Raw genomic sequence first — 69902 nt, 5'->3', positions numbered from 1 at the left:
CTAAGTGTACATAGCATCTTCCTAGAAAGATGTTGTAAGTTCGGTTGGGATTACCTTTCCACTCCTATCCCTTTCATTTGGATAAACCTTGACTTCTCATGTCTGTTTATATTGCGGGGCTTTGCTGTTGTAGGTTTCTTTTTTACATTTCTTTTGTTCTGAGGCTGCTGGAGTACTTCATGTGGTCTGTTGCTTTCCTTAAGTAGTAGACCTCGTGCTTGGAAAGGCTAATGTGAATGGTAAATATGCCACAGTTTGCAGAGTCCAGTCCTTTTATCCCTTCAGAGTAAATTAATGAAAACACTTGGAAACTGACTGAAGGAAAAATCAATACTCATCACACATGAACATACTTTTGTGAACGATAAAATACGTTCTAGAGTTGTCATGTGTACACACCTAGGCATGCAGATGATCTTCTTTGAGCTCAAATGAGATCAGTCAGCTTTTGAAGAATAGAAGCTTTTTAATTACTGAATTTCTCTTCCCTTGGTGATTGGGAAGAGAACTTTCTTATGTATGGTATGGTATGTGCGTAAGTTGCTTTGTTCCTTGAGAGATTTTTCCTAAATCATGTAGTGAAGGACCACTGGATGGGTGCAGCGGTACCTGACCCTCAGTGCAGGATGCCACCAGCTAATGCTGTGTTGCTGTTGCAAAGGCAGTACCTCCAGAAAGCAGATCCACTTACTGAGTCTCCCGGACGTGTTGAGAGCTAGCACCAAGTAAATCAGATGCTAACATATCCTCTTTAGGTCTGATGGACTTGTGGTTGGTTGGGTTCTTTTTAACTAGGTCTCATTCTGTAGTTAGGTGGTGAAATGTTGCTTTTGAATTCTCTTGGGGTAGCCAGTGAACTTTTGTAGTCCCTCAGTGACTTGCATACGTGAAGTCACTGTGATGTGCTCCCTCTTCTTTTTGGACTGGAACTGAATGAATTCTTGGGCTCTTTCCATGCTTCTGCTAATCAGTGTTTTAAAACTGTCCGTAGTGTAGAGGACCAGGTATTTCTGTGCAACCCAATACCTTCATGTAGAAGACACACTTGAGGAGCGGGGTTTGAAGGAATGGCCCAGAAGTGCTTGGCCCCTGGGAAATTTTTTTGTAGTTAGCTGCCTTAGGATATATAGGGTCTGAACACCCCTCTCCCTGTATGGAAGGGAATGTGCAGATCAAATGGTGGTGGTGGTGAATTCAGCACACGGATATCTGATTTCTTGGCAGATCTGACACTGGGAGTACCTGGACTGCTGCCTGCCCCAAGGAAGAGGGGGTCGGTGTGACCCATGCTCAGCCAGTACTCATCCAAGTGGTGTAATGTGAGCCCCTAACCTGTAGACAGATTTACCAGCCCTGAATAATGTCTGTTGTACTGTGAGATCTTATCTCCCTAATGGCCTGCAAGAGGGTACAAATGAGGAGAAATAAATATGGCTCTTGCATTTGCTTCCACTGCATTTTGTGGAACAGTTGATTTGTTCTCGTTCTGCCTGGTGTGTTCATTTAGTGCTTTTAAAGGACTGAGCTAGTTTGTTAGAATTTGAGGAACAAATGAAAATATGATTTGCTCCTACCTTCTCGTTTTCCCACCAAATATTCTTTCCTTTTTTGCTGAACAAGTAAAGCTGTGTCCTGAAGCCCAAGTAGAGTGAAACCACTGTAACAAACATAGAGGAACTGTCATGTAACATCCTTCAACAGAAATGAACAGGTGCCAACTGGACAAATGGTACCAAAGCAGGATTTTATCTTTGTTTTGCATCTGTACCCACAGGTCCCAATTGAATGGGGATCCCCCTGCAGCTGAGACTGCCTGCCTAGAGCTATTGGTGCTGCAGAGGCTTTTACAATTTGATGTTTGCTTTCTGAAGCTTTTGAGTTGGGTGGTGGGAAGGGGCATCAATAACCAGGTGCCTGCTGGAAGTCTAGAGGTCTCTTGGAGGGGTGGGGTTTCTCATCTGCCTTTGGGATAAAGAGCTTTGGGGTTGTGATTTGTAAGTCATACTGTCTGCTCAAGAAACTTTCTGTCATGTGGCTGTATCAAGGGTGAAATTGTCTTTTGTGGTTCATGCTTTTTATGTGGTGGAATTTAAGGGCAGTCTTATAAAAAACCACCAGTCTGTATAAAGGCAGACCAGCACTCAGTTGTCACCGTTGAGCGCGTTGTTGGCTTTGTGCAGGAAAAGAGTGCTCTGGTGAAATGCGCTGAGCTTTCTGACTTGGTGGGGCACTTTGAATTTTGTGCATAGCTTGGCTGTGGCTTACAGATGTGTGCGCAAGCCTGTCCGTCCTGTCAGTCTGTCCCATCCTGTCCTCTAACACCACTAAACATTCAGCAGTGGAAGAGAAAGACAAGAGTACTGCAGGTAATCTTTTTTAAAAAAAAAAATAAAAAAGCTGTAACTTCTAGAAAAGTGTTGAGTGAAATGCCGTCTCGTTAAAAGATGGATGTGCTCTCCAGAGGGGCTAATTTAGACACTAAGGAAATATATGTGGAGCTGATTGCTGGCCGGGTGCCAGTCACTGAAGGGCACCGGAGGCTGAAATGCCAGGCAGTGCTGGTAGTGCTGGCACTTCAGCCCATGACGGTTGGGTTGCATGAATTATCTCTTTGCCTTCCGGCTAATTTTATCCTGTTGATTTTTCATGAATCATTTCCCATCTCTGTGGGTTAGAAATTAAAGTGGAAGTTTGCTAGCCAGAATAGCCACATCTGCTATTTAGAAAGTAGTGTCTGGGGTTTGCTTCCTGCCCACCCCCACGCCTTCCCTTCCCCTTTCCCTTTTTACCTCTGTCAGTGTTCAAATATGTGAATCACTGGTGTTGCTCACCCACGGAAATTTTTAGGCTGGCCAGCCTGCACAAGCGCAGGGGTCCTCGGGATGCGCGTGAGCTCGTGGTGGGCGGCCGGGCGATGCTGGTGGCGGGCAGCAGGCGGGTGCTGAGTGCTATGTGGCAGGGTCCCAGACGCGCGGCGAGGCTGGCAGGACCCAACCGGGACATCTTGAATTTCCTACGCGTGCCTTATAAAACATTAAAGGTGCTCCAGTGTCTTTTCCCTCTCCCAGCACAGCAGAGCAGGAGCGCTGCAGTGGCCCAGCCTGCTGCGTGCCTACCAAGCGCTTCCTCACTCCAGCCTTTTTGTCTGTCCGCAGATGAGAGTAGGTCATTTGGGCAGTAAATTCACATCTCTGCTTTCTATAAAAGCACCTGCGTGATGAAAAACTTGGAACTTTTGCGGACCCAAACATAACTTCCCTTTGTTGAGCTGTGTGTGCTTGATTGCTGTCAAGGCTGCCATCTGGGCCCGCAGCAAGGAAAGGATAGGTTGATTATCTAAAAGTAGAGCCCCATAAGTAGGGATCCAGGGACCCGCATGGGTCTTGTGGGTAAGCGAAGTTTTGCTGGCAGCTGTGCTTAAGAAAAAGCATGTTCCCTTAAAACAAAGGGAGCACTGGATAAATGAGAGGATGTCTCTAGCTTGCTGATGTTCATTTTTAATCAGTCTTGGTGGATTGCAGTAAATTCGGGAGACTGGAAGAGTGATTGTGTTGGGACGGTTCTGAAAATCGCCAAGTGGATGGTCCAGGAAATGATAGGTTGTGTAGCGTGACACCAATCCTGGGTAAATATAAAGTAATTCATGCTTGAAATTTGATGTTACGGAAGGTGTCTTGCACTTCTCATACAGGTCTGATTTTGGTTTTTGAGAAGCTTACCATTGGCTTAAAGAAAGATCCGTAGATGTGATATACTTAGGTACATAAGGCAGTTAACTCAGTGATGAGAACCCCATTAATATCTAATGCCAAAGAAGATCCATAAAGTACAAGTGGCTTAGGAAGTGAAGGTAGTGATTGATAGAGAGTCAGCATCCAATAAATAAACTGAAGTGGCAGCATAAACAGTAAGGAGGATGAAGGATACTCTAAGCTAAAGGACAGTATTAGCACACTAATAAATCAACTGTTTGTGGATTAACTTTAAGATGAACGTAGAAAATGGTTTTTCAGCGTCAAAAGATCAAGGCTCTGGCATTGCCTCCTTAGATGAGAGGAGCAATAATCCAGCTATTTTAAGCTAGAGCTTGATCATTTTACAGAAGAGTCTCTGCAACATGATCTGTGGAGACTGCGTTTGCAAAGTAGACTCGATGACCCTTCCCTTCAAATGAGGGTAAGGGAGAAGCCAATTCTGCCTGACACTTGCTCAATGATGCAGAAGAAAGCATGACTCACCACTGGCAAAATGTGTAGAGGAAACAAGTTTGGTGAATTGTAGTTATTGATAGGGGCAGGATGGAGTAATGTAGTTTGTTTGGTAAATGGAGCCATTGAAACAAAACAATTTTTCTACAGACAAGTGGAGAGTTATGAATCTGGAAAGGTATGTCCTGAACGTGATCTGCAAATGGGGGCTGTGTCCCGAGCAGTCCCATGTGAGAACGTGGGGATCAGAATGGGCAGGCGGCTCTGGGGAGCTTTCTGTGCCAGGTTCTAGCTGGAAAAGACGACCGTGATTTTGGACACACAGATGGGGAGGTAATGAATCAGGCTGAGGAGGTAGTTTTATGTCTGTAACCCTTATATTTACTACAGACTCAGTCTTATATCAGCATAGCTTTCTGGTGCCAGCATCTTGAAGTAATGTAGAGAAAATTGGAAAAGTTACATAGAAGAATGACGAAAACTGTTGGAAAGTTGAGAAGATACTGCACGGGTACATATCCAGGGCTCTGCTAGGTATGTGTTTTTATTCAGTGCTTACAACTATTGCTATCCAAACACCTTTCAGTAGTACCTTAAGGAGCAAGGCTTACATCTGCCACTTGTTTGTACTCTTATTCCGTCCTTGGGGAGAAAAATGTTGGTGGAATAGCATCTTGTTTTAGTACTGGGGTTTTGCGTCTGTTTGTTTTAACTTTATAAATGTGGGTATATATTTATGTTGAAGAAGCCAAAGGCAAAGAAGTGCAACTGGCAGTCCTGACCAAAGATGGTGAGGTTTGTTACAGCCATTAACCTGGGAAGCAATTCTTTCCATTTGCTTAAAGCAGCGTCCCAACATGCCAGGTATTTCAGCCTTTCCCACCGGGTTGCAGGGCCCTTTGAAAGAAGTGCTGACTGGTGCCCAGAACTAGAGAGATTCACATATAACTTGTCTGTGATGAGGATTAACAATTGAAATGAACTTCTGATGAAGTGTTGGCTTCTCTTCCTCTTGCTAGACTTGGATGGAGATTCTGTCCTATTTGTAGGCTAAAGGTAAGAGCATGTGATGTACAGGGGATCAGTCAGGTTGACCTATTTCTCCTTTCTACCCTTAAACTGTGAATCTGTGACATCAATGCAGGGAGCCAAATACAGCAAAAATGAGAAGTTTCCAGTTTAAAGGAATTATTTTTAATATATTTTAAAATGCAAGTCACTTGTTTATTCTTTCAGCTGCAATAAGTAGCTGCCTTGGCTGTGTGGTATGCCGCGCTGTTTCAGAGGCTTTTAGGCTGCATGGGAGCTTTACATTGTCAGCATCCCGCTGTGGTGAGTCCTTACTCAACACTTAATGTAGAGAAGTTGTGCCAGATAATACCTGGTTTGCAGAGGATTGTGCTGATGTGTGCCACTAGCTTGCTACCCTGAGATCAACAAAGGGCAAATGCTCCCAACTAACCGTAATACAGAATTTTGTCTCAAATCCTGTAAAGTCAGCAGTATTTTCTACGTTCACTAGAAGTCACCATAAGACAAACTTCAGACTAGTTCAGGGATTATTTCAGAAGTTCTTTTCCGTCTTCCCCCTCTGAAACGCGTCTGTCATGATGTAGATCATGGCAGGTTTTGATGATGCAGTTTGCCGGTGGACCATGTAAGAGTGACAGTGTGAACGCATCTCGCATCCGCTTGAAATGGCAGGAGGAGTTCCAGGCTGGCAAACGGGAATGTCCCTGTCCCCAGCCTGTCCGCAGTCGGGGTGACACTAGGAACTTGGTCTCGTGGCACCCCGATGCTGTTTGTTATGTCAGTTGCTGGTCTTGAGCAAGTCATTGAAACCACTGGGAACTCTCACCCCTCCCTGCTGTAAAATGGGTTTAAGTCCTGTGGTTTTGAAGCTTGCTCTCCAAGCTTCTTCGGAAAGCTGCAGCAAAACTGGGGGTGCTTTCCAGGTGCCTTTCTAGTAGTCCTGACCTTCTTCGGTATTTTCAGAATTCAGAACTCAAAGAAAATGTTTCTTACTTCTCTTCTGGTGAATTCATGGCTTCCGACTGCAGTGGAGTAATTGGCAATGATTTAAACAAGTCCTAGTCGCAGCTCATGCTGCTCAAATCCTACATCATCCATGCCCTGTAATTTTCACTAATTAAGTTCGAATTTGTGACTGCCCCAGCTTGTCTCCAGCTGTGCAGGCTGCCTTCAGCCCTGCTCTGCAGCTGTCAGGGAAGAGCCCCGGCCTCACATCAAGCTGGGAGCCAGGTCATCGGCTCTTGCCCTGCCACCAGCCTTCACCGTGCCGGGATGCCGCTCTGCTGGGTGGAAGACAGCTTCGCCCACAGGAACGTTGTACTTTGGGGGGGGGGAACGTTAAGCCAGCGCTGTGGAAACTCTCAAGGCGAAAGCAATTTTCCCAGTGGAGCATGGGTTCGGTGTCTGTCTGTGGACAGTGGTCCTCCTCTGAGCAAACTGGTCCTCCCTCTTATTTTGCGGGGTCTCTTGGTGTTTGCATTGGCTGCGAGCGTGAGCTGCATAGCCAGCCGGCACTTCATAAAGTGATCCAAAATGGTTGGCATGGCCAAGGACCTTGGTAAGTGAATTCACCTCGGGGAGGACGGTCAGCCTGGGTCTTCCGTGGTTGTTTGCGGGGGAGCTCGGAGCCTTGAATGCTGTGCTTTATTTGCCCCTTCTCGGCTCGTCAGTAGCTGACTGTTCTGGGTTACTATTTCTGGTAATAATATGCAACTGTAGAAAAAGCACATGAATTCAAGTCCATCTTTCACCATGGGCCTGCACTTTAAAACGTGGTATGAGCTACGCAAGATCTTTCTTAAGAGGGGTTGACCTCCAGAAGGCCAGCAGGGAGAAACTGAGTGAAGGAGCTGTGTGCTGAGGAGGGGATGGATTCCTACATGGCTGTTTCACATGCAAGAATGTCCCAATCTGGGAAATGTGCCAGTAAAATGTAAAATTAAAGCTCTGTTTTGGAGACTGATCCACGCAGATAAGAGTCTGTGGCTGTTAACTAATAACTACAAGAGGGGCAGTGATAAAGGCGGCATACTTGAGGATAGGAATTCACAGGTTTGTTCATGCTTAACCCCATTTGGACATTTTTTCCTGCATTAGAGATTAACAGCTCAGATGTTCCTGTGTTTTGTACTTCCCTGATCGCGAGCAGTATGGTAAAGCCACCGGGCATCTTAAGATGTGTCATGCAGAAACGTGACAGGTCCTTGCCTACTTTGTAAAGAAAACAGCAGAGGTTATGTGGCACTGCTGGTGAACCTGGGGATGCCTCTTAGGATTCGTAGCAGTCACACTGGTGTCCTGGGCCTGCCGAGGGGCATTGTGCCTCGTACCATACCACGACTGCCTTTGCTGTCCAAAGGACTTGATGTTGTGTGCAAACAGCACCTGGATCTTCACAGCATCTCTCTCACCTAGGGATTGTCCTCTCTGACGTGCTGCTAGGACTTTGCAGTAGGCTGTGTGCATGCTGACATTGGGAGGACTGACTGTTCTGATGGACACAGGGACATGCACATAGGAGGCTGAGTACCCCCCGGGATACCTTAAGCAGTAACCAAGGAGCTTGCTCTGCTTATGCTTACATGGTGCTTCTGCACATCACCTGAAATTTTCAGAGGATCTTCATATTTAGGTGTTAGAACAAACACAGCTGTAAAAATTGCCCAAAAAAACCCCGAACCAATGAAGTGGAGGGAATAAAAAGTGCAGAATGTGAACTAGACTCTCATGGTTGTGGAAAACTAAAAAGGGAGGAGAAAGGGCAAGAAAGAGAAACTAATGGGCAGTGAAATTAGGAAAAATTAAAAGCAGCTTTAAATACATCAGAAGCTAAGAGTCCTAAAAGCACAGTCATCTACTGATGCCTGGAACTGCAGAAATGTCAAATGTTTCTTTCCTGTAGCTGGCAGAAAATCTAGATGACAGTACCAGTTACAGCAGCAGCATAATGCTTTCTGTTGTAGCAGTAGCTTGGGAAATGACCAAACAACAACTACTACAGCAGTACATTTTTAAGTTTGCTATTCTGGCTAACTTGCATCCAGGGATTATAAAAGGGCTGGCTGAGCAGCGGTCTCTGGGCCACAAATGCTTTTTTTTTTTTTTTAAAAAAAAAAAAAAGAGAAAACATAATGAGTTAGACTGAAAAAAATGTTGTGTGTTAGTCATAAACAAGTAAGCTAATACTAAGTCTAATCTGGGCAAACTAGAGTACTAGGCTACCTGCAGTCTGATGTTGGCTTCCAGTAAAATAATGTAACAGCTTGTAGGGATTGGATTGGTCATGATTTAAGGGGATGTTAATTCTAATAATGAACCTGTGCAGATTTTTGAAAAATAGGTCTTTTCTAACATGGTGTGATTTTCTGATGTTGCTGTAATTTTGCTTGGTAAAGTTAAAAGCACTGGTATGTCTTGCATGTTTAATGCACTGAAGTTGTGCCACAGGTCATCGGAATAAGCAGCTAGAATGATTCCATATGCCACACACTGTTGGAGCAGGCCCAGAGGAGGGCCACAAAAATGATCAGAGGGATGAACACCTCTCCTGTGAGGACAGGCTGAAAGAATTGGGGTTGTTCAGCCTGGAGAAGAAAAGGCTCTGGGGAGACCTTTTTGCAGCCTTTCAATACTTCAAGGGGGCTTGTAAGGAAGATGGGGACAGACTTTTTACTAGGCTCTGTTGTAATAGGGCAAGGGGTAATGGTTTTAAACTAAAAGAGGGTAGATTTAGACTAGATAAAAGGAAGAAATTGTTTACAATGAGGGTGGTGAAACACTGGCACAGGTTGCCCAGGGAGGTGGTGGATGTCCCATCCCTGGAAACATTCAAGGTCAGGCTGGACGGGGCTCTGAGCAACCTGGTCTGGTTGAAGATGTCCCTGCTTATTGCAGGGGGGTTGGACTAGATCACCTTTAAAGGTCCCTTCTGACCCAAACTATTCTATGAATAAACGAAAACCTGACTAAATGAAAGGTCACAGTGTGACAGCAAAAGGAGAGCCATTGCTGATAGTGTATTTCTAGTAGTGTCAGCTGGGAATTGTTTTTTTGGCTTGATGCTAATCAAGAGGTGGGTGTTGGTCTCTGCTCCCAAGTAACAAGTGATAGGACGAGAGGAAATGGCCTCAGTTTGCGCCAGGGGAGGTTAGATTGGATGTTAGGAAAAATTTCTTCACTGAAAGGGTTATTAAGCATTGGAACAGGCTGAAGTGGTTGAGTCACCATTGCTAAAGGTATTTAAAAGATGTGTACATGTGGCATTTAGGGACACGGTTTAGTGGTGGACTTGGCAGTGTTACATTTACGTTTGGACTTGATGATCTTAAAGGCCTTTTCCAGCCTAAACGATTCTATGATTCTAAGTTTGTCGGTGTCCTGGAAGAAAACACAAAGTTAATTTGGATGATGTTTGTGGGCAACACAAAGCGCAGGCAAGTCGCAAGTAATGAAAAGAGGCAAGTTAGCGGTGGAGTTGTGCTGACACGTATGCTGGGCGAGGCAACAAGTTGTGTGAATGTCTTAAAAGCAGACACCTAGTCGCAGAGCAGGTAGGAGGGCTGCGGTGGCCTGGGAGCTGTTGCAGGAGCTAGGGCTCTTACGGCAGCACGGCGGTTCCCCGAACACAAAATCCCCAGCTGGGCACGGTGGCGAGAAAAGTGAATGCGGTACTGGGACACAAACATGGAAATCCTGAGCAGGGGCAGGGAGCGCGTTATCTTGGTGCAAGGTGCTGCTCCCGTCAGCGCAGGAGAGCTGCGGCCGGTGCTGCGCAGGAATGTTGCTGATAAGTTGGAGGGAGTTCAGGGAGGACCGTGAGAGGGGAGAGCTGCAAAATGTGCCGTACAGTAAAAGGAGGGGCTCTGTGTGTAAAAGAAACACTTGATTTCTCTTTTTTTTTTTTTTTTTTTTTTTTTTTTTTCCTGCTGGAGGTATGCTATAGTTTAACCAGGAGTTACGGAAGGAAGTGCAGTGGCCTGCCTTGTGCAGGTCGGACTGCGCCGTCGCAGGGTCTCTCTCGCTCCGTAATGGAGGAGTCCTCACAAGGGAAGAGTGGGAAAGGAAGAACCATTGTATCTTCGGAGACAGATGTCTGCATCTCTTCCTACTGAAGCCTTGGGTGTTGTGGCTGTTTTAACTCCAGGTGCCCTGTCCACTAGGCTTCCAAAATGTGTGGGTTTTCTGACCGAGAGCATCTGCCCTGCAGCCAGCATCTGCCTCCTGTGCCAGTGCAGGCCACGCAGCTAACCACCTCCGGGGGAGCTCCCGTCCCTTCTTGTTTTTTAACATTTTCTCCCTCCCCGAGCTGCTGCTTTGTCCCTCCTGAGCTGCTTTACTGCAGACTTTTCAGGAAAAAACTTTTCCTTCTCCTCTGGGAAGGGCAGGTAGCCCCTGCCTGCAGCACTGGCTGGTGCGTGGGGACAGGACTGGAGAGCTTCTCTCTCACTCTGGAGAGTGCAGAGCAGGGGCTCAGCCTGCCAAAATAATGAACCCCTCCTTGCCCTTAATACCGCTTCCCTTCTGACTGGCTGTGGTAATTCTGAAAGAAAATGTGTCTTGTTTTGGGTGTCTTGTAAAGGCTTAAAAGTGCGTGTGTTTGCGTGTATCTAGTTGTACTTAATGCTGAGGCTTTCCTTTCAGAGCACTATATGAATATTAACTAGAAACTCCTTGATACAGGCTCGATAAAGGTCTTTCAGGCTGCACGTTGGCATGTGAGAAGTTGGGCTGGAAAAATTAATCATTTGTCCCCTGGCACAAAGAAGAGCCACAGAGGCTGGGAATAGCATTCTGGCTTGCTGTAAACAGGGCACAAACGTAGACTAGATTTCCACGGTGCTCAGTCCCATACAAGCATGTGTGGAATAAGAAAATTCCTGTCTTCAGAACACGAATCTTGGGATGCCCAGAGCCGGATCGTGATGGGGACGGGCTCTTCCACCAGCTCCCCTGACAGAAGGGGTCTGATCAGCTGCTGAGGCCCCTCTGCTGGGCACTGCGAGTGTCGGGCAGCAGGTGTGGAAAGGGGGGTCACAGGGGACTTTGGGGGGAGCAGCTATGAAGTCTGATCTGGTACAGTGCCTGAGAGCAGCCAGTTTGTGTGCCTTGGAGGAACTCTTAAGATGAATGCGATAGAGACAAGCGGTGCTCTGTTTTATTCCTTGTCTTGAGCTGGGATGCTCTGAAGCTTAGTGGCCCTTCCAAAAATCTTAATTAAACCCATTCCGAATTATCATCACTTGCCATATCAATATTTTCTCTTCAACAGCATCCCATGATGGGTGGAGGAGGGAATTGTTATCGTTTTGGAGCTTGCTGTCCTTAGACATCATTAAGTGGTTCCTGGCTCTTGCACTGAGCTGAGGGAGAAGCGTTTTCACCACAGTGGCTTGCGTGCCAGAAGGGTGGTGGTAGCTCGGCTCCGGTCATCGCAAGGGACAGGAGGATCGAGAGCATGACTTGTGCAATTTGGTGGAGTCTGGCAGAGCGCTGTAGGCACTTAACCTGTTTGTCAGAGGTGTCCGGAGCACACAGAAAGCTCCGTCTGCAGGGGTGTAGTACACCACGCTCTGTTCCCAGATGGCAACTGGCATATATTTGTAGACAGATCCTGGTTCATGCCACGACTTGCATTCCTCTTTCTTGTCATTCTGTCCCCAAAGACCTGGTCTGAGTTAGCGGTGCTCCGTTTTTCTGTAACACATCCCACCCACCAGTCTTAAATTACATGCGCGACATTTTTAATGGGCTCTGTGGAGCATGCTTCGGATTCCCGGTGCCTCAGGTTGCTCCGTGGTGTCTCACGCTCTTCACCTGACCTGCGACTGAACTGCTCTTTCCTCCCCAGCGTGGGAAGAGCTTTCCACCTACCTGCGCATGTAGGTGCCCCAGTATGTGATGGCAGCTCTCGATGCCAGGAGGGAGCCTGCCCTGCTGGGGGAGGAAGGCTGTGATTTCTTGGCCACTCATTTTTCTCCTCCCTCCCTTTGTTGTTTTTCAGAACATGAGTGAAAACTTGAAGGACTGTTTGATCCAGACCCAGGCTTCCTTAGGGGAGATGGTGACGATAAAAACAGAGGCCTGCTCTCCGCGCCGGGACCAGGAGTATGGACAGCCTTGGTACGCGGCTGAGCTTTGGTCCGATGTACTGTAACCCCCTTCTCTCTACCTCCCTCCCAGCTTAAAGTTGGTTTTGCAAGATATACCTGAACTTGTCAAAGTTATTAAACCCCTCCCTTGTGAGGTCTGCCTTGAGCTGTATGACGGGGGTGGTCACCTACTCATGTGCTAGGCACACGTCTGTTATGTATGCTAGTTCGCATCGGGCTTTGTGGTGCTGGCATGCGTTGAGGGTGATGCCTTGCCTTTGAGCCGCACATTTCCCAGGCTGTAGCACCTCTCTGCTGGTGGGAGTCCCCTCTGCCACTCTCCTGCCCAGTGTGGGATGTGCCACACGTGTGCCATGCATGGAGGTGCTCTAGCTGAAGCCACTACCTGCTGTAGGCTTTAGCCTTAAGCCGTCTCAGGCACCAGCTTTTGGCAGGTTGGATGGCAAGTTAAATCATTTCTCTGCTGCTGGTGTGGGGACTAAGAGAGTTGGTCAGGCCCCGTTGCCTCTGCTCCTCTCTGCGTGCAGTCCCAACATCTTGGTAGTTTAAAATCATCTTTCTGTTGTTCCCTCCCCAGCTCTGGAAGGCCTGACCCACAGTCCATGGAGGTGGAGCCCAAGAAACTGAAAGGGAAACGGGATTTGATCATGACCAAGAGCTTTCAGCAAGTGGATTTCTGGTGTAAGTGTCTTGTGACTGAGGGAAAAGCAACATCACCACTATATAGGCTTCAGTCTTTCCTAGTCGGCACCTTGCCAGGGAGGAAAAAAGCTGGGGACAAATTTGTGTGATCTCCTGAAAAGACCAGCACATTTGATAAGGAAGCTGTTGCACAAAAGCAGCTTGTCCATCATGGGGCTGTGCAGCGATAGGGAGGTAGGTGGAAGGTGTGCTGGAAACATGAAAACGTGCATGTGGGAAAAGCCTAAGAGTCTGCAGAACCCAAAGGCTTGTATTCAGTGAAGGGAACATTGTGTCGACGACGACTCTTTCCCCCCTCCCTGTATTCTGGGAAAGAAAACTGGTGCTGGTTACATTGGCATACCTACAAAATATCAAATTGTAGGCCTGAGTCCTTGTCTGGTCACAGGGCCAGTGCCTTGGGATGCTGCCTTTCTCCCGAGCACAGAATAAAGGCTGTATGATGAGGGTATTTTTTTCCAGGGATGTTTGTTTTAGTTCCCCTCGGGTGCGTGGGGAATCAAACCTTTTGTCTTGAGGACATTGCTGCTTACCAGGGATGTGCGAGGAGCCCGCACCCTCTGTCTCTGCAGGTGGAGATGGGGTCTTTCCCTGCGCACGTGGCCAGTCTGTGTAGGGCACCAGGGCTCACGCAAGCGCAGGCGTTGGTCGGGCAGGCATGGCTTGGGGCAGAGCCCTTGTGGAGAGATGCGTGACGAAATGGGTTGAGCAGCCGCTGAAGCATCTGTTTGTGTGGAGGTCGGAATTTGGGGAGGGGACTCAGCTGGGCTGGTGGGAGGATGGGGAGCTGGGGCATGCTGGCCTGAGCACTGTGCATCCTATGAGCTATGTGAGCCTGTACAGGCATCGCATCTGCCCAACCTAACCCCTGCTCCCCTTGCACCTGCAGTTTGCGAGTCCTGCCAGGAATACTTCGTGGATGAGTGCCCGAACCATGGCCCCCCGGTGTTCGTGTCTGACACCCCAGTGCCCGTTGGCATCCCTGACCGGGCAGCGCTGACCATCCCGCCTGGAATGGAGGTGGTGAAAGAGCCCAATGGGGAGAATGACGTGCGCTGTATGAATGAGGTGATCCCCAAAGGTCACATCTTCGGGCCGTACGAGGGGCAGATCTCTAGCCAGGACAAGTCTGCAGGATTCTTCTCGTGGCTGGTGAGTGACGAGTCTTCCCGACAAAGTGATGCCCCAGCCATGCAGCTCAGAGCTGGGGGACTCGCAGGTCTGTGGAGCCAGACCTTAGCCATCTTTCCTGTTCTCCAAAGATCTTCCACTGACCCACATGGGCAGTAGGCGAACATCAACCTGCCGTAATTATTAGAAGCTTAAGGGTATTGATACGTGAAAGGAGACCAGGTGCCATGGCACCCGAGTTCAGCTCACAGCTGTAGGAAGCAGAGCTTGCTTCTCCTCTTCCCCTTGCCATGTTCTTCCATCCCCACTCAACCTCTAGGGCTCCTCCAGTACCTTTCTCTGCTCTCGTCATCATTCTGAGGATAGAGGAAGGATTGTATCTAGATATTGCAAAGCTCTCTCACGGGCCTGCAGTACTCTTCCCAGCCCGCTTGAGCAGAACAGGTGGCTCAAGAGGCCAGGAAAGAGGAGATCCAGTCCATCAGGAACTGATCTACATGCAGACTCCAGCACCAAACCCCATATCTTTTTCCCCTAGTACTACAGGCCTTGGTTAGCCTATGAGAAAGAGATGTCACTAGATTGATGGATATTAATTATTATGAGAAATGAGATGTGGGACTTAAGTTACAGGTGCGAAAAAAATTGAGAGCTGCTGATATGAAATGCTGCTCACACTTTTCTGTTTGTAGAATAAATGTGTGTCTCAGCCCTGTCCTGAAAGGGAAGATAATCCTCTGTATCTCAGGACTATTAACAGTTTTGTCATCTGCATCCATAGTTCTGTGTTGGGGATATTTGTACATAGGAAAATGCCTCTTAGTTCAGAGAAGCCTCCGCACACATGTCCAGCGCAGCAGCCTGTAGTACTAGGAGAGCTGAGATTCATGTCCTAGAGTTTCATGTCCTGACTTAAGGCTGGAACTGAAGCAGTGATTTGAGAGTCGTAGACCTTTTCCTGACTGGACCAGCTAGTTGACATGCTGCATCTGTTCTCTTGTTCTGCAGATTGTTGATAAGAACAACCGCTACAAATCCATCGATGGGACAGATGAAACCAAAGCAAACTGGATGAGGTGAGTCCAGTTCTCTTCTGCCTTCCCTTTTGGGGTTCTGTCTTCCAGAGAGAGGCCATCAAACACCCCTTGTTGTTTTGTGTGACAGAAAAACAAACCAAAGTGCCATGACCCCTTCTGTAAAGGGTGTGCTTGTGCTCTTTCAGTTTATTGTGGTGAATCCTTTGGAGTCAGATTCAATGAAAGGGACTAAAACAAGGATGTGTGTATGGAGGATGGCTATTTTCTGGAATGAGGACAAATGATAAAGATGATCCTATTTATCTACTCTTACAAATGCTGACAGGTCTCACTCCATTTTTTATTTTTTTTTACTTTATGTTCAAATATTTGCAAAATGCTTTGCATTATCCCCAGGGTAACATTTGATTCTGTTTGGGGTTTTTTTTGTCCTTTCCCATTTGACAGACATTGGAAGAGGTGCTTTTTTTGTTTGTTTCTGGGCTTCACTTGCAACAATTGTCTGTGGTGGCTGTCATCATAGTGTCAGCTTTACTGTGTTAGGAGAAACATGGAGTGAGTTGCTGCAGCTCGGAACGCAGAAATCGTGCGTGTGCTTGCGCTCCCTCTGCCGGCCCCGGGACTCAGCAGAGCAGAACCCCAATACCAGTCAGTACTGAACCAGGAGTGGGGCTGGCTCTGGTTTGTTAACTGCAGCAGTAAGGGAACATGTTTAACCATGCTGCAGTGCTTCAGGTATTGGTGTGTATCTGCAAAATGTATGTCACTCTTGCAGCCTCCTGAGGCGGAGGCAAAGCACTGAAGTGCCTCCTGCGTATGGAGAGTCGCCAGAATGGGGCATTGCTGCATACTGGTGCCCGTCCCACATTCAGACTGATCCTGCTTTCAGGGGTGAATTTTGGAAGCGGTTGTTGTCAAGAAGGCATTTCATGCAAGGGTAAAGCAGTGTGGGAACTAACTGGTTTGTTGGCCTGGATATCTAGGATTTTCAGTTGTCACTCATTAAGGGGAGAGAGAACATGAAGTACAGGTAGATGCAAGACTGACCTAGCTGGTCAAATCTGGTTGCACCACTTTTGCTCCATTTGAGTCTTCACGTGGATTGCAGCTGTTCTGACACTTAACGTTCATAAAGTTCAGCAAAGGATCTCATTTTTCTGTAAGAATTCCAAACATTACAGTTGTTCATTACTGGATGAGAGAAAATGCTAGACCTGGGCTGAGACTGGAGTTGTCGCTCCAAAAAGAAGCAGTGGTGCGGTGGACAGATAGGTAGGGGGATATATATCTTGAAGTAAAGAATGCAAAGTTCAAAAATCAGAGTGAGATTTTTCTGCTGGATCTTTATTTGATCTGGGTGACAGTGAAGCTGGGGGAAAACACAGTCTTGGAAAGCAAAAATCCTATGATGAACTCTTCTTCCTTCTGCCACGAACATGGGTTTAAATAGGCACTACTCATGGTCCCAGCACCAAAGAACAGAGTGTTCTTGTCTAAACTTGTGTTTGCCATGGTTAAGTCTCAAGACAAGTGTGGTCTGGACCATTCTCTACAGCCTTGAAAGGCAAGGAGGTTATGGTTTTGTAGAAAGGGGATGTTTGCAACTCTTCTGGGGAAGGGTGTATCAAAGGACCTGTGCAGGCTATACCAGTCTTGCTGATCTTTCTGGTTTTACTCTTGAAAATTGCTTCCAATAGCAGTATTATGTAGAGTCTGACTGACAGTTCAAGTGGAGATAGTGGTCCTCAAAAAGCCTTGGTTTGTTTGTTAGCAGTTTTCAGACAGAAGGTGCACTCGCTATCCAGTGCTAGGACATTACCTGTCATGGAGATTACCCACAGAAATTGTACTTCCAGGACGCTGTAGACAGCGCTCTTTTTGTTTTTCAGATGGTGCTCTTTGCCATCACTCACAGATGGAGTGCTTTGCAAAGCAGATCTACTCACCCTCTGGGTAGGTGGGTATGGCCTGGGGAGGGCAGCTTGGGCTGACTCCTCTCTCTTCTTGTAGATCTGGCTATTGTTTTTGTTGTTGACTACCCCATCTGAGTCCATTTTCATGTTCCCACTGAGGACAATGTGTACACTGCAGCACTTGCTGGTTTAATTTCAAGTGACTGTTTACCCAGGGCAGTGGATGACAGGGAGGAAGGAGTACGAAGCGTAGCAGATGGCATGGCAATGGTAACATCCTCTTGCCCTTTCCCTCTTCAGTCAGTCAGTCGAGACAAACTCCTGATGCTGGGAGCATGTTTTCCTAAGTTGGCTGCTGGCACGAGAATAATGCACCCTTCATCTCTGTCCAGAGTAAAGCGCTGTTGTTTCCAATACTTTATGAAACTCCACGGCTTTGACCTGCAGGGATGTGTGCAAACCTCTTCCTCTGTTTTTATTCTTTTGGGGGCTCAGGGTGACTGATTACCACGGATCACAGCAAACCTCAAGCGAAATTGGTGCTTTCTCACGCACAAACCATAAAACTGCTGCTGATGGGAGTTCTTGGGGCTTCTGAAGGATTGTGCAGAACCAGCGATTGCGCTGGCTACTTCTGAGGAAATTCTGTTATTCAATTTTTGGGGACCTCTAAAAAAAAAAAAAAAGGGTCTGACCAAAAATGAAAGGAATTCAGAAAGTCCAGGAAACATCCCTCTGGGTATGTATCATTTGGCCCAGACTGAGATGCAGGGTAGGAAGTACCAGCAAACTGGTGGTGCCTAACTGAATTGTTGAAGTGCCTCATGTGTGGGGTTTCCAGGCTAGTTTGGGCATTTATAGTCTGTATCCCTTCTTACATACGAGTACCTGAGTTCTCGGGCTTTTGGCACAGTTCAAATTCATCCTTTCCCTCAGCCCATGTGAAAAGGCTGGTGCAAGACTTCTTCACTTCTTTCTCCTTTGCCTTCCTCTCTGCCCCCTTTCCTCTCCAAACATAGTAACAAAGAGGTCATGAGGAGCAAGACTGTTCTGTAAGTCTTCCTGTATCTCCTTATAATGGAGATGTCTGCGATTAGATCTTCATACAATAACAGGGCTTGGAAGGGAGCTCTGGTCAAGTGTTCCAATGGCCTGCTCAAAGCAGATCAGCAGATCTTTTAAGTACTGAGCTACTGCTTTGATTTTACAGGACCTTTTAAAAATAAAAATTTTTAAAAAGTCAGGGTTACTGTGTACACCCATGTGTTCAGGGGGAGTAAAAGCCACCAGCCTATGCACAAGTCATTTCGTTGAACTTCATAAACTGGTCTTTGTTACCTTGCAGCAAGTGGAGCAAATGTTCTTATCCATTACAGACTGAAATTTATGCAGAGCAAAGGGATCGTAAAATACTGCAGGACTGTGATCCCTGTAAAAAAACTACTTTAGCGCCCTGGGAAAAGTTACATGCTTGTTTCTTAAAGGCAAAGAAAAGTGGAGCTGTTTGATATCTTTGTGGGGTGATCATTAAGTGCCCACTGTTCACGTAGTTTACAATGTCACGTGTTTTTAAAGAAATAGCTGTACTGTCTTGCACTTTCAGATTGACCTGGTCTGAGGTGTGAATTCACAGCCTCACAGCTCGGGCACCTCTGGAGCTTGATAAAACCCACACAACGTCCCCAGAGAAGTACTTCCAAATATCAGTGACTGCTCCTAGGGACATCCTGCACGCTAGTGGAAATGCATGAGGGGAAAAAGATGTCTCTGACAGTAATACTGTCTGCATTTTTATACAGAATAGGTTAATGTGCCTGCTGGGAACCTAACTTTAATTGAATTTGTGATTAAAACTGGCCAGAACTCATTACTCTTTGCATGGTGAGTTTGCTATTGGAATACTTAAGTTATCTTAAGTAGTTTTGACCCAAGTCATGCTGGAGCAAATGAGTGGAAACCCTGAAATCTGAACATCCAGGTCTATCACAGATTGTCCTAAGTGCACTTGGTGGGATACTTTGTCTGGGAAGAGCAAAAAGGGCTCTAATTCCTCATCAGTGCAGCTTTGCTAGGGATGGCAGCCATGGGTTCAACAGAGAAGAGAGAGTGCAGGTTTCCTGACCCTGCCAGCGGCTCCAAGCAGCTCGGGAGGGACTTCTGTTCTGCAAGCTCACCCCTACCCAGGGGCACTTTGCAGAATACTGTTACTCCTTTTCACCAGAGCAACTTGTCAGTGGAGGTTTGTTTCTACCACATGGAGGCACTGATTGTGCAGTCTTGGGTACCTGCGGAGAATATACATGAAACCCAGTTTTGCTGAACGTGATAAAAAATCAAAACATAAATGTTCCCTTGCTCAGTGTTCCACATAGCCTTTTCTCTCCTTCCAGTGTTCAGCTGGGAGAACTCCTTTTTCCTTTTAATTTTGGTTGGTTGTTTTTTTTTCCTTGAGGTCAGTTAGCAAGTGCTTTGCTGGCTCTCCATCATTTCGTTACCATCTTCCCTAAATGCTCCCTCAGTCCCTCCATAAATGAAGCTCCACCAAAACAGTATCTCAAGGATGCATTTACGTTTGTCCCAGTGAAATGCATCTGTGCACTTAGTTCCCAGCTCTCCCTGTATGTGGCCTGGATTTGAGCAGCATTTCCTACTGGTTTTCAAGCTTTAACCAAGGTTAACAGCCTCTGACACTTACCCCGATGGAGGACAGCAGTGTCAGTGAGATTCATTAAACAGCAGCGTAACAGCACTAAGGAGGAACTAGAACGACATCTGGCAAGGGTCACTCTGCCTTTCTGTAGGTTTTTCTTAGTCTGTGGCCCACAAGCACCTTTCACATGAGTGCATCCCAAACCAGCTCTCTTCTGCTAGGCCATGTCAGCACTGAAAGCCACCCATCTCTGACGAGGTGCCAGCAGGGCTATTGCAAACATGGGGCAAGTGGGGAAAAATGCTGAGCCCTTTGCTTATATGAGCTTTTCAGAAAGTATTTTGGGGTGGCTAAAGTCTGCCTGCAAGAGATAGGGCATTCAGGCAAGATTTTAGGATTAAATGTAATTTTTTGAAAGAGGAGGGTCTGAGCTATCCCAGCCAGAGTTTATTCCCACAACATTGCAAAGATACTAACAATAAGTCCTAAATTAAGTCTAGTATCTAGCAGATAGCATCTTTGGTTTCATTTAATTTAGGACCATAAGCAGAAAGAAAACTAATGCATAGGAGAGCCAATAGGTTTTCACTCCCGTGGTGTCACTTCAGAGTTACAGTTGTTAGGTGTCCTAACCATTAAGATGTCTTATTTCTTCTATGTTCCATCTTAATATCCTTTTAAAACATTAATTTTCTAGGCTTGTAGTGACAGCTTTTTGGGACAATTTATATTAACACTGAAGTCTTTTACCTCAGATGAGTGTTACGTTCTCCACCATAACTCCATGCTGATGTAGATTTCTATCCGAGAACTTCCTTTTAAAATATTAAGAACTATATGATATAAGCACCAAAAATGTTGACCTCTTTCAAAAAAGTTCCTGACATCCCTGCTTTTAATTGTTTGAAGATGTGTAAAAGCAGTCTTTTGTAATGTGTAGCACTAGAATAACCGTTTTGGCATTTTACTTCACTCTGCTATAATTCAAATCAAGGCATACACTAAGTTTTGCCAGCAGTTCTGCTCCTCCATGGCCTCTGATCTCTTCTGTGCTGTTCCGCATGCTTCTACACAGGCATCCACTGCCCAGGCTGTGGATTATTCCCCTGTCCGCAGTCCCACCTTGTTTATGTGCGAGACTGCATGTTCACACAGCCTGTTTTCTCCTTCCCTATTGAATAGATCTGCCACCTTCTTCCCCCCCCAATAAAAATCTATAGTTAGGACTAATGTTTTGTTTATTTTTAAAGTTTCCTTCGACTGTGGCTGGAAAAATTAACACACATACCCTTTGGACAAAACTGCTCGTTCTCAGGATGGCTGCCTCTTCTTCTCAATGGGCTGAGGCTACGAGTTGTTCATTTGAAGCGCCAGAAACTGGGTGCAGGCTCCTGTCAGCGGCGGTGACAGCAAAGCCTAGCCAGGAAAAACAAGTGGGTGGCCTCATTCCTTTTGAGAACAATGGGAAACGGCAACCATTTCTGGGTGAAACAAGAGCTTGCTGTGAAGCAGACGAATGCTGGATTTGCAGTACCCTTGGTGCTGAAGAAAAGACTTTTGCGTAGAAAAAGCGAGTTGCAGAAATTGCCCATGAGTCTAGTTGAAATGTCCCTCCCCTGGAAATAATCCAGTTTGATGTAGCCTCTGCATGACATCCTGCAAGTTTCAACAGAAAGGGTGGTCTAAAAGTTTCCGTTGCATGTTGTGACAGGCAGAACAATAAGATATGTTTCAGGCCTCTAAATTTCCTCGAGAACCCATTTTTGAGCAATGTCACCTTAGAAGCTAATTTGTCAATGTGATAGTGAGTTCTCACGCTTTTTTCTGTGCACAAACTGCGGCAAGCGATGTGAGGCTGTACTGAAATTCTCATACCTAAGTCAGGGCATCAGACGAAGTGTAAAATTTCATTTTAACTGTAAAGCTGAGAAGGCTCCTTCACACTAGTGTTGCTTGGTGTTTTTTTTCTTAAGCTTGAAAATTGCCTCTTAGAAACAAAACGGCTGCCTTTTCCTGGTGCGATTGAGGAAAACTGAGAGGTTGTTGCGGGTGGGGGGAGCTGGATCCCACCGAACTCCTCTGCCCCAGTGCTGCACTGGCCAAGTGGTTGGATGCAGGGGGATGCTTTGCGCTGATTTCCTTTTACCCAATTGTGCTTTGTGGGATGTTCAACCCAAGGAACATGGCTGAACGAAAGAGGAAGCCCAAGTTTTCCAAGGAAGAACTGGACATTCTGGTCACTGAGGTGACCCGAAATGAAGCCATGCTGTTTGGGAGGGAGACAATGCGTCTGTCCCATGCTGACAGGGACAAGATCTGGGAAGGCATAGCCAGGCAGATCACATCAGTCAGCCAGGTCCCCAGGTCTGTAAAAGACATTAAACACAGATGGGACGACATGAAGAGAAGGACCAAGGACAAACTGGCATTCATGCAGAGGTCCCTCTCCAGCCCCAGCAGCACGGGGCGGCCCTCGGCCATCGTCCTGACCGCCCACGAGAGAGCCATCGAGTCGACGCTGCATTCGTCACGCCAGATGCACGGCTTCCGGAGAGCGGATCTGGACGTGGTTGACAGCCCATCAACAAGCTGTAAGTATCATTGCCTTAACACCTCTTTGTCTTATGCTTGCATATCTCAGTTTGACACCAGAAGAGCGTTGTGTGTTTTGTGAGATGCTGGGTTGCCCGTCAAGCTAGGTCCTACTGCCGTGTTTGGTTTCAAGACAGCCTGCTCTGGTGATCGTGGGGTGTTGAGATGGCTTGAGGGAAGGCTGTTTCCAAGTTAAGATCATCTTCTATATCTGTTTATCTAGTCCTTTTCCATACTGTCTTCTAAGGGTAGACATTGTTCAGATTTGACTTTCTTAATGGGTTGTAAGTCTGAACTAATCCTACAAGTGAGGGAACATCCGTAGTTGAAGCCCAGCAACCTCCAGTCTGTGAAAAAGTGTTTGTAAAGGATTAGGAGTTCTTTGTCTTGCATGCACCCCAATAAAACAGCAATGCTGTAAAGCTGAGAATCATGTGCAAGTCACTAATAGATCACTGCATGGTAACCATCTTCCAAGAGGGCTGTTGGGGGGGCTCAGTGATCACTGGTGTTTGTGCTCTGAGGCCAGGCCGCTAATGATTTCTCATTAGTGGTCTGAAGGCTCAGCACAAGTGCTGTGGAAAAGGTAGATGATAATGACTCCCTTCTTCACTGTTTTTTAAGAAACTACTAGCCCTGCTTTCTAAGTTAATCTTCTTGCACCACAGTTCTCAGACACCTTCCAGTGCGGAACCACAAGCTGCTTTTTGCAGGTTCTTTGCCCAGTTGGATACATACAGTTTTCTTGTGTGGCGGTGCAGCTTCTTGGTCTGTGAGCTTTTAGGGATACAAAGGAGAGAGAGAGGGGATAACTTTTTGGGAAGTGAGCCGACCAACACTTCATGGGTGGCACTGTCCTACTGCGTTAGGTTTTATCTCATACCTGAAGTAATGTTAGTGGGAAGGCAAGGACAAAAATCTTCAAGAACTGACAAAGTGGGACTTGGTCATTCTTTGCATCTATCTTGGAAGCCAGTTATGCTATTTCAGAGGTAAAATGAATACAGCTTGTGCAAGGAGATAGCAGGCAGTTGCAATAAGTATCGTCTCTTCTTACTCTTGGTGTGCCTGTACCCATGAACTGGCACATCACTAAATATTCATCAGACTAATGAGAACTTTCCCATGGTGTTTTGCTTTGGTTTTGGTTTTGCATCGAGTATACTTGCCCTATTAACGTAGGGTCCTGTTGCTGCTATGCCTGACTGCCTGTTTATCTTAGTGATGCCAAACCACATAGTGGCTTTGCAGTACAGACTTTTCGAGCAGCAAATATTATGTCTATGCTTTTCTCAGTGCAGAGGGTGTAAGAAATGACAAGGGAACAGGGTTTTGGCATGAGGAACTGAATGTGTCAGGGTGTCCTGAGACCGAACCAAAGGCCAGGAATCTTTGTCCTTCCAAAATATTGGAGTTTTCTAGCTGCTTACGGTTTTGGGGAAGGGGAGTCATTGCTACTGTCTGAAATGGATTTATGTTCTAGTAATGAACAATACTGTGTACAGGATACCATGGCAGCTTGGATTCCTCCTCGGTTGACTGGGTTCGCCTGCTCTTCAGGCCTCTTAAGGCTAAGCTTGTCACCCAGATGCTAACATTGCAGCACATGCATGTTGAGTTATGCATCAGGAGCTACAGGCTTGTCTCAACTGGCAGACTGGGGGGAGGGGAAAACCCTTTTTCCATGTGCTTCGAGATACCTTGAAACAGAAGTCAGAGTTGTGAGGGATTTCACGTTAATAATTCATGCTTCCTCTTCTCTTTAAGCTGATGAAGACGAAGAGATGCCAGGCACTTCTCGGGAACACCGCTTCTCATTGCTGCAGAGGGCCAGTGCAGGAGTCAACCAGCTCTCCGGGCCCTCCTTCCTCCACACTTCTTCCTCATCAGAGCACTCAGAAGCTACCAGCCAAAGGCAGGAACTGCACCGTCCATCCCCGCGCACCACCTCGTCCTGCCGACCCCCGCACCCCCGCACCCGGAGTCCACCCCTCTCCAGCTTCGATCGCCAGCTTCTCCATTCCCACATGCAGCAAACAGACCTGTTCAGGCAGTTCTGCCAGGAGCTGGTGGCTATTCACAGAGACATGGCAGACAGCATGCATGTCATCGGTCAGAGGATGGCTGACCTCACCAGCCAGGTTGGCCAGATGTGCCAGACCTTATCGGAAATCCGCGATGGGGTCCAGGCTTTCCATAGGATACAGGATCCTAGTGTCATGCAGGGGTCTCTTCTGCAAGCAGCTTGCTCAAAACAGCCCCCTGAGCCCAGTGCAGAGTCTAACCAAAACCCCCCAAAACAGACGCCTTCTGCACGGACTACCAGGTCACGAAAGAGAAAACACCATTTTTAGTCTGCTTCATATAAAGTAAAGAAAGATGCCCCTTCCTGAGCTGCTGCATGCTCACATGGCCTCTCCATGTGTATCAGTACTCTGTGGGGAAGGTCAACAGCCGCCCCAACCCATCCATCCCCCTGCTAGCGAACAGAGCGGTATGAATTATGGCAGCTGAATAGTAGGGCTGGCCCTCTGCAATGGCAAAGAGGAATCTCAAATCTTAGAGAGCTTGGGTTGTAGGACATCTTTCTGTTCATAGAGATTAGGAGTTTTCACTGGCTTCCCCATGCTTTGAACGCTCTATAAGCTAAGAGAAGCAATAGGAATCATTATCTTGATCTCTTCTCGTGCCTGGGAAATGTTATTTACTGAGACAGTGTACTACAGAGCTCCCTTTGCAGTCAACCCACAAATTTACTCTACTACTGCCTTCCCATCATCTTCCTGCAAACTAGTATAGGCACTGTGCAGAAATACATCTTTATGGCTCTAAAGACTCTTATTGCTCATTATTTTTGTCTTGCATTCAGCAATAATGGGCAATCCAGGGCTTACTGTGACTTACGCACAGGTTTGAGGAGAGGGGTGTAAAAGCAGAGCTTGTGCAGGGAAGGGAAGAAGGCATGACACTGAGCACAAGAGGACAGGTCTGAGCACTCTGTGGTTTTAGACTGCTGAGAAGGGCTGCTATGGCACGTGCCTGGATCCTGCAGTCTCACATGCACTTACATCAAAGAGTTTAATATTTGTCTGCTCCAGTCTGAAACCCCTACCTACCCACCCTTCATGATTGCAGTTAAAATACAATTATTTCATAATATGACAACATTTAAAGAAAATTGTATCGTATTAATTTCTTGCATGTTACAATCTTCAGTTTTGAACCACCTTACCCTCTTCAAAATGTGAGAGACTGCACAGAAACAAGGAAAGATATAGGGCCTGCCTCTGACCTCAGGAACAGTTTGGTTTTGTATCACTGTAAGTCTGTCAACTTCAGTACAGTTTCTTTGCACTTACTCAGTGTTATTTAGGGTGGGATCTGTACTGTGTTCTCCTACTGTGAAGAGTTTACAATCTAAATTCACAGCTATATAGGTTAAAATCTTAGACATGTTGGTTTTGTACTGCTTTCTTTCCCCTTACAGATGCAAGAAAGACTGTTACAACATTTGAATTGCTTAGTGCTGCATGAGATTCCCATGTACAACCCCGATTCTGAAACTAGGCTTTAATAATGTCACCTCAGGTGGTGATAACATATGTGGCAGCTTTTTTACAAGATGTCTGTCTTCTCCTTGATTTGCACATCTGCACCTACCATGCTGCCCTCATCTCTGGAGTAATCTGGACTGTTACCATGATACGCTTCAGCAGGGAAAAGGGCCAAGGTGTTGCCCACACACAGTTAGCACGCCGCTGCTCTCCAGGCTGTCCTATTGTATGTGGAGGTGGGTTGCAGGAAACTATTCAAGTTAATATGAATGCGCATTGTCTTGCCATGTCTGGGCTACAGACTTGGCCAAAAAGTTGTATAAACTTCAGCAGGAATTCAACATAGGCAGTGCAGTATAGGAGAAGGATGGCTTGTTTTATGTGATCTTGAAGGATCTTCTTTAATCTGTCTGGCCTGTCCTTTGAAAGTATAGTGCACTAGCTTCTCTTCTGGAAAGTTCACTGTATGTCTGCTGTGTCAGGCATTCCTGACATGCTTTTCCTTTTTACTTTTTCATTGTTCTGTAATTTTAATTCAAGTAATTTATTTTTAGTGGTGCAGTAAAGGGCCCTTGGTCCAGGAAGTAGAGGTCTGGCAAGAAGAAAAACCTCCTTTCTGAGGAATGACCCACGCTGGTTTCATCCAGAGGACATTCCTCGTAGTGCTGGTGCCAGACAAGGGCAGTACTTGCTCACTTTCCTCCGAGGATGTCGTTTTACTTTTGTTGTAACATTTGTATTCTGCGAAAGTCACGGTCTCTCTTCACTTGAAGGGAAGATTGGGAAATCTGGTAGTAGAAGATCTAATTTATGAATCACAGAGAACTGAAAAAATGGTGGTATGTTTTAAAGGCTTTCTGAGTCAATATAGTGCTGCTGCTGTGTATTAGAGGTAGTATTTTATATTTTTATAATATTTGGTCCCTGCTGATGTTCCCTTAATGGATTTACTGATAGGATTAGCTCCTCTGATGTTGTTCGGGGGATCCCTTCTGGGAACCCTCAGGTCTGCAGAGGAGGAGACTCCCGCAGGTGCTGGGCACTGGAGGGAGTTGACATCGTCGCTGTCACCAGTTTGCCCACACAGACACGTTTAGAGAGAGAATCCTGGTGCAGGATGCACAGCCTTCAATAGAAGCCCCCAGAGGCTGGGCTCTGGTCAGGAGAAAGGACCTCGTACTATAAACTGCCTGATGTCTCCCCCAGTTTCCTCTGTGGACTATTACAGATTGGCCCAGATCTGGGGATGTATCTCCTGCCCTGTGTAGACCCCTCGATGGAGTGGCTTTTCTGTACTGGCTCGCAAAGGATACTCCCTCCTGCACCCATCATGTTAACTGGCTGTTGAAGTAAGTGCCTGTGTCAAAGCAAACTGCTGTGCTCAACCCCGGTATCTCCACATCTTGTACATGCTGAAAAAATTCTCCTTAAAAGTATTTTTATGAAGAATGCAATAAATATATAACCCTTTTAACACAGCTGCTGTGGAGTCATTTGTTTCTCTTGTACAATTTTTGCCTGAACTGGTAACAAGTTGCTGGGTCTCCTGGTGGTGCTCAGCGTGGGAGAGCTGAGGCAGGGTTTGCAGGTACGGTATCCCGTGGCGGTGGCTCTCTTGCCGGGCAGGATCTCCTGCCCTGGCTCTGTGCTCGACGTTGATTTGGGAAAAGCCGGTGGCCTTTTCCCTGAGGTGCTCTGCCCTGGCAGGGTGTCAGCGGAGCACCCCGGGGGAACAGCCGGAGGGTGGGCAGGGGGAGGCACGGGGCGCATCCTGGGGATGGGGGCGGCAGAAGCCTGAGCCTTCCTCCAGCCATGGGGCTCTCCTTCCTCCTCACCATCTCTCCTGGCTGCTCCGTTCCCCTCCTGGGGAGGAATGGTCTCAGCTGTCAAAAAATACCTTGATGATGTTTTTCTGGGCATGCTCACTGGGCCATCCCAAAACGTGGCAATTTGGTGTCCTGAGTGGGCTGTGGCTTAGGAAAAAAAAAAAAAGGGAGATGAGGATGGATTTTTGCTGCTAGCTAGAAAGGCTATGGGAAAGGTGGCCCTGTGAAGCAAGGAGCTGCGCCTCCGACAGCCACGGGGTTGATCCAAGCCCCAAGAGCTGCAAATGGGTCGTAAATGGTCTCCACTGGTGCAGCGGCTGGTCCCGATTAGCCTGGGCAGACTCTGTGGTGGTTCTTGAGTCCTGGCTCGTCCCAGGGATCGAGCGGGACACGAAATGACCTACTCGGAGCTGGTGGCAATGCCTGTCCGCAGGAACAGGGGCAACGCTGGGTGACTGGGTCTGCCCCAGCGGTGGTCCCAGCCCTGTTCTTCCACTGGGGATCGCGGTCCCTTGGGAAACCCGCTGTTCCAGTGGGGCCATGCCCGTCTGCGCGCAGTACTTGTGTCAGCGTAGCCGTGCCTGTCCTGGGCATCTAAACCAAAGCAGCCTTTTCGCCTCAATTCAGCTTGAGAGTTTGGCATCAAGGAGGGGGACTGGCTGCTTTCCAGCCTTCACGGGAAGGCTCGCTCAGGATGCGAGCGCTTCAGCCTGGGGAAGATAATGTCAGTGAAGGCAGACCGGTGCAGTCTTTTCCTCTCCTCAGCAGGCAGTTTGTGCCCTTCCCTAGCCAAGCAGGCTGCCGTTTTGTGGAGCAACTTCCTCTGTCCTCGGGAAATTTCCTGCCTCTAACCCGCGGTGAGGTGCCTTAGACTGACAGGTGGAATTTGGGTTTTATGCAATCCTTCGTAACCTGTGTCATTTGTGCCCCTGGGGTCGCTTTTGCTGGAGCTGGGCAGCGCTGGTTCAAAAAGCAGTTCATTAATGTGGATGATCTCATCCCCGTTTCTGTTACCTCAGGGAAGTATCACAGATGTAAAGCTTCCTCTCGGAGGGTAAACCAGTTACTAACTGCCAGCCGCTGTGAAGAAACGTGTTTGTGACCGGATTATTCCACCACCGCCTGTTAAGGGCTTTCTTCGTAGCTCCTGGTGAAATGGGCAGCTCCGGTCGCTGCAGGACGCAGGAGGGGAGCGTGCTGCAGGGCTGCAGCAGTACTGCAGCTCGCAGCCTTCAGCCTGCGCTCTCCTCCCAGCTCCCCGCCGTGCCCGGAGCAGCTGGAGCCGCAGGACGCAGGCGGCGGAGCTGAAGAACGCTCTCGGGCAGAAACTTGAAGGGCTTTAGAGGCAGGAGGAAAGCAAAAGGGAAAAAAGCATGCTCATGCTTGATAAAATAGTTCGTAATAAAAGCAAGCTCTGATAGGAATAGTTAACCAGGCTCTCCCCTTCCCATGCGAAGTTGTGGTTTAGAGAATTTTCTAAATCTTGCTGTCAAATGCAGTTTGCTGGGATTGCACCGGACCGTCCTGCCGCTGCCCTGTGAATTCTTCAGTGCCGCTGGCTGTGGGGATGTGGGTCCTCTATGTTGTATTAAGGAGCCGTGAGCAACTTCAGGGTGATAAATCTTTGCAGGTAGCCAGGCTCCTTCGCAGGGGCAACCTGATCTTGTCATTGCTCTCGCCGATGTTTGGGCAGCGGGATGCAGAGCAGCTCCAGAGTCTCTCCTTAGCCGGCACTGGGAAGCATCCTGGCATTTTGCTGGGACTGGGGAGAGCGTCCTCTAGGATATCCCGTGCTGCAGAGCATCAGAATGACCACAGCACATCGCTGTGTCTCAAGGGTTGCATATCTCGTGGCTGTCTGAATGCCTGGTAACACCTTTTGTGGAGCGATCGCTAGCACCCAAAAGTGACAGCCTGGCAGCACTAGCTGTGTGCCGTTGCAGGACCTCCTTCCCACCGCGCTGGTCCAGGCATCCGTCCTTTCTCAAATACACAAACCGGTGGTTTAATAGTTCCTTTGTTTTGTGATCAAAAGTAACTTAAGGGTTAACAAAAGCCAATGTTTGGCTAATTTTGGCAGTGTCAGAGCCTGCCGTTTAAATAATTACTGAAGATTGCATAGCATCCTGGGTAGCACACATTAGGAAAAATACAGCTGATTGCAGGCACATGCACAGTTGCTTAACATTAAAACCAGAATTGCCGGAGCCTTGGGCAGTCTGAGACACTGCCGACTTGTTTTCTGTGTTTTGTGGGAAGTTTCACCAAGTTTGTGACCCTGTGTGTGTGGGTTGGCGTGATCACATGCAGGTGGGCTTGTGTCTTTACCTGTGCATGCATGTGGCCAGAGAAGGGGAGAGCATTCAAGGAAAAATTGACAGATTTCTTTAGCTGAAGAAAAACCTGTGAGCTATAAGGGAGTGTTTGGGCAAGGACTAGTAGCAGCAGATGTCAGAGGAGCCATTTGCCGCTCGCCTTCATTAAACTTACTGCAGCAGGGAGTACTGAATAGTAAAGGCAAATGGCATAAGAGGAGAAAAAGCTTTTGTTTAGCTGTGAACCGTTGAGATCTGCTCTTGGGTCTGTATGTATGGTGACAGGGCCTCCTGCTGGTCCTGGGTGGGTGTTACGAGCTTGTATTGGCAGCAGCTGGAACCAGTATTACCAAGCCTTTTTCATGTCCTCTAGCAAGAACATGAGGAGTGTGAGAGCAAATAATATGATCCTAGCTGTAGATCTCTGTCTTACCAAGTTGCACAGAGGGCCAGTTGCTTGAAGTGGAAATAAATCTATTTCTGCTGAGATGAAATTTAGCTGGTTTAAATCAGGAAAATAAATCCCTGTCAGCACTGCCAGGAGAACCCCATAGCGTGGTGCTGGACTTTCCTGAGACTTGCAGGGATGTTTGTGTTTTTATGTCACACCCCGCTGAAAGCCCAAATGCAAAACCTTCCAGTACTGGCATGTCCTTGGTTTCCTTTTGGACAACCAGCGAATACCCCCGTGCACACGTTTCTGTCCGGAGTACCTCAATTCTGCTTGTCCGAAAGGAGAGAAGCAAGGAAATCTGGTATCTGCTAAAAAGGAAGATGGTGTTTGGGGAAAGGAGACAGGCAGAGGGACCCTGCCATATTCCGTATGTTCCTGAGAGCAAGGGAGGAGGCCCTGGGATGTGAAGTGATGGTGGGGAGTCCAGAAGTCCTTGTTTCCATCGCTGGGCAAAGATATTTATGCCCGCAAGAGTCCACGTCGCCTCTACTGGCAGGTACTTCTTCAGGTTGGATGTACATTGGTGTCATCCCTTCCCCAGCAGAAATGGACCCGCTGGCTTAGTGTTCCCTGGGTGTCCACGCTCGTCGTCCTGTATCTCTGGCAGTTTGCGCACCATTACTTACGCCTCCATGCTTTCCAGTCTGGCTGTGTTGATGGCTCTCTCTGAAGGTCATTCTGGCTTCATTGTGGTTGTCATTCTTGTGCAAGGGTGGGCACAGGAGAGGAGTTTGCGCTTCACGCCTGCCTTGTCGCCTCGCCCTCAGGTACGTGATCATCTCCCGGGAGGAGAGGGAGCAGAACCTGATGGCCTTCCAGCACAGCGAGAGGATTTACTTCCGCGCCTGCCGTGACATTCGCCCTGGGGAGAAGCTGCGGGTCTGGTACAGTGAGGATTACATGAAGCGGTTGCATAGTATGTCCCAGGAGACCATCAACAGGAATCTCACAAGCGGTGAGTCCCTTCCCTTCCCACCCTCTCCCCCGATCCCCTCGGGCTGCCACGCTTGTTGGACCGAGTGTGGTGGGTGAAGTAGGCGACGCGCAGGCTGTGCAAGGAGAGCGCTGTATTTCTAGAAGCAGAGCGCCTCTGGGCGAGAGCGCTGCGTGGCATGGATGGATGGGTGTGCGAGAAGAATAATGCAGCCACTGCCGTGGCGATCATGAAAGAAGGATTTGTGCTGTGTCGTGTCGTGTCGTGTGTCGTGTCGTGTGTGTGCTGCAAGGGCCTGATGCAAAGCCCCGGATGACAGAGCTCCTCTGTCACAAGACTTTCTGGCCTGACGATCGCCAAGGCGGTGGTCCCACAGACAGGCATTAGGTTTTTCTTCTGAACGTGCTGCTTTCTCTGGGTCCTGTGAGCAGCCTGTTTGAGTGAGCTTTGGCTGGTTCTGTGTGCATATGAAAGAGAGATTTCCTTGGTGTGTTTGTATGTCCATTTTCCTCGCTTAATTTATCTCCTCTTTCTTCAGAAAGATAATTTGGGATCAGCGCGACATCAGCTAGAGACTCCTTAGTCTCACAACCTTAGAGTGCATGTACAACATACAGGAGGCTGTGTACTTGTCAGACTGATTCTTCCCTGGATAAAAATTGTTATCTTGAGAGTAGCCATGCTGGAACAAACCCAGCGGTCCTTTAGGTCAGTGTAATGTCAGCAATACAGGAAGCCTTAGAGAAGGCAAAAATTCTTAATGCATCTCTTCATCTATACAATGCTGAGACCTGAAGTTAATTAAGGGCATTTCTTTCCAGGCCTAGCCACAGAATGGCAGGGCCTCAGAGGGGCAGCCACACTAAATATAACTTTCTAATTAAGGTTCTTGTGTATATTATTACACAGCTGCTGTTGCTGCCTTGACTTGGTAAAAGGTGTCTCCTCTTTAATCATGGGGTGGACAAGATGTCCTGAAAAAGCTGGTTATCCTCCATCACCTTGGAGTTATTACGCACTTGCAGTGTTACCTCTTGATGGCTGTACTTGGGCAATTCCCATTTCTGAATTAACATTGTTATGAATGTGCTTTTTTATGTTAATGAACATCACTGAGTGATTAGGTACAGGCTGCAGTGATTTTGCTGCATCCCATGCACACGTTAGTTGTCCAGATGGCTTAGTACTTTCTGAAAGTATCGCAAGAGAAGGACTGCGCCCTCGGAGCAGCTGCTCTGGAGGGGCACCAAGGCTACGAGCGGTTGCCCTGCCATACAGACATGCCTTTAGTCATGGTTTGTCACGGTGCCGTGGTTTGTGGGAGCTGAAATGGTAACTCACAGCCTGCTTTGTGCTGCGAGTGTGGTGAAGATCTCCCCTGGGCTCCTCAGGACCTGCCATAGCCTACCACACGCTCGGGTAGAAACCCATGTGGCTGCGGAGACCATCCTAGAAACCCCACGACGTCTCGGTGACCTCATCCTGCGGCAAGCTGGGCTCAGCCTGCGTTCGCAAAAGCAGCACAGAGACGTTGTTAAAACGGAGCATCGCTTGAGCCGTTGCTTGACTTGCGAGAGACATCGCAGCCTCAGCTGGGAGGGCACTGGGAGGTGGTCAGGGAGCAGCACCAAAATCCGTTGAGTCACTTTCTATTTAAAAGATTTCATTCAAATCTCCTGCAGATGAGCCTGCCGAGTGAAGAGGCACGCTTTATTAACTCACAGAAAAATAACGTGGTTCCCGGGTATTGTTTCTGTTGGTAGTTTCTGACCCGCCTCGTCAGTGGAGTCGAGACCAATAATATGAGGCATTGTCTTGTGATTTCTGTAGCTTTTCCATAGGGCTGAGCCACTCGGTTGGTTGGGGGAAGAAAATCACTGAGAAAGAAGAAGAATCCATTCACTAAATCCCTACCTCTGCCAGTAGCTGTTTTAGTCTGTAACAGGGGAAATACTAGGGCAGAGACTCAAAGCTTTGCCCATAGAAATTCTCGTCAATGTGTTGAAAACGAGATCTGTTGTTACGGATTCGCTCAAGAAGTGGCCGGGTTTGCCAGCCAGCATCCAAACCCAGTGCAAAATCCCTGCCATTCGGGCCAGCCCTTTTTACGGTGCCTTACTCTAACTGTTTCGAGTCTTGCATCTTTTCTGCATTCTTAGCATTGCTCTCCTTAGAGAGGGAATGGTAGCTTTTGCTCCGTAACTCTTACGAAAGCATGAATACACTTTAAAAGCAAACAAAACCAAAAATCAGCATAAAGCAGCGTCTTGTTTGGGAAGCCATCAATGCTTGAAGTTATTTACAAGATAGAAGAATGATGGAAATTGAGCCAATCCTATCGTCTTTTGAATTTCCAGGTAAGGAAATCTGGCTATTCCCTTTATTTTAAGCAATTAATAATTTGTATGAGGTTGCTTTTATTATTTTTTTTTCTTTTAATCACTGAATGGCCACGCTCTTAGACTCCACCGGGACAAGCTAGAGGTCCCATCCTTGGAGGGCATTCACCCGTTGTAGTTCAGTTGACAATGAGTACCTTGGGGTTTAAGAGTGCAAGTTATTTTTACTCCTTTACCTTTGCATTTCTGGAGCAGCCTCCAAACTGAACGAGAGTAAAGGGGCTTGCAAACTTTGTGCGGTGGCGTGCACAGACGCTGGGGTTGTCATGAAATGGTCCACATCTCTCGCTGCACTGCTGTACACTTGATACCTTTTACCAAGTCAAAACAGACACAGGTCTTCCAGCCAGCCGAAATGGCGCTTGGGCTCTGGGTGTTAGGTTCCACCGCGATCAGTCATTCACCTCGTAGTCTCCTTCTAGCTCAGGTTGGTTATACCTTTAGGCTAAACAAGCTGCCTGTAGTTTCTCTTCTCTTTAAAGTGTGTGGGTCCTACTCTGCTGTGGCTACCCAGGACTGTCTCTGTTTTTGCAGACGTGCCCATTAGCAGGGCTCCTCCTCTCGCGAGCCTCGGTTTCCACTGAGTTGTGTCAGTTCCCTGGCTTGTAACGCAACGTGCAGACCTGCAGGGGTTCAGCCTACCTTTTTGTTCTTTTTTCGTTTGAGTTTTAGATTGAGGGATGTTGCTCGGTTCCCGGTGATAATCCCCACCCCTCGTTTTCCTTTCCAGGAGACAAAAAGTTGCAGAGGGAAAAGTCAGAAAAGAATGTGGAAAACCAAGAGGACGCAAGGGGGCCGCTCCAGCTTGCGACCTTCAAGCAAGGGAAGAGCCCCTACAAGCGCAGTTGTGACGAGGGGGAATCCCACCCCCAAACAAAGAAAAAAAAGATTGACCTCATCTTCAAAGATGTTCTGGAGGCTTCCCTGGAATCTGCAAAATTTGAAGAAAACCAGTTAGCAACGAGTACACCGGTTTCCCTCAGAAAAGCATCTAAATACCAGGCTGAAGACATCTTCGAGAGGTGTGGCGGTGCCATGCAGCACGGCTCCCTGAACCTTGGCAGAAACCGGAGCGAGGGGGAATGGAAGGTCCCCCACGGTTCCTCTTTCAGCTCAGCCAAAGAGGTGGGCATCCTTGAAGATGAGGAAGAAGAGCCCCTGTCACTCCCAGCAGACAGCCCGACTGAGCTGTCACTGGCCTCTGCACAAGGCAACTCCCACGAAATCCCCACCACCTCCTTCTGCCCCAACTGCATCCGGCTGAAGAAGAAAATCCGGGAGCTGCAGGCCGAGTTGGACATGCTGAGATCTGGGAAGTTACCCGAGCCACCTGTGCTACCGCCCCAGGTACCCGAGCTCCAAGAGTTCTCGGACCCCACAGGTAAGCCTTGCCGAGTAACAGCATTCTCCAAACCCTGCCTAAGGAGAGTAGTGAGATGCCTGTGTGCTGTGTACCCATCTAAAGCATTTTGCTCTGAGTATTCAGGTGAATGCGTGGTTCCATGGAAGGTTCGTTGTCAGGTTTTGTGACCGGGTGGGCCAGGAGCTGACACAGCTGTGGGCACAGTGGAAAACACTGTCTGGGAAAGACTCTGTATGACAACTTGCTCTATTTGTTGCCGTTGTAATCGATAATGCACTGCCAATAAAAAAGACATTCCATTGCAGACAGTTTGTTTGCTGTATTTTTGATGCATTCTCTTTCAGCGGAAGTCCCTCCGCAGTGCCTCACACGCTACCGAGAAAGTCTGAATGACTCTGTGGTAACACTGAAATGTGCGCTCTTTGTGTATGAAATGATGTCCCGCTGTGTCCCTTGTTGGAAAGCCCTCTCTGTTTCCTCCACTGCCTTAACACAACCATGTATCCCTTTCTGAAGATACGTTTCATTTCCTCCAGGAACGTGCTGTCTAGCAGCCAGGAGCCTTCATCAAAGGGAATATTTGGGTCACACCATGTATTGTGCAAGTGGCCAGGATGTAGTGTCCTTTCTTGCTGTCCACTGTGGCTTCTTGGAGACAAAGTTCATATGCAGAAACATTGATTTTTTTATTTTTTTTTTTTTTTCTCTTCAAAGCCATGATTCAAATTCTACCCGTAGCGCGTTGTGGACAGGAGAGGGCAGGTTGTGGCCAGCTCGTCAGGCAATGCTCTACTGTCGCCAGTAGGATGCTTCTCTAGCTCAGCAACTTTGCAAATACCATATTTTTTCCCTTTCTTTTTCTTACAGCTTCAGAAAGCATCATCTCTGTTCCCACCATCATGGAGGACGATGACCAAGAGGTGGATTCCGCTGATGAATCGGTTTCCAACGACATGATCGCTGCTACAGACGAGCCTTCCAAGATGTCTTCTGCGACGGGCCGGAGGATACGGCGGTTCAAGCAAGAGTGGCTTAAAAAGTTTTGGTTTCTGCGGTACTCCCCGACATTGAATGAAATGTGGTGCCACGTCTGTAGGCAGTATACAGTGCAATCCTCTCGGACTTCAGCCTTCATCATTGGCTCAAAGCAGTTCAAGATACACACGATAAAGCTTCACAGCCAGAGCAACCTCCACAAGAAGTGCCTGCAGCTTTACAAGCTCAGGATGCACCCAGAGAAGACAGAGGAAATGTGCCGAAATATGACCCTGCTCTTCAATACGGCGTACCACTTGGCCCTGGAGGGCAGGCCCTACTACGACTTTCGGCCTCTGGCAGAACTACTGAGAAAGTGCGAACTCAAGGTGGTGGATCAATACATGAACGAGGGAGACTGCCAAATCTTAATCCACCATATCGCCCGGGCTCTTCGAGAGGACCTGGTTGAACGCATCCGACAGTCTCCCTTCCTCAGCATCATTCTGGACGGGCAGAGCGACGACTTGCTTGCCGACACGGTTGCGGTTTATGTGCAGTACACGAGCAGCGACGGGCCTCCGGCAACCGAATTCCTCTCTCTTCAGGAACTCGGCTTTTCTACAACAGACAGTTACCTCCAAGCGTTAGACAGGGCTTTTTCGAGCCTGGGAATACGATTGCAGGATGAGAAGCCAACTATTGGCTTGGGAGTCGATGGTGCTAACGTTACCGCCAGCCTGAGAGCCAACTTGTTCATGACAATCAGAAAAACCTTGCCCTGGCTTCTCTGCCTGCCCTTTATGGTGCACAGGCCCCACTTGGAAATTTTGGATGCCATCAGTGGGAAGGAACTCCCGTGCCTGGAGGAGCTAGAAAACAATTTGAAGCAACTGCTCAGTTTCTATCGTTACTCTCCCCGACTCATGTGCGAGTTGAGGGTCACTGCTGCCACTCTGTGTGAGGAGACCGAGTTCTTGGGGGACATTCGAGCGGTGAAGTGGATCATTGGGGAGCAGAATGTGCTCAATGCTCTAATCAAGGATTACCTTGAGGTCGTGGCCCATCTCAAAGACGTCAGCGGCCAGACCCAAAGGGCGGACGCTTCTGCCATTGCCTTGGCCCTCCTGCAGTTCCTGATGGACTACCAGTCGATTAAACTCATCTACTTCCTGCTGGATGTGATTGCTGTGCTTTCACGCCTTGCCTACGTCTTCCAAGGGGAGTACCTTCTTGTGTCGCAAGTGGACGATAAAATAGAGGAGGCCATCCAGGAGATCAGCCGGCTAGCAGACTCACCCGGGGAGTACTTGCAGGAGTTTGAGGAAAACTTCCGTGAAAGCTTTAATGGCATTGCTGTGAAAAACCTACGGGTGGCCGAAGCCAAATTCCAGTCGATCAGAGAAAAGATCTGCCAGAAGACCCAGGTGATCCTAGCCCAAAGGTTCGATTCCCGTAGCCGGACATTTGTGAAGGCCTGTCAGGTGTTTGACCTTGCAGCTTGGCCCAGAAGCACGGATGAGCTCATGAGCTATGGGAAGGAGGATATGGTACAAATATTTGAACACCTGGAGACGGTCCCATCATTTTCCAGAGAGGTTTGCAGAGAGGGGTTGGACACCCGAGGGAGTCTGCTGATGGAGTGGCGAGAACTCAAGGTGGATTATTATACCAAAAACGGTTTTAAAGACTTGCTCAGTCACATTTGTAAATATAAACAGAGATTCCCCCTCTTAAATAAAATAGTTCAGATCCTCAAAGTCCTTCCCACCTCATCGGCCTGCTGTGAGAAGGGGCGCAACGCCCTGCAGAGAGTGCGCAAAAACAACCGCTCTCGGCTCACGCTGGAGCAGCTCAGTGATCTTTTGACAATTGCCGTTAACGGGCCGCCTATTGCCAACTTCGATTGCAAAAGGGCGCTAGATAGCTGGTTCGAGGAGAAGTCGGGCAATAGTTACGCACTGTCAGCCGAAATGCTGAGCAGGATGTCGTCTCTTGATCAGAAGCCGATGTTGCAGAGCATGGACCATGGCTCTGAGTTTTACCCCGATATTTAGGAAGGAATGCCTCAGATCAGAAAGCTGTTGAATAATTTTTTTAATCTATACTCTAAACTTTGGTATATTATATAAAATATATATATATATTATATATATTAAGGAAAAACCCACACTGAAAATTTAAAATTTAAGACGATGTGCGTCTGATAGAAGCTAAGCAGAATTTTAAAGATTGAGACAATGTTTAGACATTTACTGGTGTCTCCAACCATGGCAGCTGCAGTGTAGGTGGCAACATTTCATTCTTTAGAAGCATGTGCTGGGGCCATACTCTACATATTCAAACCTAATGATCTATAAGCTAGACGACGGGTCTTTGTCAGCCTCATCCTCCCGGTGGTTTCCTTTGTATGTGTGTTGTCGGTTTGTTGGGTTGGTTTTTGTGTTGTTTTGTTTTGGGGTTTGTTTGGTTGTTTTTTTCCTCACTTGGTTTTAATCTCTGCCTCTCTTTCCGTTGTTCAGTCCAGTTAATGAGCCATTTGAGCCTTTTGTTGATGACCGTCAGATTTCTGATTTCCGACAGAGCATCCCGTGCGTTTATGTTGCCCCCGGCTCTCCAGCTCCCCCCAGTTCTCTTCACTCGAGTGGGAGCTTTCTTCACTCACAGAGATTACTGGCAGGAGGGAAAGGCTGGGGGCATGATTTTGGGTTTTTCTTCTGATTTAGAAACAAATGCCTCCACTAAACTGTGATGCCCCTTTCTCAGTTCTCCCTACTTTTGGGCTGTAGAGTAATACTTGGCTTTCAGCTCCTTTTATGATAACCGTAGTACCAGTCTATCATACGTATATTATAACATGATGTCATGTGCAGACTATAAAATAGCAAAATAGAGAAGGCAGGGGGAAATTTTTGCATTTATATTTTTATATTGTAGGAGATAAAAATATATATATATACAACTATTCATTCAAAACCAGGGCTGCTGTGGAAGCTAGACAGCCAATGAGTCAAGAGCCATCTCTGGGTGGAGATTCAAAGGCTTAAAAAATTATATTCTAATTTACATTATTTATACTATGTCTTTATAATCCTAGATTGTTGTGGGTTTTTTGTTTTGTTTTGTTTTGTTTTGTTTGGTATGACTGAAAGAAAAACCTGCTGCAGTTTGGTGGCAGGAGCTATCAATGCAAGATTATCTTGGATTATATTCATGTGATGATGTTGTACAAAGGTTCACGTATTCTCTTGTGACCAAGGTAACATGTTCCACAGCACAGCAGACTGATGACAGCAGGAAGGAGGGATGCTCTGCTTCTTCCCGCAAAATATTTCTTCCTTTCTTGAAGGGATGCGGAGTCCAGCTGAAATGTGAATGGGGGACTGGCACCTTCCATCACAAAGAGATTGTTCTGTGGGCTTGGGGTTCTTCTTTGTTTTATTCTTTTAAAGTAAATGAGCTCCAGGCATTCACACAATATCACTTCAGGTTAGAAAAGCAAAAAAAAAAAAAAATACCAAACAAAGAAAAAAAAACCACAAACAAAAAAGGTGCAAAAACTCCACAGATGCTAGTGCCTTGCCCCGCTGATGTGGCATGGACAGCACCAACCTGACCAGACCATCGTGGGAGTGAGAACCTGTTGTCCAGAAGGTGTCTGAGCCGACATGTTCTCACTTCCCGGAGGGACGAGCTTTGTGCCAAGCTGTGTTGTTTGGAAACATGATGGTGGTATCAGCAACACTGAACCTTTCCTTTCTCCTGTTACCCCCCTGCCCTTGGTCTTGGTGCTAAGATATCTCTAGAACCGTTGCTGCTAGTTGATAGCTTTTCATTTATATAAAAATATATATATATATATAATATTATTTTATTTTTTAAACTTTTTTGTTTGTTTTCAATGGAGATGTAGCATGTTTGGAACCGATCTCTCTCGGAGTCACTTTCACTGCCAGGGTTCACGCACTGTCTTCCCCACGAAAACACGCACTTCTACCTAGGTCTCGCTCACCTCCTGCTAACCCCTTTGCCCTCGGCAGAACTACACAGCCAGCGCCGGGCAGAGGCGTGCAGCCAAGCCGCTACGTACTGGCTCCGCTTTCAGACCCCACGGGAACAAGCTAGACCGGTGTCGGTCAGAGTTTTGGAAGTGGTTTTTTCCCCTCCGTCCCTATGGGACCGAGGAGGGACCGAGCCCACCCGCAGCACGAGCGGTGGCCGATCCTTGCGTCCCGACGCTCCCCCTTTTGCCGGAAAATGGGGCTCCTTGGCCAGGCGGTCCGAGGGGAGTAGAGCGGACCCCGCGAATGTCAACGGCAAGGGCTGGGCAGGTGGGGTACCCTCCGTAGCACTTAAACTCCCTGTGTCCCCTCTGCCTTACCTCGGATGATGCGCACAGCCCCCGGGCTGGATGGGGCAGGACCTGGGTGGGGGGCACCTGCGCCGGGACCACCCGCCTGCCGCCGAACCGCCGGCGGGGATGCGGGCGCCGGGCGCTTCTCCCCGCGATCCTCACGGAAACGTCGCAAAATAGGTCAGGGCGTGGCGCCGTCGCAGCGCGGGGGCATCGATATGCAACACCTAGCGAGCAAAAAAAAAAAAAAAGGCTTTGTTCGCATTTTGTTTTTTCCTGTCTTTCCCAGTAAATGGTGTGATCAAATTGGCCCATTCGTCTAGAGGAGTAAAAATTAAACTGGAAGCCCTCCGCCAGCTGTGGAGACTTGGGCAGTTGTTGTTTGTCTGACTGTAAAATAGGGATCTCTCCACGCCGAGGTGCTCGTAGCCCTCCAGGCTGGTGAATCGGCTCCGCTCATGGTGCCGCCGAAAAGCTGACAGAGCTGCTCCCTGCCGGGGAGACGGCAGGCTCCCTCCTTGGTTAAAATTTGAGGGGATGTAAAAAGAAAACAAAAGATAAAAAAGGTAGAAAAATAGCTGCTCCGTTAGTCTCTGACCTGGAGGTGGGCAAGGTGAACGTAGGTGTTGGAGACCAGAAGTGAATTGATGCAGCGGGGGGGAATGGGCAGGTGGGGGAGAGTCTTCCTTGTCGAGATGGCACGTGGCAGCAGAAGCAAAAGTAACGAAGATAACTTGATTCTAGCTGCTGTGGCTGTCGGAGAGGCTGTAAAGACAAGTTTCCCTCCTCCCCTTTTTTTTCATCTCTTTCCTTTGCTCAACTCCGTAGCTCTTTGAGGCGGGGGGGGGGGGGAACCCCCTGCCGTTCTGTTTGCAGCAGTGAAAGCTCCTCGGCACGGGGCTCTGTCCCAGAGGCCGTCTAAGTGCCTGGCCTACGTGGAGGGAAGGGACACTTGGAGTCTCCGGACACCTTTGCAGACAGGATCGCTCCCCCAGGGCTTGTGCTGAGCCCCCCGAGAGGCCTGTTTACAACTCCTGCTCTGAGCCTCTTTACTTTTGCCTCTGGGGAGAAAATGGTGCCTTGCCTTGTCGGCAAGGTAAGAGCTGCCAGTCGCTCGTTCAGAAGCGATTCCTCTAATTTGTCACCCCTTTCCTTCGGTTCGTTCGCAAATCCCGCTCTCACCAGTGACGTCTTTCTCTGGCTGCTCTTATTCCTAATGGCAGAGCCAAATGTGCAGCGAGTGGTGTTTTTTCGCCAGGCGGCCAGCCGGCAAAGGGACGGCGCTTATTTCTTTTGCAAATAACTTTGTGCGCGGTGTGGGTAGGAAGCGTGATTCCCTGCCACGGGATGTCGTGGGTACCCACGATGGGAAGGGTCAGAGACCCCTTGCTTTGGCGATGGCTGGCCCAGCCCAGCTCCCCCAACACCAACAATTCCCCCCCCTTCGCCCCCACGTCAGAAAAGACAAACAGAGGCGCTTTGCAAGCTTTCCCTCTAGGTTCACCCACCTATCTCAGATCTCTAGCTGTTACTCCCATGGATAGTCTGTGGATGGAGACGTGACTGCCGGCATGAAGCAAGCTAGGGAGGAGGGAGAAATACCAATGCAAAGTGCCCCCGGCTTCCCAGTGCCCCGCCTGGGAGCAAATATGTGTCTGTGCCCTGTTTGCAAACCCCAGGGCCCGGCCGGTGGGGGGGGTGGGCGGCAGGCATGGGGAGGGCTTGGCATGGCGCAGAGGGAAGCCTCCTTGGCTCCGAGATGGCCGCGCGTCGGGTTTGATCGCTGCCTTTCCTCCTGCGCTGGGCGAGCGAGAGGAGGTCGTTCTGAACGTGTTGCTCGCGGCATCTTGAACAGCTTTGGCTGCAAAGAGAGAACGGTTTAGTTTTTTCTCAAACGAGCTCTTTATTCTCTCCTTCCTCCCCCCCGCCACCCCACGTCTTAGCTGTGGCATCTGACTGTGAATAATGCACACTTCTCCAGACCCTCGGGTTTGTATTTCTGGCCCGTGGGCTTTTTGGTTGCCAATTTCCCCCTCCCCACTTTTTGCTCAGGCTCCGTGCCTCTTTTTACCCTGCTGGGAAGCAGAAATCCATGAAGCACATGCAGACATGTCCTTCTGCAGGGCTCGCCAGTGGCCGCAGGGGTCCGGGCCCTCCAGCCACGAGACCGAACTCAGCAGGGATAATCCTCGCAAGAGACCAAAGCTCTTCCCATACCAGCAAAAGCACGCGGGAGCCACGGGGGGTGGGGGGTGGGTTGTGAGGGGACGAGGTGGACGGGGTCCCGGTGTGTCGTCTGCCTCGGGTCTCGAGCTGACCTTGGCGATGTCCCCCGTGCTGGTCGCGCTTTTGCTGATACGGCTCCTCAGACGTGATTCAGGCTCGGTCCATCTCTTTCTCGCAGCACAAACTCAACCGGGTGGCCCGCGGGGTCTTCGGGGTCCCCCTTTCTTTCTTAATCTCATGAGGATTGCTGTTTGTTTGACCGGTGGGCAGGACAACCGAGACAGCCGGCTTGCAAATAAGCAGCAACAGCCTCTGCTTTTGCAGATTCCCCTCTCAGCCCTGTCGAAAGAGGTCTTAAAAGCAGAGAAATGGTACGTTGCTCCCCCAGCCATTGTATTCAATGCAGTAATGCCTATGCAATTCCTGTCTCCCTTGGAGACACGTATGATGTGTGTGCATGTAAGCTAGTGTATGTATACAGTACATATGCATATGGTCTATATATTGTATATACGCACATCCCAGTACATATACACACAGTACAAAAGATTAAAATCACATGCTTATATATCTATAAATAAAATCCTATATATTTATATATTTCTATGTTTTCAATAGATATAAAGATATAATATAGAGATAGACTCAACCACCCTTGTGTAAGGCTGGCCCTGTGTTCTGGCACAAGGCACGTAACACTGAAGACTTTGGACTTTGGGATAGTTTTAGCCATACACTGAGGCCTACATTTACGTGTATAGCACTCTACGGAGAGGGGCTTTGCTGTGGTTAGGGCAAGGGGTTTTTCCTTGCTGGCATGTTAACCAAGTGCTAAATAAGGTTTGTGGAGTAGGGGAATGTCTTGGTGGGGGAAAACGCTCGAGCGTCCCTGTCTTCCCCCAAGCAAGCCTCTGGCTGAGGTCCTGTGTGTTCACACTTGGACAGCTACATATCCCGCCCTCGTATGCACTTTTCTCTCTCTGCACGGATGCAGTCGGCAACTGCAGGCACCGGTGCCCCGAAAACGCGGTTTTCCGCCGTTCCGCCTGGCGTTCCTCGGCGGAGACCCCGCGCCGGCGGGCCCTCGCGCAGCGCCCGGCGAAGAGCGTGGGTTCGCTGGCGGGCATCGGTCAGCGACGCAGCCGCGGCGCTGGGCTAACGGAGAGCGAAGGCATTTCTGAGCGGAGGGAGGGTTGCCGCCACGCAGTCAGAGGTGGGCAGGGATGGCGTACGGAGCTGGAGCAGCACGAACGGGGAAGGGACGGCGCATTCGGAGCGATAAGGATGGGAGGCACGTGCAGCTCTCTCGGGTCAGGCTGGGAGCCGCTCCGCTCCCTCGGGGTCTCGCAGACGCTCCTCGGCCAGCGAGCAGCCCGCCTGGCTGGGGGCCCCGGGTGGTTTGGTTTTTTTCCGAAGGAAAGGGAACGTGGAAGACGTGGTCGGTGGCGCGTGGGTGCCTTTGGGCCCCAACACGCGGCACGCCGACCTCGCCGGACTGAAGCACCGAAGGGTGCGGTAACCCTCTTGCCCTGCCCCGTGCAAAGAGACGCCTGTTTGTGCACGAGGGGACGGGGAGGGTCGGATCCGGGCAACGGGTCAGCCTTCCCTGAGCCCCCGCCGATGCCCGCGGGATGGACGGCTTGCCTCATCCCTCCCCGGCCGCCCGTAGGATGCCGACCCTGCTGCGGGGCGAAGCCCTCGGCTGGCACCCGGACTCGAGAGGTGCCTCCGGCCGGGCGGGCGGCGGGTCACGGCGCTGCTTCCCCGCCAGGGTCCAAGGGGGAGGCGTGGAGGTTGGGCGACCACCGCGCTCCTCGCCGTCCGTTTGAATCGTTGGCTTGGGTCGCGGGAGGAGGAGGAGGGCGAATTGTAATTCCGACGGCCGAATGACTCGTTACGCCGGTAACGGCATGAGCAGACCGCTGCGCAAGCTCCCCGCCTCCTCCCCGAGCCCTGCCGCCCACCTCGGTGCCCTCTCCCAGGCCTCTCTCCTCCACACAACTGGTAATCCACCTCAGCCAAAACCCACCCGCCGGCAGCTCCCCCCCCGCTCCGCCGCAGCCCCGCGACGGCGGGGAGCTCCCCGGCACCTCGTTCCTCACGAACCTCAAGAGACGGTTCCCTCGGTCCCGGCCCCCCCCCCCCCCCCCCTTCGGATGCCACTGACGCTCGCGTAGGCTCGGCCCGGTGGGCTCGCCGCCCGTGACGGCGGTGCTGCCGCCCGGCGAGGGGCTCCCATGCACTGCACCTCACGTCGAATAAGCTCGCTGGGCTACGTGGGGGAACCGTGTCTCATATGCTGTAATGTCCCGAATGCTATAGGAGGGGCTACGGAGTTTTCTGCCAGTCATGGCGTCCTCATAGACTCAACCCGACTGTTGGCAAAAATGCGTTTCTACTTCCAGAAAAACGAGGTTTTTTTGTCTCAAACCTCTCCATATCCGCATCCAAGCACAGCCCTGCTGAACTGTTTCGAGCAATTTCTCACCCACCCACCCGTCACACACACACACACACACGCGCGAAATGAGAGAAAAATATCTAGACGTCTATTACTACATATGTATTAATATGTTAATATCACTCTTTTGGAGAACATTAAAATGTTATTACTTTACAGACTATGCTTTATAGTACCTGTGTGAAAGGACCTAGGACACTGGATACGAATAGAGCTATGTTGATATATCATAGTATGTACACGAGAACCTTCCTTTTGTCATATTATCCTTGTAATGTAAAATGATTGTTAATAAAAAAACATTTAAATTTATCAAGTATGGTTGCTAATTCTTTACATCGTTCTTGGAGGTTAATGTCATTTTCCCGGGGCAATGTCATTTTCCATCTAAGCCGATGGACTCCCTCTTCCCCAGCCCACAACTGTAAGGAGCGGGTCCAGCGCTAATTTATCCGGACGGGACAACTGCAGCCCCCCGAGGTGCTGGTAGCTCTCCCTCCCACCTGACTCGCTCCCTCGCATGCTGGGCATAACTGCAGACCCTCGACGTCCTCACCTTGGTGAGCAGGTCTGGCATGTCCTGCGATGGATCTGCATCGTTTCACCACGGGCTGGGTTATACCGGTGCTGGGCCGAGGCTGGGTCGGCACCGGCACGGGTATATCGGCACGTGCCGCAGTCGGGTAGGGATGCGGAGTGGGTGCCCTTGCAGCCTCCACGTTCTCTTTCTGGTTGGGTAGGGTGACAGCATCGTTGGCTTTGCTGCGGTGGGCTGTGCTTGTAACGCACATTGACAAAACCTTGTGTGCCTGCCTGGTTTAGTTTGAAGGATGGAGAGTCTTTTCCTGAGCTCTACGTGCTGCAAAGCCAGGGGAAGCTCGGCTTTTTCTAGCCTTAAAAGAAAAAGCTGGTTTAACTTTAGATTCTTCTTCTTTGACATGAAAGTTTTGGCTGAGGCTGGGTCCAATGCGGATTAACTAAAGGTGTGACTTTTAAAACAGTTCAAAGAAATAAGAGTAATTTTGTATGTGGAGGTTCTTAACATCTGCTAAATCAGCGTGGGCGAGGGAGCCAGCCTCTGAAGCGAGTATAAGTGTCCGTGGATTAGCTGTGAGTTGTGTTTTCTGACCAAAGAGCTGTCAAAATTGCCTTTTTGGGCTCAGCCTGGCTGCTGCTGGAGACAGATAGACCCCACAGCGAAGCTGCAGCAGGGACCGTGGGCTGTCCTTCCTTCCCTGCAGTTCGGGTTTGCACAGGAGTACAAGCAGGGAGGACGCTGCAAAGGTTGAAGCCAGCCCTGCTACAGGGTGCCAGCCGCAGCTAGAGAGAAATACAGGCAGGAAAAAACCCCCTTCCAGCTCAAACAGTTGCTTGCTCAGCTGTGAGCGTGTCTGTGTGTCGGTGGGGGGAACCAGAAAACACAGGAGGAAGCTGTGCGGCCAACTGTATGGATCCTGTATGTGGCACTGCGTACAGCCAGTGTTGATACCGAGAGCTTCTGTACGTAGAGGTGAAAGCTCTCATAAACAGGACTGGCTCTCTATTTTAACCAGGTCTGGAGGGATCTCGGTTTTCCACCTGATCCTGGGTATGGATCCCTGGGAATGGATGCCAGCAGGTAAGCCAGTGTTAGATGAAGTGGGCGAGCAGTTTAGCCCTCTAGCAAACGTTTAATGCAAAGGATGCATATGGTATCAAAAGGTTTTTGCTCCTCCTTTGAAGCTCCACTGTCATATGGATGCTAATTATAGTCTAGGACTTCAACCTGATGCCCAGCTGTGGCTGTTCTGGTTGCAAGGTGCCAGTGCTACACAGCTGGCTGGCCCTCCCGAAGGAAAGGAAATTTGGGTGGAAATTCTGGCCTCGAGGAAGGTTTGGGATGAGGGCTCTGGGCCCGGGGAAAGCATGTGTGCAGATGCATCAGTCCCCACGGGCTGTGCAGAAATTTTGGGTTCAGAGTGAATGCCCCACAATTTTAACCAGGGACAGTAGTCACAGGGGCTGGAAGCGAGAGGCAATTTCTAGACTCAGAAGTGAAAATACCCCCAAATAGTGATCCAATAGAAAAGGTTGCTGTTAGTGACTTCCTCGAAGTCATCAAGCAGTCCAAGTAGTACAAACAATTTGCCATTTTCTGGCAGCTTTCACTGTAGTGACTTAAAATCGCTTATTTTTGAGCAGTAAGCAAGCCCAGCAAAATCCTAGTGGTTGTCAGGGCTTGGCTCCAACTTCACGGGCTCTGGGTTTGCTGGGCACCCGGCAGCCCGTGGTGGAAACCTCATCTCTGGGGTTTTTGCCTTTGCTAGTCAATTAGCAGCACACAAAGCAGGGCAATGCTTCGCTTTCAGCACCTCAACTGTGTGCAAAGAGTAAGAGCAGCGTGTGAAATGCATTGCTGATTTGCAATTAATTTCCTAGAAGTGGTTTTGTGCTGTGGACACTTGACTGCCGCCGTTGGCAGTGATCAGCCTCCTTGCCGATAACTTCAAACCGCAGACTTAAAAGCAAGATCCCTTCAAGCAAAGTGCACGGTCTGAGTCGGTGTCAGGAAGGGAAGCTTGCACAAATTTATCTGATCAAGGGCTAGAGGTGTCCGTCATTTTTAGGACCTCTGATCCTTATGTCAATATGAGTGAAAAGGAAATATTGAAAAATTCCTCCGTGTTGGTTGTCATAGCATTAAAGCCTGGCACACTCTTCCCCAGCTCTGTTGGTGTCCTGGACGTGCTCCACAGAGATGGCTGCTGTTAGCAGTTGGCACTAAAACCTGATTTAGCAAAAAAACCCAACGTGTTGTTTCTTCCTGGAAACAGGAGGGCTGCGGTGCCTGCGATGCCGAGGGCTTGCAGGCATAACCAGAGGGGGTTTGTGGTGCTTGCTGGGGGCTGTCTTCCCTATCCGCTTCTCCTGAGACGGGAGGGAAAACGTGGGCAGCTGAGCACATCAGTGGTTTTAAGTGGGTGCCCCCCCCAGGGGTGTTTAAATCAGAGGGCTGGAACAGGTGTCAGGACAGTGCCAGGTTGGGCTCCGTGGTGGCACGGAGCAGCGGGCGCAGGGGACCAGAGGCTGCTTCTCACGGAGCTGTTGCCACACAAGCGGAGCCACAGCTCATTTATAGGGGCTCTAAAAATATCTGAAGGATAATCAAAGGCTCCCGCAGAGCAGCATATGCGCTAACCAGACTTTTCGGCTCTCTGAAGTCCCCCGTTTGAAGTCGTTTTGATCCAAGGGGGAAAAACAAGTGCGCTGTCTGCGCTGCCGTCAGCCGCCTCGTTTCTGGGGAGGCTGGTGGTCCCTCCGGGGGTGGGAGAGCAGTTCGGAGGGGCCGGGACAGGGATGGAGTTTGCGGAGCCACGTTCCGGGCTGCCATCCCACCTCGTGATGCTCGGGAGAGCTGTCCTGGAAAACCGGGTAGTTTCAGGTCTGAGCTGTCTTCTCAGGGGCGTTTCGGAGCCCGTTCCTCACCGGGTTTATCCCACGTTCAGCGGTCACTAAGAGTTCAGGGAAGCGGAGGAACCGGCTGGAAGCCTCCAGGGCTAGCATCGGTAATGGCTGCGACACAGCTGCTGGATTAGGTGCCACTCTCTCGTGGCAGACAGAGGATTACGGCCAGTCCCGTTTTAATTTTTAAATACCGTGGGGGGGAAAAAAAGCTTCTAATAAATCTGAAGTGACAATGAACAGCAGGGTTAAGAGAAGAATGGCTCTGTGGCGGCTATTGCTGCTTTTCGATACACTGGGCTGGGAATTACTGAGTAACCCCCCACTAATCCCCCAGGAGGGAAGGATTGTCCCTGGCAAACGTACCACCCATGTTCAACTCCCTATGCGGCAAAAATACAGCTTCTTTCCCTCCACCTCCACAGCTGACAGGCTGGTGGCAACCCTCTTTGCAAAGCTAGGAGCAACCCGCGGCCCCGGCAGATTCGCTTTGTTGTTTCTCCTTGCGCTTTAACGCTGACTGTGACGGGTGAGAGAGTGCCCCCAAACTGTCAATGAGGCAAATACTTCTCATTCCTGCCCCCAAAATCTTGTTTTCTTTTACTTTCATGTGCAGCTTTTGATCCCTATGTCTTGTTAGGAACCAGCTAATTCCAGTGATAGTATTAGGTCAGCTAAGTAGGTATTCCTCCTTACAGATGCACGGTTTACAGGGTATCATCAGCACTACCTTGAAAGTACTGAGATCAGCAAAAAGACCGACTCCAAATTCACTTCTTAGTTTTGTTTCAGAGATGGAGCCAGGACCTGGGAGGTATCTGATTCCCAGATCCTATTCCCTAACCTCCTCGCAGCTGCAGGAAAGCCTTTACAGCTTTGTTTAGCTGCCGCCTTGCTGAAAAAGCCAATAGATTTCCTATGCTTGGCCAGGACAGGACTCCATTGCTGACTGCTCCCCTTCTGGTCGTACACCCAACCCTTAATGACACCCCTCAGAGGACCTTCTCTTGACTCACCCCAGTATTTTGTACCCCTGACATGAGCTGCAAGCAGAGGCGACTTACCCTAGAGTAAACGAGGCGGACACACTGTTGATACAGTTTGAAATTATTTACTTGTGGTGATTTACATGTTGTGCTGTAACATTAGACACAATGGCGGAGCCTCATGCTCTGTTTTTGTGCTTTGGACTGTGCGAACAATATAGAGTCTTGACAACCAATACCTGGCTCTGTACAATAAACACACTGGGACACTAAAGGACCAAGTAAGCAGAAAAGCCTTCTCATGCTGGAAGGCCACGAAGCACTATTTCACTATATCCTTGAGCAATTTGATTATTACCAACAGAAGAAACAATATAAAGTGTCAAGTATTAGTATTTACTCATCATGCTTATCTTTCAGCAAATGAACCAAATACATTTTGAGACTTAGTTAAATTCTGAAACACTTAAAAAATGCTGCCAAAGCTCTGCGCTTCAATTCAGTCGAACTTCAAACTGACCTTCAAAAGAGTGCAAGAGGCATGGTCCAAGCCACCTTAGCTCCCCGCTCTTACTAAACATCATCGTGCTCAACTCAGACATCAGGAACATCTGGGCAAACCTTGGGCTGTTGTCGTGGTTTAACCCCAGCCAGCAAGTAAGCACCACGCAGCTGCTCACTCACTCCCCCCCATCCAGTGGGATGGGGGAGAAAATCAGGAGAAGAAGTAAAACTCCTGGGTTGAGATAAGAATGGTTTAATAGAACAGAAAAGAAGAAACTAATAATGATAATGATAACACTAATAAAATGCCAACAGTAGTAATAAAAGGATTGGAATGTACAAATGATGCGCAGGGCAATTGCTCACCACCCACCGACTGACACCCAGCCAGTCCCCGAGCGGCGAAATCCCTGCCCCGCCCTTCCCAGTTCCTAAACTAGATGGGACATCCCATGATATGGAATACACTGTTGGCCAGTTTGGGTCAGGTGCCCTGGCTGGGCACGAGAAGCTGAAAAATCCTTGACTCTAGTCTAAACACTACTGAGCAACAACTGAAAACATCAGTGTTATCAACATTCTTCACATACTGAACTCAAAACATAGCACTGTACCAGCTACTAGGAAGACAGTTAACTATATCCCAGCTGAAACCAGGACAGCTGTATTTCTAGAGCCCAAATTACAACCTCCTCCATTTCTGGAAAAAAAAAAAAAAGGGTGTCTTTGGACACTACTGCCAGATAATACTGATGACAGATGCTAGCAAAATGCAAAGTACTTTTTTTGTTCAAGGTGTTGAAAGCACAGTAATTCCTGGGAAAATAGTTGAGCCTGAAAATTTTCCCAGCCCTGTTGAAGGGAATTTTCAATTAATTTCTGATGTATTACCTTGTGCTGGTTTTGGCTGGGGTTAAACCATGACATACCTCTTTGCAAAGCAAACATGGTTCCTCTCACCATGCAAGGGTATTTGGGACAAGAAATGAGGGGAAAACTGCATTGAAAAGTGTTACCCTTACAGAAGACCAGCTGCAACCCCTGCCCCTTACAACTGGGGAAGGGGGCTGAGGGTAGCAATGAGTCCAAAACATTCCAGAAATGTGTTAGTGACTATGGATGATCTGTGCTTTTTAATCTCTTCTGCTGTAGCGCACATTGCCTAAAATCAAACTAGAGCATTTCTCTGGGAAGATCTAGCTCTGAGGGGAGGTCAAGGCAAAGCAACATATGGCTACAATCTATGTTTTAACCAAGTAACTCCTTAATATAGTCAGGAGTTATTTCCTCTGGCCTTTCAGTCCCCTCCTCTGAACAGAGGCCACAGCAGGAGACCACTCTTCCAGGCGACGCTGGATGCAATATGGGAGCTGCATTTCTCATTCTCTTGTACAGTAGTCATGCTGTTTGGTTTCTGTCACTGGACAAGGGACTGTGAATGCCTGTTCTTAAACTCGCAGCTCTCTGGCCCTTTGTGAAAAGGATTGTTCATTCTGACCAGGTAGACACCCCACACACCCACTTTTTTTTTTTTCCTTCCTCCCTACAGTCTCTTTGCTTCCAGCTTCTTCATGTTAATGGGTTATAGTAGGAAAAATAATCAGTGCAACCACTGAATAGCCATTGGGGAATCTAATGGCTATTTTTGATCATGCATGTAGCTTAAGAACATTAATTGCTATAATTGTTTTTTTCCTTCTTTTCTTATGATGCAGTTTATAAGCAGCACACTTTCATTTAAGACATGTTTGTGGTGCTCGCTGACGCTCCGGTATTTACCGCTCCAGGAGCTGAAAATCTGTCTGGCACTGTTCTCTGGCCATATTGCACTTAAGTGATACTTTTGCAGCTCACGTTGCTGAAGCCGCTTGGTACGATGGCACCGAGCACTCTCAAGTACTTTGTGCTTATATTCGCGACATTGTCATCTACCACAACAACTCCCCGCGGTTTGTCTGCTTGGGCCAGTTGAGCACCTCCGGCCCTTGGGGTGCTGGGGCTCAGGGGCATAAAAGCATTGCTAAACAGGCAATACAGGAGGTTCAGAGGGATAAGGGCAGGCATTGGAATGCGATGACAAACAGCTCCTATTAACAAAGTTCAAAAGGGCCCGGGCTGAGCATCCCAGCCCCTCCAGTACCACACGTACGCAGCATTCCTCTTGGTCAGGACAGCCAGCACCCATAACTGCGCTTGCTTTCAGCCCCAGCGCAGCAAATGGCTGCCTTGTTAAATAAACACCTGGCAGTCTTTGTTCAGGCTACGCTGAATGGGAGAAACATTCTTTCCAGGCTAAAATGCCAGACAACAAAAATGATCCAGCTGGGAATGATGCATGCATTTTCACTCTTCCTCTCTTCCCCATTTAAATCCCATTGCAGCAAACGAGGGATCAACACCGTTCGTTAACACTGATGGCACCACTTTGCTCGTAAGACAGATTTGTGGTTAAGTAGCGTGTATACACATATTTTTCTGTTGTAAAAGAGGACCTTATTTTGTTGCAGCAAAATCAGATTGTGAGGGGCTATTCCTTTAGATGCTATAGTATTGCTATCTAATTACAGGGTGTGCCAAAACCACCAGGGGCAGAGGCAGATAATGCTGTTTACACTCAGTCACCAAGATGTTAGAAAAAGCTCATCTGCAGGAGGCAGAACTAGAGAAGTCTCTTGGCAGCAAGGCAAATATTTGGCCCTTCAGGCTTTCTGGTGCCAGCCAAATAGCATCATACCATGAAGTTATCCTTCTTATCGTTATCCTAAAATGAAAGAAGAATCACAGTGCTGCCAGGAACCTGTATGTAGAGTAGGCCAACATTACAATGAATTTTGCACTTAAATGGAAATAACTCCAAATCTATAGGTATATCTACAGGCAAATAGTGAACACAGCAACTATTAAGAATTCACTATCAACTAAACCCCTGTGCCTAGTTTATTCACAGTATCCTAAAGCTTTTTGTTAATAAACAACAGCCCATAGAGCAAAACAAGAAGTCAATTTTCTTTTTGTTTAAATCCCCTCTAGCCAGTGGAGCAATATCAGAGATTAAAACATTGGGTGTAAGATTCATTGGCATACTTAGCTTTTCTGTTTGTTTGTTTGGTCAAAGCTGTTTTTATCACTTTCTTCAAAATGATCCTGTAACTCCTGGCTACACCACCTATAAAGGGAATAGCAGTGTAAAGATAACAGAGTCATCTGTGTGCATCAACCTTGTCAGTCTCTTCACAGAATCACAGCATCGCGGGGTAAACTAGAGGAGGTTGTTCAGCGCTGTATTCCATCAGATTTTGAGTGCCTCCAAGGATGGGGATGGGGACTCCCAACAACCTCCCTTGGCAACTTGTTCCAGTGTTTGACCATCCTCACAGTAAAAAAGGGTTTTTTTCTTTGTTTTTTCATGTGTTCAAATGGAATTTCCTGTATTGCGATTTGTGCCCCTGCCTCTTGTCCTGTCACTGGACACCACTGAAAAGAGTCTGACTCCATCTTCTTTTCTCCTCTCCCAGATCAGGTATTTATACATATTGATAAGTTTCCCCCCAGCCCTTCTCTTGACCAGACAGAAGAGTCCCAGCAATCTCAGCCTCTCCTCCTACAGAAAATGCTCCAGTCCCTTAATCATCTTCATGACCATTTGCTGCACTCTCTCCAGTAAGTCCATATCTTTCTTGTACTGGGGAGCCCAGAACTAGAATAACACTCCAGATGTGCCCTCACCAGTGCTGAGCAGAGAGGAAGGATCAGCCCCCTTGACCTGCTGGCAATGCTTTTCCTAATGCAGCCCAAGACACTGTTGGCCACCTTTGCTGCAAGAGCACATTGCTGGCTCGTGTTCAACTTGGTGTCCACCAGGACACCCAGGTCCTTTTCTGGAAAGCCGCTTCCCAGATGGTCAGTCCCCAGCCCTGCACTGGTGCATGGGGTTTTTCTTCCCCAGGTTTAAGACTTTGCACTTCTCCTTGTTGAATTTCTTCAGGAGGTTCTTGTCAGCCCATTTCTCCAGCTTCTCCACATCCGTCTGAATGGTAGCAGAACGGCCTGGTTTATCAACCAGTACTCCCAGTTTTGTATTGTCTGCAAACTTGGTGAGGGCATTGTCCAGGTCATTTAGGAAGATGTTAAACAGTGTCAGTCCCACTACCAGCCCCAGTCACCACTAGTGACTGGCTTCCAGCTGAACTTCATTCCCCTGTTCATAATCCTCTGTGCCTGGCGCTTCAGCCAGTTTTCAGACACTGGTTCTAGTGGTTTCCCTTTGCGAACAGGATGGCAGCCTTCACTTGATAATCTGCTAGACTTGTTTGACTAAGCCATCAAAATGGGATGGGTACTAGATTAAGCCTAGCTTAATATTTTGAATTAAACAGAAGATCAAGCTGACCCTGCAAATATGAAGTGCTCTGAATTTTTCAGTGCTACAAACTATATGGTTCTCTTTTCAGATTTTTGGATGCCTTGTCCCCATGGAAGTCCCTTAAAGCTGTGTCTACTACTTGAAATAAAGTTGTAGGACAAGCAGTGTGCTTATGGGGTCGTAACATCGTCACTGCCAATACCAGACTTTCAGTCCAACTAGACACAAAAAAAGGACAGTGAACACTAAGATCTAAGCCACGTCAAATCTTGAAAGTGCACGCAAATAACCAAGCCCTGGAGAGTCTGTCTGGTCAGTGAATTCTTTCTGTCTGGAAGTGATGAAATACGTGGCAGTTCTTAAGGGTTGTCTTCGAGTAATGCTGGTATGAGGATTTGAGTACAATAGTTAACTGTCAAACCAAAACCATCAATCAACTGCTAAGGTATGAAATGATCCCACTTCTTTTGCCTAGTCTTAGATGTTGCCTGGAATATAATTAGAGTATTTGAAACTTTCTAGCTCAGAAATACCCAAACAGAAGAGGTGGCAGTAAGCAGAAAGATTTGGTCCAAGTTTTTGGAGGTAACACCAACAATAACTTTTTGTCCATGCTTAGGGTCTTCCTGGGTGACACTGTAGAAAGATAGAAGATATAGGTATTCTGCTAAAGGATCCTGAAACATTCCTATTTTCAGCAGTTGTCATGAATCCTAAATACAAGGTATCAAACACTCCAGGAAACAAAAGTAAAGGAAGGTATTTGACTTCTTGTTTGGCAGTGTTTGCTTCAAAGGCTACACAGGATGGTAGTGTTGACCGTCTCACTCTCTCTTCTTCCTCTGTTCTCTCCCTTAGTTCTGTACCTTTTTCTAGGTATCCATCTACTGCACCTTGGCTTCACTTTCTCTTTCATACTGATACTTTGGGTCTGCTGTGAAAGTTAGTTTTGTGATCTTCATTTTTCACAGTCTTGTAGAGTATTACGAAGAACAGTGACTGGTAAAACATCTGCCCCATGTTTGTGATTATGGAGCCAGCACTCATCAAGGGACTTGGGCGACAGTGCCAGAAGCCGAGGAGTGGTTTACATGTCCATGATACCTTTGCTCCCCTCTGCTCCTCTACAGAAACAGGGACCTCACAGAAATGACAGTGGGCAGGGCAATAAAATGAATTCAAATCATCCAGGCAGCCAAACCCCTTGTTTGAGAACCACTTGATTTGGTCAGAGTTTGTCCTTTAAATACATCTTCCAGGCAGTTTCCTGGGCTAAGATGAGGCAGGAAAATCAGAGAAGGTGGTGTAAGAAATAATGTGCGGAGCAACTTTGTGGAGAGGAAGGTGGAAGGTGAAATGCAGCTTATTCCCCCAGGCTCAGAGGCCTGGTGGAAATCTGGCTGGCAGTAATCATAATGAACCTACATGTGGAGCTGGTGCCACATGGCTATCTGTCTCCTGGGGTTCCTCAGCATTTCTTCCCAGTGGCTCCTCTCTGTGCCTGTGACATGTAAGCCCAGGCTGCACTTGCCCAGCACGTGGCTTTGCCCAGCACCATCCTGGCTCAGCATTTCCAGCTCCACGCTGGAGGCACGCAGGAGCTCATGAGGCACCTCAAACATGATCATCTCATTCCACACGGGGTTGATCTTGTGTTTTGCGCGTTTGGTCTGCTTCTTCTTCAGCTTCAAGGACTGATGCCTCAGTGTCACCTTGACAGAAACATCTGTATAGGAAGTGGAGAGAGACACCATATTGATGAGCATGCAACAAAATGAATGCAAGATAATTTTAACTGGTGACATCAGATCGAGAGAGAGAACATAAGAAACATTGACCTTGGTTTTCACTTTTTAGAATTCTTCAAATCTCCTTGGCTTCCTAAGCCAAACATCTATTTTTTTCTGCCAAACACCACCCTTCCAGCTCTCTTTCTAGATTTGCTTAATAGCAGAAACAACAGTCTCTGCTTGCTTGCTGTTCTACTCACCATTGCCAAGTAGATCTTTCAGCTGCTTGGAATGGAGATTTTTAGCCTTAATAATCACCACCAGCAGGCGGTTAGCTGCTGGCAAGTAGCTGATAGAGAGCAGAACCTCCCCATGGCCTGTAGACGGCTCCTGCAAATGGAGACACAGGAAGGGTTAATTTTTTATACAATCTTGGCCATAACATCAAGAAAACTATATAGTACAAGTTGATGGGTGGAAGGTCGTGGACTGACCAAGTTGTCTGCCTGTCTTTGTACAGGAGATCTTTCCAGTTATACTGGATGAGAATAAACCTGGCAAAGATGTCTGAGAGTGCTCCTCCACCCATGAGGCCCCGATCACTTGCTTTCTTTTGTTGCTGGAAAGTAACTGTTTCCTAACATCTACTTTTAGGGGAATATTTAGTCAGAAGACAAGGATCTGGGGCTGAACTACATGCAAGCAGTCAGGTACTCCTTTTTTGAGAGATTAACTGGCTGCCCTTTATTTATGTCCCCTACTTCCCTTACTGCTTTTCATAATTCACCCTTCATTTCAGCAGCTCTTTTTGTCAGGAGGCTCTGACCAGACGTGGACCCCGGTCCACACTGCCCAGCAGGACTGTAGGGCTCCCTGGGAAAGCGTAGGCAATCCCGGGGTCTGTGCCACACTGCCAGACCCTAGAGCTGAAGTTGGACCTTCTCTGATACCCTTACTTGGTATGGGAAAAAAACCCAGCCAACCTGAAATCCTCCATGAGCTCAGCACCGTACTTTTCCTTCCCGGCCTGTGAGCTGCTCTCCCCTTTTTTTTTTTATTTTTTTTTTTATTTTTTTTCTTTCTTCCCATTAGTGATTGGTGTCTTAGCCTCCTGACCTTGCTCCCCCCTGGGAGAGCAGAGCCGTTTCGTCCTGGAAGGAGAGAAAGCCCACGCTGGTGTGCACAGAGCTGCCAGCCTGTGGCGAGGGGCAAAAGGGGAGCAGTTATTCTCTCGGTGAGTAGGAGCTTGTGACAGAAATCTGGTTTAGAGTGAGGTTAATGACCCAGAAGAGTCCCAGAAAGCCAATGTCAACTCAATAGACTCCCTTTGGACTCTTTAGCATGATCTACACGCTTTAGGACAGACAGCCCTTCTCGAGGCCATTTCTGTGCTCTGCACTCTGGCTTCTAAAAGTGAGCCATAAATATTTCAAATTAAGTTTTCACCCGGTTACTTGCAACAGGCAAGGACAGGCCCCTGTATGCTCCGCATGAGCTGATTGACTCTCCAGAAAACAAGGCTGTCATCGCTGTCTGGTTTGAATGACTTATTTGTCGTGCACAAATCAGGTGGGAGGCCATTAGCAAGGAAGCCTGAAATTCAATCCCAAATCAGCCCAAGTAAATCTTTTTTTCATGCACTCAGGTAGCAAATGGGTATATGTCCACTACAAAAGAATAGGTCTTTGTGCATGGAGGGACAAATAAAAATACCACCTCAAAATACAAAACCACCGTTTAGGCAAGCCATAAGCTGCTTTTGTTTATTTATCCCCTCTACATCTCACCAGGTGCCACTCCATAGCTCTGGGCTAGGATTTGGTTCCTGTAGCTCCGGGCACAGATAGATACAGTGGAGATTGGGGGGTAGGGGGTGGCAGGGCTCGGTAAACGTGCACACACGCACGCACACAAACAGTCCACACGTCACATCTTGTGCTTATGGCTTTCTAGCTCCTAAAATTTTGATCAAGTTTTTGACCAGCCTGTATCCACATGAAACCAAAACCTGCAATGGTTAGTCTCTGCTGGAGTTTTGTGTGAAGAGACCAACCCAGAGGTTCTTTTCCTTCGCCCTCCTTCTGGGTTTTGGGTTTTTTTTCCTTTTTCCTATTAAATCCATAACCTGCACATATAGCCTTGCAAATTCACACAACCACCAAAGCTTCAGCTTCCTTTCTGTGCAATAAGGATAAAAAGCATCAGGGGGTCATCAATGAATTATGTGTGCAGGGCACTGTGAAATCACAAAAGGGAAGGTGCTATGCCAGTAACCACTATCATCACTGTCATTAGCAAAGCACTGGGAGGGAAGGAAGACGAGATAAGGATATCAGTCTGCAGTATCTACACTTTGCATTGCTCACAGCAGTCCGTGAATTCCTGAATACTAATTACATTACCTGGTTCGCTGTAAGCTCCCCTTTGAGCTCCTTCCCTTGTATGGGGGAGAATTACTGGGAAGGTAGGAATGAAATTTCTGCAGCTCATGGCTTTTCAAGGAAATGTCAGACTTTAAACAAAGCCCAATAACTTTGTTCCTGGATGGATGCTGTCAAAAATAGCTCCTCTTTTTTTGATCAGCTCTTCCTCACTCCCTCCCGCTTTGGTTCTCGATGAATGATTCAGGATCTGTATATAAGCTATCTGTGCAATGGTTGGCTCTCTCAGGTCCCAGATGACGCAAATTCAGCTTTCACTGCACATCCTCAGCTCAAACTGGGGCACTGTTCAGCAGTACTGTTAGCGTTAACCTTGTGCTGTCAGCCTGGAGAAGAAATGAATGCTGCCCTGTTTCTACGTATAGTTGTGAAGCTGGACCAAGGCAGAGTCCCCAGTATGTCAGGACTCCATCAGGTGTACTTCAGTGACGACTGACCATTACTGTGAACAGGCTGTTCCTTGGATATTGCTTACAAAGCAGATACTACAGTAGATTAAGGGGGTAGGGGGGCTCCATCTATCTCAGTTTAGGAATTTAAATCATAATATTGGAATAATTTTTTTTGGACATCTCTTTTCACAGCAGCAGACTGCGGAACTCATTTCAATTTACAGCTATTAGGCAAATATTTAGCCTTGTGCTTGAAGTTTATTAAACTGATTCAGACCACCCATTTGTTTCTGCTGCCTCTCGCTCTGCCAGAGTTTTTCTAGAGTGGCCAGCTCTATTAGCATTCAAGTGGCAATCACATAAATTAGCATTATTGGAAATCAGAAATACTAACTCTGTACGCTGAGTCTGTGGCCAACTCAGTGGAGAGCCCTAACCCCTGATGGTGACAGGCAATAATTTATTTCAGCATGCTCAGAGGCAATGCTGGTGTTGTTTTGCATTGCTAACCCCATACTGTACCAGAGTACAACAGGTACCTGTTTGTAGTAATGTACTAGTAGCAACAATAAGAGCACCCTGCTGCCATGTTGTTAAGTGTATTGCTGCTGCTAGAAGAATAATCAAGTTCATGGTAGTGAAAGGGCTCCTGAGAAAATGTGCAAGAAGGTAGCACGCATGAAGCATCCCCTGTACCTACTTCAAGTACTGTAGGAATCCTTCCCTCCATTCCCCCTGTCTGTGCAGCTGGGAAGGTGTGGATACGGAAGGAAAGGGAGCTTTTGACATGTAAGAAAACCAACACAATGCAATGAGTGATGATGGACAAAGCAGAATGAAGAGCACTGCTGGCCTGATCCCAGTAAGGATAAGTGGCCTTCAGTCAAACTCCAGAGTCCCTCCATCCTGCTCTGTATTTCAGCTCTGTTATTTCAGCTCTTGCCACCGTGGTCCTGCATCGCTAATTCACAGAAACTCATGTCACTTTGTCTAGACATAGGCTTTGAATTACAGATATCGGTGCCAGATTGTCATGAAATTGAGAGAGGAGGAGAGGGAGTTTTGACGCAACTGAGAGGAGCTGTAGGTGGCAGGCCTGGGTTGATGGGCCTTTGATTGCTTTCCAAAATGGTTAGCTACAGACCAACACAGAGCAGTGCCGAGTGACCTCTGCAGTCACACATCACCCCTCTAAACCTGGCTCCAAACAAATAAAGCCACCCACTGACATGCAGCCATCTTGGAAGAGGGCATCTTTTGTCCCAGCAATTAATCATTAGGGTTTCTGGACTACTGACACGGACCGAGTCCATACCTTCTCTGGGGTCTTTAACCTTTCCCACTGGGCCATCCCAAAGGACTCCTCTGTGTTAGCAAGGCTCAGTTTGAGTTCCCCCACAATGCTGTGTCTGGAGAACTTGTCACAGTTTCTCAGGGTGAGAGTCAGTGTCCCCTCTGGCATCTCCTCCTCTGTTAATGGGAATCGCAGGACCTGCTCCCAGAGGGTGTGAAGCACCTTCTTCTTCAGCTCTGTCTGGGCCTCAGCAACACCGGACTTGCTCACCAGTGTGCCCAGTATGTAGCAATGGCAGCCACCGTCTTGGTCCCCGCTCATTCTGCCATGCATAGCTGGAAAAGAAAGACTGATTGTAAGGACCTCCCATAAAAGACAGTCCTGAAATATCTGTGGCTAAATTGCTTATTTCTCGAGAGCCATAAAATAAATCAGCTGCGTAGACATTGACCCTTGTTCCTGCTTGCACGGGGCAGACTGAGCTGTGAGCCCATGCCGCGGTGTTTTCCTCATGCTGCACAACATCCTTGTCCTTCTGCCACTGCAGAAGGATTCTGTTAGTGTTTGAGAACAACAGCTGAGTTCAAGGAAACGTGCTCTGTTGAAAGATGCAGAGCAGCGATGGGGTGGGACAGAGCATGGCACAGGGATGGGCAGCTCTCATTTACTTTTATTTTGGCACACAAAGACAGCTTCTTACAAAGGCTTTAAAAGCAGAAGGGTCAGTCACAGACATCGGAGATGGGAGAGACCTCCCTCTTGGCACACATCCACCCTTGCAGGCCAGTGTGGGATACGTCTAAGGGTTATTACATTCTGCTTGTCCAACCTCTGGTAAATGACTCCTTCAGAAGCCATCCCACAACCCAAAAGATCTGTGTCAAGAGACATTCATCCCTAATTTTCTATCCTTTTTATGTTGGAAAGCCTAGAACGAGAATGGCATTTCACACTCCTCTTCAGTCGCACCAACTTGACAGAACTGCGCTGCCCTCTCCGCAGCGAGAGGAGCACACCTTCCTCCGAGGGGCTCGTGAAACAGCACGGCTTTTTGGGCAAAACCGAAGTCATCGCTGCAAGCCAGCCCGAGGACAGCCGCTCCCGAGCTACCAGGTCCCACGGTTCACAGGGGTCTCCTGGCTTCTCGGGGGAGCAGAGCTGGGGACCAGAGCCGAATCCTGCCTGGCTGGACCCAGGCGTGCAGGAGAGCCGGGGTGACAGCCAGCAGGAACGGGTGACCTCCGCGGAGGCGAGCTGTGGCAATTCTCTCCTCAGAAGGTATGATTTGATTAGGTTTCCGCAGAGATCTGCACCGTGCATGAATTATTCAGTCAGCTTATTTTACTTTCCCAGAGGAACAGATGATGCTCCAGCCCTGAGCAGAGAAGCTGTTACAGTTGTCAGTTCCTGCTTCAGAGAGTGATGCAGAACCTGGCCAGGCGCAGCCAGAGGGACCTTTCTCAGTGGCCTATGAGATAAGTCTGGTATCTCCAGCTCAGCCTTTGACTTGACTTGAGGAAGACGCAGAAGGGAGTGGGTCAAGTTGAAGAATGAAAGTTTTCAAGAGGAAGGAGATGATAGCAACCCCCTGCCCCCTGCCCCCAAAGGAAAAAATGAAAAGAAGAGGTTGCTTTGTACCATGTTTGGGACTGGAGGAGCCCATCCTGGTTCCTGACTTCTGCTTCTGAGCCGTGCAAACAATTGTTCCCAAGCCATGCCCTGCACGCTCACTTCAAGCAGTGACATTGCTGGGTATTTCTATTCTGCAAGCCCAGAACCGGTGAAATGTCCCGTGGTCCTGGGGACACGTGTTGATTTTAAGGTAGGAGGGGCACCCTCTATAAAATCAAGAGGTGTCTTGTACCCTCCAGATGGAGAATGACCGGTGGAAAATCTCTGCCCCTTACCTTCCAGAAGGGCCACACGCAGCTCAGCTTTTTCTTGGTCATACACAAGGGAGTAGCGCAGCTCAGGGGCCTGGTTACAGCTGGCTGCCCTCTCGGGGTTCAAGTGCTCCGTGACACACACGTCCTTTACTACACCTGCAACTGAAATAACCCCTTTAGCAAGCAGGTCTTCACCTTCCAAGGAGAACAAAGCCACCCTGCCGTGACTCAACTTTTCTAAAGGTCTTACTATTCCTGCACCTTCTATGCAGGAATATAATTTATGTTTCTTCTCCCTCCACCATCATATCTCCTTTTTGCTCTGTTTTCTCACACTTTCAGCTCTTCCTACAAGCCTTCTGCTCCCCACCACCTTGTGCTCTAAGATCGCTCACACACTTGCTCTTTTACCTTGTGCCTAGGCCAAGGTGTCTAAACTACACTCACGACTTGTTATATTGTTTTGTATTGTTTTTAACTCACATTGGTGAATTAAATCTGGTGTTCTTTGGAATAAGAACATGAGCCTGCTTTTCACCTGCCGTGCAATTCTGCATCAGTTCAGACCTCTCTAAATGGTTTTTAATTTTAACAATATGGTCTTTGTCATGCAGAAGACATGTATTTCCATAGTGCTTGACCAGGTTGAAGATAATGAGCTTGGGAAGCTGTGAGGCAGTTTCTCCACATGTGATTTGGAAGTTGAATACATATTTCCTACTGAAATAAAGCAAGTTGCAAGACTAAAAGGGAAGTCACAGCTTTTTGTCATCAGAAGGTCAGTTTTTTTGTCAACTGCAAGGTCAGTTCTGATTCACACAGAAAACAGTAGTGGGACCAGTCCTCCTAAAAATCCTAGCCACAGTCCAGACCAGTTCAATGTGGCACCGAAAGGAGAACGCAACAATTCTTGCTTTATTTCAGCAGCACTTGAGCTATGAAATCAGGCACAGCAGGAAGCAAACTTGCTTGTGCCATTAGCAGTGCAGAGAGGCTTTTACATCAACACACTTATATAATGCTTTAGCCTACATGCAGCCATCATCCTTCAGCCTCTCCACCCTATAATCTTCTCCCTGACACCTAAGGATGTGGCTCAGACAGTCTCGTCCTCCAATGCAGCTGCTTCCCATGGTACTTTCTTTTCCATACTCACAAGTCTCAGGATGGAGGGGTGAATGTAGCAATTGTCCTCCCAGAAGGACAAAAATGTAATCTCAAGTGATTTTAAAAAACTAAAAAGAGTTTTCTTTTAAAAAAAATCATGACAGATAGCATTGTGTCTCTGGCAAATCTTCAGGAAGGTTTTATTAATGTGGTAACCATAAGAGTCAATTATCCTGTTAAAAGACAGCTAGGAAGGTAAAAATCAGTATGGAAGCAACCCAGACATGCTGCCAGATGTACATAATTAACATTGCATTTTCTCTCCGACTCCAGGAATCTTATGTTCCAGGCTTTGGCATGTTACCCTTTGGGCTGGCTGGAAAACAAGAATTCTGTTTGGCAAAAATGTCTGAGGTGTCAGCCTTTGGTTTCACTGCACATTACAGCAAACCAGGACCATCTCACCAAACTGGTGGAAAAAACAGCAGCAGAGAAAATAAAGTAGAAGCTTGAACCCCTGCTGCTGATGTCCCTGACAAGGACAGTGGCTGGACAGCTAGCACTTTTCCTGGAAGAGATACTCTGCCTGGTTTTGGCCAGATATTTCACCCATACTCTGGCAACTGCTCTCAGTAAAACTACACTAAATACATGCTTTTCTACAAAATGTCTGCTTCCAGTGAGCCACATTCTTCAACACAAAAGTTGTTTAGATAGAAAAAATTTACAACCAGACACAACTACAACTTTGTTATCTGAATGTCCTGATGAGCTCCATAACTACTTTCTATTAAACACATTCATTGAAGACAGAACTCACAGTGCTCATGATAAGAGAGTGAAAAGCACCCCACGTCTTCATTTTCACATTTGTTTAACTACAATTACATTATGCTCAGAGGTATTACAGACCTACACCTAGAAAAGCAATTGTTAGTCTGAAGACCAAATGCTCCTACCGTTTTGAGGGAGAACAAACAGCTCTTCGTTGACTTGTATCTTCATCCTGTTCTCATCCAAACCAGTATGTTTTCCAGTAGCTGGTTCTTCAGTTGTCTTCAGGGAGTACTGTGTGTAGTTAACAATTTCAGGTGAAGTTACGACTGGTTTGGGGCCATAAATGTTGGGAAACTTCAGGAGTGCTCGAGGCTGTACTGGCTCTGCAGTTTTCTTAACGTTGAACTGAAAATTAAAACCTTGTTGATTACTTTGCACTAGTTAGACTAATTCTTATGATTCTCTCATTGTTAAATAAGCTGAGACAAGGAGAGAAAAGATGGTGCCTCTGGTCATTCTTACTGTCATTGTTTCTTGGGTTGTAGAAACCACTGCCTGTATGTCCAGAGATTTTCTTGCCATACACCCTTCTACTTGGTGTATGTCTTTTCAGATTTACTCCTCTACAGATGTTTGGTTGCAATGAGAAAAAGATATGTTCTTATTGTTTGATTATTCCTCTGTTCCTGTACAAGTTAATCCTTCTTTCATAAATCTGTATTTTCTCTTAGCACAGAAATCAACCATGAAGTTCATTTTGCTATGATTGAGGTATGATATTTTTTACCCTGATCTGTGAAGTCAAATCCAAGGTTAAGAGGCTATAGCCACCCACAGATTTCAGTACATTTCACGTGGGTGTGTAGTAAGCATTAGAAAGGCAAAGGCACGGATCATACTGTCACTTGGAGCAAGTACGACCATGCTGTAAAAAGGCAAAGGAGAACTGGTTCCACAAATGATCCTTGCAATGGCATACCAAGAGTAGTTGATCTAGTGGTCACCTCAGCCTCTTGGACTATCTCTTGACTCTGTGGACCAGAGCTCCACCTGACCCTCAGACACACATTTCCCCTTTATTATACTGGGATTGAAATCTGGATTTATGTCTGTTCTTAACATTTCAATTCCCTGCTGAATCATGAACATGCAATTGAGCAGAAGAACCTGAAAGATGGTGTAATGCTCAGGCAGCCCAAGCAAAGGTTGTCACAAAGGCATTACTGTTCTCCCAAAACAATGAAAAATATTTTAGTGGAATATAACGGTCCTCTTTTCCTTATGTCCCTCCAAAAATCCTGTCTGCTCACAACTGAAATCATTCCTGATTCATTTATATTTGGATTCATCAACAGGAAAGAACAAAAGCTGACTAGCAAATGACCCTGACCCTTGCAACAGATTTTATTAATGTTTCCAAAACAGGAAAGACAAAAAGCAGAAGTAGAACTGCCATTTTGGTTGATTATTGTGCAGTGGGATTCTCTCCAACCCCGCTGCCTGCCAACCTATTCTGTGTCAAGTTTAGATCGAGGGTGAGCCAGAAAATGTTCGTAATTGTAATTAAAGTTTTTGATTAGTCTCATTGTTTCCTATTAATAATGAATGTAGATGATGCCCTGAAGCACTTGTCTGTGTTGGGACTTTGTGGTCCCAGTTCACATGTCCTGAGGGAGCATACCTATTCCTCAGAAACAGAGCTGAAGAAAGAGAGCAGTCTTGGACTTTAGCTTTTTAGTCATACTCTGCTTATGGAGATCACAGCACTATGGTTACATGCACTTGGCAGTGGTAAAGAACTAATTAGGTCAGTGACTGTGTCTTCTCAAGGCAGCCAGTGCATCAGTGTTTAGGAAGTCCACGATGGAAAACAGCATTTTGTCTTGTCTAATTTTAGGGGCTTTGAAAGACAAGTGGGTTGAGAAAGAAAGACGTCACTGAGTGCAGTCCCCACCTAGCATCCAGCTGAGTTTGGATATTATGTAAGTCATTCGGTGCAGGTCTGTAGGTGAGATCCCTCTTTTAGAGACGTGAGCCTCATCAGTCCTAAAATACATAGGAAATTCAAAGCTACTCATCCAAACCTTAAATGCCGTTGTCCATTCTTCTAAAATTAAAGCAGATCAACCGAGCAAAATATGTTAGGAATCACTAGACAACAGCTTAAAAAAAAAAAAAAACAGGTTGCTTTTGTTCTGCAAAGGCATTACTTCTAACAGGTATACAGTGGTCAGTCTCTGCTGTTCTTTCTCTCCCGAAGCCTCTGTATAAGGCTGTTGTCCTACCAGTCACTGACCATCACACCAGAGCGGTATGCCTGCACTGCTGTGTGCTGCTGGCACATGAAGCGTTTTGGGATCCTTCGGGATGAAAAACACCGTACAAATGTGAGGTATTGTTAGTACAATCTTTTCTTCCACTTGCTAAAAGCCAGACATTTAGTCAGGAAATCCATCAGCACACAGCACCTAAGAGCTCCACTGGGTCTAAATATTCTCTTGTCTGTCTGCTCTGCAGAATTTGAGATGAGAGACATATGCAAGCACAGTGGGACTAGCCCACCCCCTCTTCCAACTGCATCTGCCTCTGTTTATTATTTTTGCTGCCAGCTCTGTTCCCAAGCGCTGTCTGCTAATCTAGGGATGTAGCAGTGCCCTATGGAAGTTCCCTTTGGAAATCAGCAGTAGTATCTTAAATAAAGAGATGAGCAAAAGAGTTCAGATAGCTCTGCGTAAAATGTGTGAAAGCAAAGAAACCAAAAGTAGCAAGGAGGCTGCAACTGACCCTTCTGGGTCCCTGCCCGCAGCCACTCAAACAGTGCACCAGATTGTTGCCATTGCTGGATGTGTTCAGGAGTCTTCGTTCTGCACGCTTTGATGAGACTTTGCAAATTTTAATTGTTCTGTAGATGTATCTTTGTGTTTGAACTCTTCCTCCTCACGTATGCAGGGCATGTCCATGGGGAGCCTCTGTCTATGGCAAATACAAGCATCACTGTCATGGGAGACACGCCAAGCGAATAAAATGCAGTCTTGCTTCATCTTTCTTTTGTTATCTCTGTTTATCAGAATCAGTGGCCCTGACAGGCTTCAATAATTAAGTATGTCAAGCACTGACTAGGACATACAGTGTACTAATGTAGTCGGAAAAAAGTCCCGACAGGACAATTTATAAACATAGACACAGATGATAAAAGCTTAGAACTCAATTTGAAATTCATTCCTTCAAGGTATGCAGACTGATTCTGAACCAGTGACAGCATAGGAGAATGCATGTTGCTGGCAAGAAAACTATTTTAATTGGAAAGAATTGTTAAACATACGGAATATGCAAACTAAGAACGTTTTGCACTTTCTGTGACAGAATGTTCATTCGGCTGCTATTATTTGGCCAGATTTCTTTAAAAAAACCCCACAACCCAGTAACATTAGAAATCATACTTCTAATTAGAAAGTCTACAATGCTAAGAGAATACAATCACTCAGGTAATAGTGATACACTGGGTGCAGGTTGAATAATTTCATCCTCTGCTGGGCAAATGCTGGATTAAGTTATAGCAAAACTTGACGAATGTAGAAATATTGTGAGGACCATAACCTAATAGCTGCTGGGTACTGGAGGCTTAACTGGACTTTATGGTGACTTGGTGCTTATTTCAGTCCTGCGAGCAGGATGACACCCTGGAGGACAAGCTCCAGGACAGATTAACACTTTCCCAAGATGTTTCCCAAAAGGCTGTATAAAAGAAAAATGTCCAGTCCAAGGATGGAGTTAAAGTAAAGATTTGAGAGGTTTCTGAGCTAGAAGATTACAACAATAAAAAGTCTCTTGTAGAAAGAGACTGATGGTAAAGTTATCTGTGGGTAGTGTTGTTCCAGACAACAGCTAGAAAAAATGCTATGCAAAGTGATGTGACTGTCAAAGTTACACATTTCTCATTCATTTTAACAGTAAACTTGCAAAATCTCAGCATTGTTGTATATCCTTATACACAGGAGTTTGCAAATCCCTTGTATGGGTTAGAAAAGACAAGAAAGGAGCCTGGAAAGGACATGACAAAACTATCAAACAGAATAGCAGGTGAAATTCATCCTAGGAAAATGCAAACAGCTCATGCTCATGGATGAATTCTTAGAATTAGCAGCAATCTCTTGAGAAGTCCAAAGCTCAGTGCAGATGTTCATCCACGGTCAGTGGAGCCATCCTCCCACCCCTCAGCTACGAGAAGCTCTGGTAATGTGATTCTGTGTATCTGCACCGGATCTTACAATACAATTAGTAGATTTGGTCATCTTTCCTCAGAACAAACTGCAACAGGAGCGTGAGGGTGCCAGGGCTCTTTTCTACTAAGAGCCGAAGAGCGGTAGCCAGAAAGAGACTGAATATGTAATTACAAACATTAGAGAGAAGTTTAATTAGGACTCCTGCTACACTCTTTAAGAATACAAAAATAATAGGCAGCTCAGATAATTAAAAGGCAAATAAAGACTGTTACACAATGGATCACTGGCCTTTGGAATTGGCTGCTATGGCATAGCATTTGGTTGAATGGGTAGATGAAAGTGAAAAGAATGTAGGCACATACAAACATCAAGAGCAACAGCCAACAGGTAATACTTTCAGAGACTGACCAGTGCCATAGCTCATGCTAAAGACCATAGTCAACCAAGGAAATCAGTCAAACATTTCCCTTTGAAGGAGAGCTTCCCATTAATAAGTATATTAGAAGGGTCCTATAGTAGCCCTTGTTTTCTCTCGCACTGAGCTCAGGAGTAAATCAGGGTTTTCAGATTCTAACAAGAAAGAAAGACCACACAGGGATGCCTGACATTATCCATACTCCACATTGCTCTTATAGTAAGTGAAAAAGCAATTCACAGTGTGATGAGATTGTCCAGTCATCACACTCCAGATTCTCACTTGCATTTTATCATAATTTCAATGCCTTGTTTTAACATCACACACAATTAATACCTTCAGTTAGAGGGGCAGAGGGAGGAGGAGGGATGGTTTTCACAAGAAGCCAGCTGTTGACCGGGAACTATCCCGCAGGAACCGTAAGATATTGTGAATAGAGTTAGAGAAATAGCTGCTGTAGGAGATCCCAGCAGGAGTCATCTCCTCTCTACAGTGCTGCATGCCACCTGGCAAAGTCCAGTCTTCTCTCCTCAGGACATGATTTCCCTTGTGATCTAGCTTGACAGCTAAGCAGCATTTCCAGTCCTCGTCCCCTGTGTTTGCCATTAGCAGCTTTCTCTTTGGCAATGTGGCAGCTGTCTCCTGCTCCGGTAATTCTGTGGGTCACCCAGCCCATCTCTCTTTTTCCCTCACTCCTCCTCCCATTAACATGTTGTTACATCCTGAACACAGTAAGCAGATAAATAGACAGCATAAATCACATGCTGAGTAGCCTAACAGAGAAGTTGCATTCCCACCCTCTGCCTTTAAAGAAAAAATCACAGAGTAAATTAGAGACTGTGTCTTACTTGCTGGGCTGGTTGAAGCACACTGGGCTTAGCATTTTCCGTGTCCTCCTCTTGGTCCTTTTCTGAGAGTCCTTTCCCAGATTGCTTGCATTTGCAGAAGCAGGTGAGACCGCAGAGGGCAAGGATGCTAGTTGCAGTCCCTAAGGTAGCCCCCAGGGCTATAATTGGGGCAGATAAAACCATTGTCCTGCGCTGTACAGGCACAAAAAGCACAGAAATCCTGTGACTCCTTCTCCTCCCTGGGAGAGCAGCTCTCACAC

At 47.6% G+C, this 69902-nt stretch overlaps 3 protein-coding genes across 3 annotated transcripts in view; 2 read left to right on the top strand and 1 right to left on the bottom strand.

Annotated features, from left to right (window-relative positions):
• The first annotated feature begins 12243 nt into the window (after positions 1 to 12243).
• Positions 12244 to 39351, top strand: PRDM11 (PR domain containing 11). Its single transcript, XM_010580166.1, has 8 exons — positions 12244 to 12359; positions 12927 to 13030; positions 13941 to 14203; positions 15191 to 15258; positions 31291 to 31478; positions 34587 to 35237; positions 36087 to 38313; positions 39135 to 39351. The coding sequence occupies exons 1-7, from the start codon at positions 12244 to 12246 to the stop codon at positions 38249 to 38251; spliced, it is 3555 nt and encodes a 1184-aa protein (XP_010578468.1). The 3' UTR covers positions 38252 to 38313; positions 39135 to 39351.
• On the top strand, positions 21760 to 27405 carry LOC104839714 (myb-related transcription factor, partner of profilin-like). The gene is made up of 3 exons (XM_010580165.1): positions 21760 to 22373; positions 24142 to 24700; positions 27167 to 27405. The coding sequence occupies exons 1-3, from the start codon at positions 21947 to 21949 to the stop codon at positions 27279 to 27281; spliced, it is 1101 nt and encodes a 366-aa protein (XP_010578467.1). The 5' UTR covers positions 21760 to 21946; the 3' UTR covers positions 27282 to 27405.
• A 16471-nt stretch (positions 39352 to 55822) lies between the features above and the next one.
• The window catches only part of SYT13 (synaptotagmin XIII), a 14315-nt gene continuing 235 nt past the window's right edge, over positions 55823 to 69902 (bottom strand). Inside the window, exons 1-6 of the mRNA XM_010580164.1 lie at positions 69643 to 69902; positions 64339 to 64561; positions 62294 to 62428; positions 60408 to 60721; positions 56520 to 56649; positions 55823 to 56255 (exon numbers count right to left, since the gene is read on the bottom strand). The exon at positions 69643 to 69902 is cut by the window's right edge and continues 235 nt beyond it. Coding sequence (XP_010578466.1) covers positions 55951 to 56255; positions 56520 to 56649; positions 60408 to 60721; positions 62294 to 62428; positions 64339 to 64561; positions 69643 to 69825 — 1290 coding nt within the window. The 5' untranslated portion in view covers positions 69826 to 69902 and the 3' untranslated portion in view covers positions 55823 to 55950. The remainder of the gene's footprint in view (positions 56256 to 56519; positions 56650 to 60407; positions 60722 to 62293; positions 62429 to 64338; positions 64562 to 69642) is intronic.

Source organism: Haliaeetus leucocephalus, unplaced genomic scaffold (genome assembly GCF_000737465.1).
Source record: "Haliaeetus leucocephalus isolate CR32 unplaced genomic scaffold, Haliaeetus_leucocephalus-4.0 Scaffold696, whole genome shotgun sequence".
NCBI lineage: Eukaryota > Metazoa > Chordata > Aves > Accipitriformes > Accipitridae > Haliaeetus > Haliaeetus leucocephalus.
The sequence above is the reverse complement of the archived record's forward strand: the minus strand, read 5'-3'. Positions and strand labels throughout refer to the sequence as shown.

Bases quoted from the DNA above. Each gene is read 5' to 3' on its own strand.
- LOC104839714 (XM_010580165.1), top strand. From the start codon at position 21,947: ATGTTCAACCCAAGGAACATGGCTGAACGAAAGAGGAAGCCCAAGTTT. The intron at 22,374-24,141 runs GTAAGTATCATT...CTTCTCTTTAAG, and splicing joins TGACAGCCCATCAACAAGCT to CTGATGAAGACGAAGAGATG. The intron at 24,701-27,166 runs GTCACGAAAGAG...AGATTGGCCCAG, and splicing joins CCTTCTGCACGGACTACCAG to ATCTGGGGATGTATCTCCTG.
- PRDM11 (XM_010580166.1), top strand. From the start codon at position 12,244: ATGAGTGAAAACTTGAAGGACTGTTTGATCCAGACCCAGGCTTCCTTA. The intron at 14,204-15,190 runs GTGAGTGACGAG...CTTGTTCTGCAG, and splicing joins CAGGATTCTTCTCGTGGCTG to ATTGTTGATAAGAACAACCG. The intron at 35,238-36,086 runs GTAAGCCTTGCC...TTTTTCTTACAG, and splicing joins AGAGTTCTCGGACCCCACAG to CTTCAGAAAGCATCATCTCT.